Genomic DNA, 65334 nt, shown 5'->3' on the forward strand with positions numbered 1-65334 from the left:
TGTTATGTATATTTGATATAATTATATCTGATTTAGTTGTTTGTAAGTTTTAAAATCTTTATTTTTTCTAAATTTTATTTTTTTTTATCAAATTAATGTAGTTCTATTTGCTCGGAACTTATACTTTTTAGAAAATAGTTTGACCTTGACTGTTCGTTTTAGTAAACACAAGGTGATGACCCGGATCCTAACTTTGATTCAAAGTTAGTAGTAGCCACGTAAATAAGTTCTATTTTTTTAAAAATGATTGGTTGTTGTCGAGGACATGATGGGACTACGTGGTTTAATATGTGAACAATTTTGTTATTTTATTTCTTAGAATAAAATGATTAGCTTTCGTCAGGATCATGTTAGGCGTACGTGATATAAACACGAACACGTGACCCCCTTTTCGATTTCGCAACTTTTGGATTTTTGTAACTGCTTCATAGAATACGGTATAATTTTTGTCTTGCAGAAATATTCTCAGTTAGTTGTGCTATTTCTTTACACTGGAAAGTGTCTGTTGTCTCGTTTGGAGTTATTTCAAATTATTTGGATTCAAAATAATTCATCCTTTTTTCCTGGAAAATACGTGTGCTCATATGGAATTCTAGCACAAAGACAGCTGTTATAAAAATTTATTCGGATTTCCAAAACCGGAGAGATATTTCTTGTTGCTACAAGGAACTATAGACTTTAACACTATACAGGTTACAGCATACGTCATCGTCTTCCATCTTGGATTCTTCGTTGGGACTCGACCTTTAAATAATAGAACATTTTATTATCAGGACTTTTAAAGTTTTCTTCCGTGATTATTCTTGGACTACTTTTGGATTTGATTCTTGAAACCGTAAGTTCTTTTTATTTTCATTTTTACAGTATTTTCCCAGGGAAATAGATTATTTGTTAATTTTTTCAAGGGTTGTTGCTTACATTCTTACTTGTGTTACTGTTTATTCGAGCCTAAAAACGTAACATAAGACGTGCGACTAAGTTCAAATTTATCTGGGCGGAGTTGTGTGCGCATAAATAATGTTGTGTAATGACGAATCTGCGGTTGTGTATTTAGTTTGGAATATGGCATACATTCAGTTACTTTGTTTCTTGTTGTGTATTTTTATTATATAATTAAGCCTTAGGTTGAATATGAAAATGAGCACATAATAAAAAGGTTACTGAATTTCTAAGGGAAAATATGAACTGGTTTTGTCGGATGGATATACTCCACTCCCAAGGTCGTGCAGTATTCCATCCGAAAAACTCGTTCATATTTTCCCATACAAATGCAGTAACCTATAATTATTGGTTGGATTAAGTCACCAATAAGAATATTGCAAACTCACTAAGTCATTTCCTAATTCGGAAGTAAACATGAGACAAGTACACAGAATAAGCTAACTCTGGAGCATTTTGATACGTTAAATACCTTTTTTTAAAATCCCACAACCATCTGTTGCCAGTCGAATTCCGTCTGCCCAAATCGCACGTTACCCTGTGCTCAGAATACCTTCAAAAATGTTACTACTTAATTTTATATTATATCTATTAACTTTTCAGTTGTTTGTATGTGACAAAGGAGTTCAACTGTTGTAAATTTGTATAATTAAATCGGTCCAAATGTTAATTTACATAAAGAGAGTTAGCCGATTCATTACAGAACTGGAGAGATATGCTTAGGTTCTGAACTAGTCTGTTGTTTGTTTGGTTTTTTATTGTTTTGTTTTTCTTTCTTTACAAATTTGAAATTGATCGATTTCTGATCGGATCAACATTATGTGATTCTTTTATTTCTTAAAATCTTGTAGAATATCTTGTAATCTCTTTAACTTTGTGTTTTTAACTGTTTAAGATATTATTTGAATCAGATTCATATACTTCCGCTGTTATTTCATTTCAGGTCCTCTGTGATGTATGGTATAATCTTGCAAGGATATCTTTAACACTGTAGTCGGTTTTTCACTTTTCTCATATGTAACTCCTATACTCACGGTACTGATTATATGGAATAATGGTACCCAGTCTCGCAATGGGTAAAGATAAAGTAGAGTTTACATTGGCTTGGCTGGCCAAAAAGGATTCATAATGAAAAGTAAATGTTTTGTAAAAAGAATCTTTCGAGAGCTTATCCTATTTGTAACGGAAGCACTATAGACATTATTCTATTTACGGAATTTCAGTTCTTATACAGATATGACTTTGGAATAACACTGGACAACAAATTTTTACAAAAGTCATGTTACTGAAATAAAATTAGTCAATTCTTATCAATTTTTATGTGCTGAACACGAATATGACAGTCAAATTGCAAAATTGGCTCTAGTTTTTTTGTAATCTGCAAGAAATTAATGTTTACATAACGAAATGCATTCCAATAGTAAAAGGTCAACTGTAATAGCCTACCTATAAAAAATCAAGTCATTGACTACATCTTAGATTTCTTCGCCTGTCTCTTGTACAGCTGTTCGGGAGCATCTCTGAGGAGTGTCCAGCAGTAGTCAGCCAGCATTGTAGTGGACCATTTTCCCTGGTATCTTTGTTCCATTGTTGCGATATCTTGATGAAAACGTTCGCCGTGTTCATCACTAACAATACCACAGTTGCTAGGAAAGAAATCCAAATGGGAATGAAGGAAGTGAATCTTTAGAGACATATTGCAGCCAAGTTTCTTAAACTTCATCAACATGTCTTCTACTAGTTCCTTATAGTTTTCTGCCCTAACATTTCCGAGGAAGTTTGTAGAAACTAGGCGAAAAGCATTCCATGCTTGTTTCGCGTCACCTTCCAGCAAGTTGTTGAACCGGTCATCTTTGAAAAGCTCTCGAATCTGAGGACCCACAAAAACTCCCTCTTTAATCTTTGCTTCGCTGAGTCGAGGGAATTTTTCATGCAGGTATCGGAATGCTGGCAAAGTCCGGTCAATGGCTTTCATGAAGTTCTTCATCAAACCTAGTTTGATGTGAATTGGTGGTAGCAAGATTTTCTGAGCCTCAACCAGAGCTGGGTGTTGGATATTCTTCTCTCCAATGGCTACATTCTGCCTGTGAGTCCATTCCTTCCTCATGTAGTGCATTTCCCTTGCTCGGCTATCCCACTCGCATAAGAAACACATGTATTTTGTATATCCTTGCTGCAGTCCCATTAAAAGGGCAACTACCTTCAAATCACCACAGAGGTGCCAGCTGTACTTGTTATACTCAATGGAATTCAGTAGCTGCCTTAACTTATCGTATGTCTCTTTCATGTGGACAGCATATGCTACTGGAATAGATGGAAGAATGTTTCCATTGTGCAAAAGCACAGCCTTGAGACTCAGTTTCGAAGAGTCCACAAATAGTCTCCATTCTTGTGGGTCATGTGTGATTTTTAAAGCATTCATGAGGCCCTCAATATCGGAACAGAATATCAGATTACTTTCCTTTCTGAAGAAAGGCTCCAATTGCTGGTGGCGCTTTCGATATGCAGTAATTGTGACATCTTCTTCTAGAAGATTCCATTGTTGGAGTCTTGATCCTAGCAATTCTGCCTTGTTCTTTGATAAGTCCAAATCACGAATCAGGTCATTTAGTTCTTCCTGTGTTATTCTGTGTGGGGTTGATGATGCACCACAGTGAAAATCTGGATCACTGCATGCTGATGGACCAGGAGAAGAACAGGTCGACTCACCTTTGTCTTCGTCAGATGAATCAAGAGAATATTCTGCTGGAGGTTCTGGAATAGGAAGTCCCTCACCATGTGGAACTGGTCTCAATGCAGACGGAATGTTTGGGTAGACTATTCTCGACTTCTTTCGCTTCGTTATTCCGCCGGAAAGAGGAGGAACCAAGCAGAAGTAACAGTCATTTAGGTGGTTGCTTGGCTCTCTCCACACCATTGGGACTGCAAACGGCATTCATGACCTTTTGCAATTCAACCACTGTGAAAGCTGTGTTGTACATGTAGCACAGCATATATGCGGAGCCCAAGGCTTGTCTTGGTCACCAACCTTGCATCCGAAGTAAAGATGATATGCCTTCTTCACTTGAGAATTGATACTTTTCTTCTGGTTGGCAAATGTCACTTCCCCACAAATATAGCAAAAATTGTCCGCGGTATTAACACACTTTCGAGGCATTACTGTTCTTTATTGTACGTAAATGGATAAAATAATAAGTTTTATGTAACAGTAGCTTGAACTGTCTCGCACAACGTCTAAAATATTTTAAATGCTGAACCTATCTGATTGGGCTTTATATAGTACACTGCTTACGTCAGCTTCAGCAGCCGCCTGGCATTAGTATAATAGGCCTACACATGTATAGTACAATGCTGACGTCAACTTACTTCAGCAGCCGCATGGCATTAGTATTGCATTGCATCAGAAAATGATGCAATCAACTGTGGATGATGTGAGCATGATGGTATTATGCAATGTTACATCATTATTCCGGATGTTGCTGCAGTCCTACTGGAGAAATTTACACAGTGAAACATAGAAAATGAGGTATATGAATATCTTCAAAACGAGAGCCAATACAAATTTTTCACGGTTATATTCGTGTTCGGCACACCAAAATACTACAGATTAGGGTCTTTTCAAGTCAGTAATGATTTCACTGTTGACCAGTGTAATCATTACTGAAACTAGCACCTGATTTTACGAGCGAAACTATAAATACATTTTTGGAACGCACGCAGATCACAAACATTCCGCAGCTCATACGGTTTTCTCCATACAGAACCTTGCGTCAAGTATAGGTCTACAATAAGAAATATTGGTTTTATTTTGAGCGGCGGTTAGAGTTAAAGCTAAAAGGATGTTTAATATCCTCTGATTTCAATAGGCTTACTATGGGAATTAGATTAGTTCCCTTAGTGATTAATGCTCAAATCTACAATTTTTGTGAAACATTTTACTTTCTTCGTAGGTTTGGCTTTAAGAATAGTTCAAGTTGTTCCTTAATAATTTTATTACAGTTTCCAGTATTTATTTTATGGCCTAATGCGTACAAGTGGTTACCAACTGGTAAGCAATTCTTTATATTTTGCCTATTCTGCATTATCGTTTGTTTCATAATCAAGGCTTTTTCAACTTCGTACATGTCATTATGTATGCGATAGATAGACAAATCTTGTTTGCTACACACGCCGTTTGTATCCTCTCGCTTCCATTTTTTTAAACGATTAGATCATGCAAAATTAATTGCATAATTCTAAACATTTTCTTAGTATAGTTAGGCAGATAAGCTTTGGAAAGATTGGATTGAATTTGATATTATTACGCTTGTTACCTATTGTGAATGTATGTGTTCTAAATGAATCGACTTTTAAGTAACAGAAAAAGTTAATAAATACTTCTGACCTGTATGTTTTCTTGATTGATGCAATCGAAGAATTGTCAATTAATCTGTGGTAACTGTTATTATAAACATGAAATAAAGTTTGGCGAAATGTTAATCATTTTTTTAAAATGCTTCTAATTTTGAGACCGTTGAAATCGTTTACTGTTTTATGTTTCCTGCAAATCATTAGTTGTCCGGTTTTAAAGCTATGTTTCTCATCAGACTATATTTTTAGCGGTTCTCTTTTTTAAATGTTCATAAAACAATCTCCCGTTTTGTTTTACTTTTTAACCTACGCGTATTATGAGAAAATACATGTCAAAGTGTATTTATATAAATTACCTTTTTGTATGCTTGCTTTCCAAACGTCTCTTCAATCCACTGTTACTATGCAGCGTTGTTTAGATTGACCCATCCGTTATGAAATATTTTTGTTACTTGCTTGTGCAATGTGTGTGTAGATTGCTCGGTTAGCCTTTATTTTAGTCAAGTATGTTATTTTCTTTTTACATGGTTTAATTTGTTACAACAAATGGTTTATATTTATGTAAACAACATGACATTCAGTAATTTTAATCGGTAAAATTCAGATAATAATGTATCCTTTATAAATTGTCCTTAGGTATATTACACAAGCCAAATGGGTGTCCGTCTAAGACATGTATTGTCATTTTACATTCAGCAACTTAACTTTAATATCTTCAAATATAATTATAGATCTGTCTTTGTCGAATCATTGTAAATTTAGTTTGTCTAGAGTACGAGATCTACATGTTGTCCCAAAATTTAAACGGACTACAGAGTTTCTTGTAATGCGTAATAGATTTTTCCACATATGGTACTGTTTCAACCATCTTGCTTATAGAGATGTTGCAACTTATGTCGATGTATTCATATTGATAGTAGTCTGTATTGTTTATAAAACAGTGGGAATTTATCATTTTTAATGTTCGAAATCAACATGTATGCAACAATTTTCTCTTGAATATTATTCTCCATTACAAGTTTATTCGGCTACACTATTCTTCCATCACAACTTGCAAAGAAAGAGGCATTATCTATTGATATCGACATTGTTGTTGTGCCGTTAAATTCCAGAAACATTAATATCATCTCACTGAAAACTTGAATTTAATGGAATGTGGTATTATGATATTATTTACGTTCGGTAGTAAATTAAATTAAAATATTATTTTGTATTCATACCACCTTTTTCATAGCTTACTCGCAGCATCACGATTGTTAAATATGTGTTTTATAATTGAAGTGTGCATCCATCAGGAAACATTGGAATATTTAATTTATAATTTTCGAACTCGTTAAGTTAACAATTGCGTTCACTTGAACTTTGATCTTGAAGAAAACTGACTATCAAACTCAACCAAGGCATAGTCAATATTAAGTTGTCCATAACATTTGGTTCTAATCAAATAACAATATCAGGAAATTATGTTGCATCAATAAAAGTGGGTGGTCTGACAATAAGGTTGATAATGCTAGAAATCATACTCATCCAAATTGTCGTGAAAATTAAGATGCATTCTAAACTTTGGTTGAAATGCAAAACATTGAAGAGAGTTACTCTGCAGAAATAAAAGTGAGTGAATCCGACATTCAGGGGCTATGAATCTTCTTAAGGATCACCCAAAACAATCAATTGACTTTGCGAATAGCGTATCATACTTTCAGTTTCAAGCCAAATCTTTACTTCTTCATGCAGTCTCTCCTATATTCAGAAACATTATCCGTATTTTCCCAAATGAAGGGAGAAATTTCGCCTCTAAATTTTTAGTTCTGCAACAAATCCTATATCTGTGTAAAATATTTAACTTAATTTCAACATTAATTAAGGTAGTTATTATACGGAAACGAAAGTAACGGATAGGTAGTCAATTGAGTACCTCCGGTTTTCCGCGAAAAGAGCAGACCAATGTATCAAATAAACAATTGGTTTCTGTTTTTCAACAACGATGAGGGTTTCTAAAATCTTTTCTTTAAAAGGTTATTCTGAATGTTGAAAATGAAGAGCTTAATAAACTCTTGACCAGTTTTACTTTGTTCTATCTCTGAAGTGTTATTGCCTGTAATTACAAGTCCAGTCGTAGTACTAAAATGCAATAAGTAAATTGATTACAATACGATTCACTCATGAGCTATTACTTTCTTTAGTTAGTACCATAATTGGCATTGGTAAATCATCCTCTATTGCATGTTCATGAATTTGCATGTGCCTTGATCTGTAACATTTCATTGCTGGATAGAACTTGTACACGTACGGAGTGATCTACATGTACACATACCCGTAATAACTGAGCTCCGTTCAAAGCATTTTCAATGAACAAAATAAAACATCACTGAGTTCTAGTGGTCAGCTAAAGTCCATTCCATAAATAGCTTTATAAATACAAAGATACTGCCTTGTTTGCTGAAAGGAATCAATTACTACGTTTACGATGTGTTTCAATTGTCTTTGTTTGCAAAACATTGTGAAATTTTGGCTAGTAATACATGACCATTATTACGTACCATATAAAATTTATAATGAAAATCCAATCAGTACTAGATTCTGATGAGAGTGAGAGGCTGTAAACTTTCGAAATAACACAATAAAACAAATGAGAACATTCCTCGAATACAAAATATTTATTTAAAAAATATTTTTGAATTAGATGATGCAATTTACCATAAAATAAATGATGTTAATTTTTAGAACCATGCATAAGCTGTATAAAACGCAATAAAACTTCAAAGAATTAGATTTACATTTTACACAGATGAATATTGTGGTGATATTTTCATGCATTAAGGATGTGTGAAGCTCTATGTTATGGATCTGGCGGGAAACCAAACTTCTTATTGATGTTGGCTGTATTTTTAAACCGTTTAAGAGAGCACAAAAGGAGAAAAGAAGTGACACTTTGAACCCAAAGATGTAACTGTATTTATTTCACATTAAAACTGGAATAATATATCCCAATAATATTCTTGTCATGACTGAAGGTGATGCCAAAGTTTATACCTTGAACAAAAACATATATTCTTCGGTACAAAGATGAAATAGAATGGGATAGAATTAGTTGGTAGGATCATTGATTGGACAATATTTATATATACACTGAACTATTACGTTAAATCATTCATGCCAATATCATTATTCATCTTGATCGATGGCATACACAATAAAAAAATTCATTTTTATATGATACATACGCTGAAATCAGAAAAAAAATTACAGACAATAGTTTAGTTTGAATGCAATCTCAAACAAAATTCAAAGAGAAACACACACAGATTACATTTTTTTACTGACCCTTCTGTGTAATGTGGGTCATATTAGCGTAATATGGGTGAGATTAGTGTTTATGTATTATGCTTTTGAATTTTCAAAGTTCATGGGGATACAGGAACTGGTGATTGATGTATTTAGACAAAAATATACAGTGATAAAACAGTATTTGTGTTCTTCTGGTTCTAGGTTAAAACTGATCTTTTACTGGATTTCGTTACTATTGGATTTATGTAGGGATTATCTTTTTTGCTCTAGTTTTCTTTTGTTCCGCAAAGATTACCACGGAAGTAACTTTGTGCATTAAATCTCTAACTGGCACTACAATGGCCAATACGATTGTGAAACGATGCAGGCAATCGTACTTTACAGTATGAATTTAATAAATGAAAGAGGGATGAAAATGTTGTAAGTTACGGGTACATTATTATCGACCTTGAAGGGGAAGAGATGTGGCGATCTTTCCGTGCCAACGAAAACAAAATTACATGCTTTTATAATAATAATAATAATAATAATAATAATATAAATAATAATAATAATAATAATAATAATAACGCATAAAGGACGACTTATATATAATATAATAATATTCCAAGGATAAAATGCATTTCCCTCCTTAGATGCTGCCTCGTGAAGAGAAAAGATGAAACATGCATAAAGTTCATTGAAACTTAAACTTCAGACAAAATTAAATGTTTATATATGAGTGAAGTCATCAACAACATACAGCGATAACGTTTTCCTCTTTATGAAATCTTACGTAGCTCCCCACTTTAAATGTGGTATGTTTAACAATGAGCTATTAATAGTGTCATGTTAAAAGAAAAATGCAAGCACATGAAATCAGAAGCGATACATTGCAATATCTACTTTTGTATTATTTCTTGTACAAACATTATGAATGTGTATTTGTTTAAATAATTTTTTACAAATATTCAACCCCCAGGAGGAACAAAGCATATCCATTGCAAGAAAAGACGTGAATTTCTGAAAAAAATGGTGTAGGAATCTGACGAGTAAAACCAATGAAAGAACCACACACACACACACACACACACACACACACATATCTGTACCTAGACAGAAAGTTATTGTATGCTCTGTTCGAAAATAAACTACAGCTAAACACCCTTAAATGAAATTTGTAACTGTTTGACTACTTAGCTGAAATATAGCATGATAACAGCGAAATGAAAATATATAATATTCCGGAAGCTGAATCATTTTAATTTTATTGTAGCCTAAGTTACAGAGTGCGATCATTTTCAGACTTTGATCTTGAACTTGAGTTTAGTGCTAAGGAAGTTTTGAGAATAAGATGGCTAATCTGTTATTTAACTATACGAAAGAGTTTAAGGGTCTAGATTATTTGCTTGAAGAAGAAAGTTGAACAAACATAATATAACCACAGACACCAGTTTAATTAAATTTCTCAGGCAGGTTCCTCCAATTGAGAATTTTACATTATCCAGTGTTTCTGACAATAATGGAAAGTTTGTGATAAGTAAATACAATGCAAGCAATGAAAATAGCTCTTTAGTTTTAAAATGATACAACTCTTTAGTTTTAAAATGGTACATCTTTGAGTCTTCTTATTCTTTACAAATGAGTTGAGGAATTTCTTAAATTCTGCTTCAGTGTTACATTACGAGTTTCAGGAAAATGAGGGGTATTATGACTGTATTTTAATCCTAAATACCCACTTACTGTTTAGTGAAAAACTAATAAATGCAAACCAAGTAATAAAACATATTTAAAAGTTTCAATCCAAGAAACAAAATCGGTTGTGCAAGCATTATAACCGTTTACTTATAAATTATTTGCAGAATAAATGAATCTAACTGACGACACAATTGTCACTCTTTATTGAAAGGATACTCCAAAAGTTAAACAATCCATCCTATATAATTATCTGATGGAACAGACTTTAATGTGGGTGCAACCTCAGACATTCATACTTTACATTAGGCCTTCCACTCTTCAAAATAAAGATTGAATTTGAGTTTGAGATTATGTGTCAGCCAATCACAAATGATTTTACTTTTGTAACGCAACATTTGATTAGCTGAGATAAAAAAAAGAAGCTCGGGACATCATGATCTCCAGCTTGATCTACGAAACCCTGCTTAAAAATCGGGGTACATTTTGGCAAAATTAACGAGGGAACGGTCAATGGACTATTATTTATTCATATTCTAACACTTTTACTTGGATTTCAATTAGCTAGTTGCCAAGGAAACTAGAGTGCTTAATGCACACAATATTTTCAACACATTTGTTGTAAATGTATCTTTATACAAAAGCAAGTGAAGTGTAAAATAAGTGTACCTTTTGGCCATCTAAATGAACAAAAGAATAAAACCAAGATCAAAAGTAAGTCTTGCTGGTCACATTTACTTAAAATGTACGTTTTAACCTCCAATACATATTAATATACTTGGAAGTGCATTTGATTTGACAAGAGATTTTCCTTTTTCATTGAGCTATGTATTCAACTTCCAGAACCATAAATTGCCCTCGTTGTGTGAATTTTCTTTTGTCTAATAGCCCTTGTCTTTACAATGCTTTTCTTCCAGTTATCCTCATTAGACTCTAGTTCATTCGCGGCACAGCCTTTTACGAACTAACAAGGCCTTGTACTAGAGATTTATGCATTCAAGGACACATTACCAACCAATGAAAACAAAGATCATGAAAGATACAAAAACAAGATAGAAACAATTTGTTTCTTCTAGTAGGCAAAAGCGTCATAATTAAAAGATAAACACTCAGATGGTGTAGTCGTTGCCTGGCCTTCCTGGTTTCTCGTCCTTCATCTCGTTACTCTCATTCCTTCCTTCAGACTTCTTGGTTGATTGATTGCGCCTTTAAAATGATGAAAGCGTCGTGATTAGGGGAGGATACTAAGAACACACTATCAGTTAAATAAGGATTAATGCATGTATGACCTCTTCAGATCAATTTTGACAATAACACACTTGGATGTAGTCAGCATAATGTTAGGAAAAGTTATGGGTAAATATATTAGATTAGATATTGCAAGTGTTTGGGGACATCTGACCACTAGAACCACTAAATATACTTATGCTGTGGTAGCAATTATTCATGGCCAAAATCAACTGTAGGCAGTGGTTCTTTCTTAAAGAAGTGTTCGTACGGCTTAAAGTAAGCTCATTTTTGTGATTTTACTCGTTTGCCATAATGATGTGCGATGTTGGCATTGTTCAACAATATATTTTTATAATTTCACTTTGACGAGAATTTTGTTGAGTGTTTCCTTCAATAAGGCAAGTTTTCATTCAAGTTAACTAAAAAATATTAGAAATGTGTATTTACACGAAAGAAGTGTTTCGTTTATAATCAGTATACATTCAAGATAAGAAACGAGCCCCCCCCCCTTTTTGTGTCTTGCTACAACTCTGTGGTCTTAAAATAAGTAACAGAAAGAAGCAAAACCAAAAAGGTTTGTAAAACCTAGGAATAATTTAATTATATATGCTATAAATAGAAATGTATGAAAACTTACAGTATTATGCACTGAATCCGAAATAATCCTAATAGTGTGCTTATAAGTCCAAAACAATAGAGTTTTCCGAATGAATCTAAGACCATGAATGTGCTGATGTGGTGAAGATTTTTGATTATAAATTAGAATATCCCTGTCTGCGATGAAGGTGATTTGATTTCGAAGAATATAACTAAGGATTCCATTTTTATTTCTTCATTTCTTCCTGTGTAAGCAGCGACTATGCAATAATTCCGAGTGGAGAACTTCAACCTGCAGAGTGACAATTATGCACTGCACAAGAAGACAGATAATTAGAAACGTATGTACCCGCTTAATATTAGCACATCTGATAGAAAATATGAAATTTGAATCTGAAACGTACAAGAAACATATAAATATCAGAGACAAGGATATCATACACTAAACATTTGCAATTTAAAACAGTTAAATTCAAAGGACTTCGGAAAGTATTGCAAGTAAAAGCACAGGTAGTTGTACATTTTTAAAAATCTCTAACATGATTTTAAAGGCAACACTGACAACAAATTAAATTCAAAAGTTAAAGAAAGCTGAACCATATATGAATGTATGAAAGACTAAAACAACTGTTTCAAGGTAAAGGTATGACATTTTCATCAATTATTATAGCTGAAGGTGAGAGTGTGGCTCTTGCTCTATTCATAACATTTAACGAAGGTGGCCGAAGAACACGTGCTGATAGATTGATAGCGAAAAGGAAGCACCGAGAAATTCGTCAACAAACAATATTGCCAAACATTTTTGAACTATTCAAAAAGAGATGGACCATTACCTTGTATCTTTGGCAGTGATTTACACTGGCTTTCAGAAATGTTTTTTTTTCTTGGTTGAACTTGTTAGTTTACTTGTTCTAGTAATAGTTGGCCTGCAGTTTGCAGTTTTCATCATACACGGCAGCAAGGCTAAAAATAGCCTATATGTATAAAGCAAATTAACCAGCGCCTGCAGGCAGCATCATGATTATAGGCGATTGTTTGCTTCATTATCTCTGTTGCCTCTGCGTTTATAAGACTCCTAACATTTTTGTCCTTCTGATGTGCCTAGTCCTCGGCCAGGTTCTCTTCTTCCATCCCATTGCCTAGCTTTTGACTAATTATTTTAGACGTCATTTCAGCTACTAAAATAGCATATTACCACGACAGTATAACAAAGTCACCTCTGTCAAATCTCAAAGTATACTTATGCAATATATTTACACTTATAAACGAAATAATTTGTGTATTTGTAATAAAATTGTGTTTACTTTACTATGTGTGCAATGCCTCGCTTACCTGGAGTGTTTAACTAAACTTGAAGGGAAATTATTAAAGCGCACTACTTATTATTTTCAATCATAAGTCCCTTATTTACTGCCACCCAATTTTCAGTTCAATCATATACTGTAACACATAGACACTTTTTATGTGATTATTGTGTTTTCTATTCCAATCGTGTGCGTTATTCTTCTTCACCTTATTTATCTCTGTTACACGTATTCGCTTGTGTAATTTTCAGTTTCCTTTTCTGTATCTTCATGCTTTGTAATATTTTTCAAACGATATATTGTATTGTTCAGCCACACATATATGCCAAATTTCGTCATCAACGATTATAGATAAGTCATTAAATATTCATGATCACCATGTTAATATTTTCATACTGAACGCATCTAGTATATTTTTTTTTCTAAATTTCTTCGTCTCTTCAGTGTTGTTTTCTCTTATTCAACTTTCACAATTTGATTTCCTTTAATTAGGCATTTAAAATTTAGATGAGTCAACGTAGTATCAGTAAAAAAATAACTGAAGGAGTAGTCAAATGATTAGTGAGTACTACTCTAAGTGATTACTGAGTACTACTGTAACTGATTATTGAGTACTGCTCTAATCATTAGTGAGTACAACTCTGAAAGTGATTAGTGAGTATTACTCTAAATGATTAGTGAGAACTACTCTTAGTTATAAGTGAGTACTGATCTAAATGAATAGTGAGTACTACTCTATATAATTAGTGAGTTTTTCTACTGACATACTTGTGTTTTGCCTTCGTTATAGTATGGTCTCAGTGGCTGACGAAGTGGCTACTATGCACCGGTTATTTTATTACTATGGCCATACACTATTTTGCAAGCCTCATTTAGAAACAAAAAAGGAATAAACATACTCCAAGTAAAACTGACTGATGGGTCCGTCCACCCGCCTACCTATTCATCAAACATTAAAACGCTGTAACGTACAATCAACTGCTGACCAGCTCCGTTACATGTGTGATTGTCACTTTACAACACGCACACTTAAAATGGAAAATTTAGTTATATGCATACTAAATATTTAGATTCATATTTACACTGGCTTTTTATCGATAGATTCCAATAAAACAACGGTAAGTTTAAAAATCTACGATGTGGCTAGTATTAACATATGACCTTTTATCTTGTTAACAAGCATCTATTGAAACACTATATATGAATATTTCGCCAGTGTCTCATAATAATTGTTTCTTTTTACCTTAGTACTTAATGCATGTATCTATACAAGTATACGGTTTAACGTCAGATCAGTACAACCCTTGCTATAAAATGACGAGTACGCTTGTGTCCCCAATCTAATTAAAATCAGATCTTCACTGTCCTATGTTAAGGTATACCGCAAAGAGGTCGTGTTGGCATAATCGCTAATTTTATCAGCCAATCAGATGAGGTCTTATATCTTCGCATTTGGGAGACTGAGCAGTGTGGCTGAAGAGCTATGTGTGCCGAACAATTTAATCCACTTTCAGATTTTTTAAAGCTGCATTTCCATTGGCTTATTCAATGGTGACCAGAACATAACCAGAACGAGGTGGCTGTCAGGTATGCACATAAGGAAGTGGAGATCTGAATTTTATCAGATTGATGCATCCCCAAATTAGGTATACACAACAAAGATAACGGCAAAACAGAGTAAAATAATTAAATTACAAAGTCCAATAGTCGCCCATCCCACATCTAGGAGGGCAAATCATCTGAATTCTACATCCCATCCCAAAGCCCATAAACGGATGATTCAATGTAAAATAATCATGCCTTGGTATTGGGCGATGGCTGGTATAACTTTAACAGTACGGCACACCTCACCTTGATATTGAAAAACAAAGTGACATTGTTTTGAGTAAATTATTTACAGGTGAATATAGCAGGGGACAATTTAACTGATTTAGTCCTCGATGTCACAAAAATGTTCATACTGTGGGATATCCTTGTTAATTTAAGCATATGTTTAAAGTCGGCGATTTTAAAGAAGAAAAAAGAATCGTGTTGAATTTTATTCCTTTTGGGACTTGCATTCATAATAACGGTATGAATTATATTTCGTTTTAATTTCCTATGCATGTCTTGAAGAAGATGAAGATGAAGGAAATAATGAAGAAAAAGACATGGACAGAAATGAAAAGAGGAAAAAGAAAAGAAAGATATCTGAAGCGTCTTTCTGGCATGTAAGCAATATTAACAGTTTGACAAAAATGGTAGTGTTCAAATGAATATGACTGAAGAGAATGAAAATAATTATGTTGTTTTCATACCTTCTTCTATAGCGAACGACAAAGACGATAACAACTACGAGTAAGATCCCTCCGACAACCCCGGCAACAATTCCAGCGATCAGACCGACTTCAGCCGCCTCTGTCTGTGCTGCAATTTCCAAATTTAAAATAGGTACATAAGGTATTGATCAAGGTACAGAAGGTACTCAAACACACCATATAGCTGTGGAAGAAGACGAAGACAAAGAGGAGCAGGAGGAGGGGGAGAAAGAAGACTCAACCAAGATTTAGATTCATATTTTCATAACGCTTCCGTCTGCTCACAGTATCTTCATAGTAAGTATATATTCTGACCTACCGATGTGACATAAAATTATTTCCGTTAGAAATCTATCCGTTAAAGAAGTTAATCAAGTTGGACATGTACTAGCCTTAATTGTATCGAAAAATGTTACGAACGTGTTCTTTGAAATCACTATGTCTCAAACTGTGCTACATTTTAGAATAATTTTAGACAGCTTACTATACTAGTTCAACTTTTATGTAGTTAGTCAATTAGTTTCATACTAAATTTATTTCAAGGTGAACATTATTATTAAATATTACAGACAATTCTGACAATAAAAAAGTAAATGTATGGTACAGTAGTTGATTAAAAAAACCCAACAAATTATCAGTCATGCCACTTAGGACTGCATAGATAAAGAAACACACTGACACCTACCTGAAAGTATGTTAGACACATCCAAAATAAGGCCCGTTTCTAGGAATCGTGCGGCAACCGAACACGTGGGAGCTATGTTACTGTCATTTTCTAGATCGTTTTATTTTTGTTTAGAAAGAAATCTACGACTGTAATTATAAATATTACACGGGTCAAGGCGTTGGTGTTTGAAAAAGTAGTTCTTGATAGATAGATAGATAGACAGACAGACAGACAGATAGATAGATAGATAGATAGATAGATAGATAGACAGACAGACAGACAGACATATAGATAGATAGATAGACAGACGCATGCCCATACTTCTTCATATTCACTGAGAGATATCGGGCAGAGAAATGTAAATAATAATAATAATAATAATATCATTATTATTATTATTGATATTATTATTATTATTAGTAGTAGTAGTAGTAGTAGTAGTATTAGTATTAGTATTATTATTAAGTATTTAAAGAGGGTAACTCAGTTAGTACCTAACTACACACTGAAATATATAAAAGCCATCTACGGCATGCATATAATAACATGTATCAAGTACAACATAGGAATAATAACTAACTTTACCAGCATTGACATTAACGGTACAGACTAATACAATTATCAGACTAATACTAGTATCAGACACACTATCATGGAAATAAGTACAAGAAAAAACATTCAGTTCATTAAATATTAAAATGGCAGTTTGTAATAGTGTAATGGCGGTAAGTAATATTGATAAGGAAATGTGTGTCACTCTCAATATAAATACACAGGATATTTTCTTTGAAACTATGACTACGCCGATGGACTAGTGGTTATAGTGTCCACCTCGGATGCGGGTTCGAGTCGTACCAAAGACTTATAAAAATGGTACTAACAGCTGCTTCGCTATGTGCTAAGCATTAAGAGGTTAGTGTTAGAACTGGTCGGCCTGGTGTCAGGATAATGTGACTGGGTGGGATATGATGCGACATGTTTGCGGCATGATGCCCCAGTGCAAGACATGAGTATAAACTGTCACATGGCTGGCGTCGTAGCAATATGACTGAAAATCTGTTAAAGCTACGTTAAAAATCAAAATCACACACACACACACACACACACACACAAACACACGTGTCTTTGAAACTGTTTGTTGACATTTAAAGAACGTGTGTAGAGGAATACTGAAAACTGCATTTGAACTGCTCATTATGTGGTCTATGGATCTTTACATTACCCTGGCTGAGCGTGATGAATAATTTGAATAATTTGGTAAATCATAATGCAGCAATTCATTCATGCAAGCATTTGTTGCTTTTCAAATATAAACAAATAAAACGAACTGCTATTTAAAAAATAAATGTTCAACCTTATCTCGCCACTTCATTTCTTTAAATTGAGTTGCTGATTATGTGTGATTAATGGCATAAAGGATAATTCATGCAGAAAGCTTTTATAATTTGTGTTCCATGTAGAATGCCTTACAAAATGTCAACTACACATGTTGCTGAGTGAATAGAACTAGATGTTACAGTGAAATATATGATTCCACTTGCAAAGTGTAACGTACAAGCATGGTAAGGGTAGCTGTCGCAACGTACGTACCCCTCGATCCCAGGAATGACAATGTACAAATACGACCAATCAATGTATCATTTACAATTCATGGGAAGCTCCCCTACCGTTTGCGTCTGACAAATATTTATCTCCTGCTCTTAGCGATAAAACGATTCTGACTACAACATACATATGAAATCGAGCCGAAATATCAAAACTTTCCAGAACTCTCAGGCACCACTTATGAAGGATTACCGATCCTCCTTTGCCATTACGATGTTTGACACACCAGTCCATGTCTGGATGGTGACTGAGTGTCATCCATGTTAGCTGTCATTCCATTTAAGAGATACCATTGTGTCTTACGCAGGCAGTCACAATTTTATTTGTTTAATTAACTCAGCCTTTGACTGGTTGGAAACGATCAGCTTGAATCTGTATAATCTGATTGGCTAACAACAAAGAACAGTCCATGTTTCTTTCGGATTTTCATTTAAAGAAAGACTAGGCTGACCTGAAGAACTTCATCAAAACCTATACCTATCTCGCGAAAATCATTGCATAAGTATAAATATTCCTTACGTTCGCATGTGGCGGAAAGGCCTGGCATCCACTGTTGCGTCATATTTCCGGTTGATTCACACATGTAAGTCGTGTGGCCCGACAGGGAGCCAGTGCGACATCCAGTTATTGTTGTCAATGTACCCAAAGTGTAACTATAGTTACTCTTGATGCCTCTAGGGACGTCTAACAGGCCGCAAGAACGAACTGAAACAAAACAAACACAGCATAGATGCATCTACTCAAGCAAACTTGTTACTTAGGCAATGATTAGCTGCATCATTTAGTTTCTGTTCTGTTAAGATTTTTTCCTTTTAACTTAGAAGAATTCGACTTTATTCCTCCAATTTCGAAGGCATCGGCCAAAGGATATGTGGAAAAGATTCTCAAATAGGAAAATGTACATAGTTAAGACACATATATGAAGACATGTAGCACAGTCAGTTCTTGTTTATAAATAGAGAAAATTACCTGGTTCCAAAAATCTCGTCCTCACTTGAAAATCACTCTCCAACTGTAGAGTCGCGATTGCGATATCATATAACCCTGTGATGAAGAAGTCGTAGTTACAAGCATCACTTTTGAGGCAAAACGCTTGACCGCGTAGCGTGCTCGTAAAAGGGGTATATCTGTTCGGAACTGTCATCTTGTAATCGTACATCAGCGATTCATTCCCCATTACCAGCCCTTGAAGACAAGATATTGATTATAGAGTGAGATTTTGGTGGAGGTAGGGTAAATCAAAATATAAACGAGATTTAAAACTGGAATAACGTTTGTTCCTGTTTGCTGTGTTGGTAATATTTTAACATACTGAACTAAATGTTTCTTGTACCGCAGAAATTGCCGTCAACAGTAGCATAGGAAAAGATGGTTCTAAAAACACCAGGTACATCACCATCGAATCAAGTTCACCAAAAAGAGAAACCATTATTGTCACTTCCTATCCTAATGGTATTTCAAACATATTAAATCTCAACCCATGAGCCGTTTCGAACACGTCAATGTGATGAAAACACATCTTTTTTATAACCTGATTTAGTAGTGATAACACTTCGTTTACCGTGTACCGCCTTTTTGTAAACTACTTGTAGTTATATAAAGGATTACATTAAAATCGGACTGTGACAGTTTTAACAAGTTCATCATATAGTATTTTGACATATAGCAAGCACCATGTTGCGTTCGTATTTTCCTGTTATATTTTTTATGTACTATTCCTTCATTAGGCAATGTTTTCTCTGTTCTGATGTTAATAGTACTTGTCCGTATCTAGTTCTAACAGATTTCGTCACAATCAATTCTAATTCGATATCAACATCGTTTCGGTAAACCATAATGATGGCTTCGATCTAGCGTTGCCAGATTGTGAAGATCACATCGTTGATATATATATATATATATATATATATATATATATATATATATATATATATATATATATATATATATATATATATATATATATATATATCCGCTGTCATTAAATTATTATAATTACATTAAAATAAAGATAGACTTACACCAGGTGTTAAAGGAATTTATCTCGAAATATCATGTGAAACAAAAAAGAAGCTTGGTATAATCTAATGGAGGCGACCATGCGAGGTTATAATTTGGCAACAGTCATCGGGTGTTTGTCCAATTTACGACCCTAATTTCTTTTACGACCCTAATTTCTTTTGGCTATTAGATCAGATTATCGGTCATTGAAAAATTTGTATAAAGCATCAATTTTATCTACTTCAGGTTAGGCATCTCGTGTACGGAAAAACAGATTTTGAATTTGGTATTTTTCAAGTAGATTTGATCCAAGAGTTTCTGTAATAGCATACGAAATATATGTTGTGTAATCTAGTATATAGCCCTCAAAGTTCAAAGTTAATGAGACCGCGTACGTTAAATTTCCAGATGCTTACTGCATCAGCGCATTGTATTTGAATACAAAAATCGGAAGTGTTGCCCAATAGTTTCCGCTGTTGATCACCACTAGATGGGCTGCAAAAGCAAGCTAAGCTTTGTAATTCGCCGAGTATTCAGATGAAGTGAAAGTACTAAATCCACAAGAAGGAGTTAGTTCCATATTATTTTTACCCAACGTTTATCGACATAAAATTTAGTGTCCGCTTCTGTGTCGGTAATCCGTTCAAGTGATTTTACTGTTGGCAGCAAAATAAAATTACTTCTATGATGTCACCTGTTTTATGTACGACATAGTTTTTTTTTTACAGTTCCATAAATAGCAGCGTTATTATTATTTGTTTACGTTGCAGTTGGTAATATCTAATGCTAAATCAACCTATAGCCAACGCACCAGTCATCTGACCACCTGACAAAAGATAGTTTTGTATTTCCAACACTTGTCAACTGTGAATAACATGTCATCTGCTAAGATATCTAGTCAAAAACAGCGAGATTTTAAATAAGTTTGTCGAAACGAGACAAGCTATCAAGAAAATAGTTTTAGAAGAAAAAGCGGACATCAAGAGTCTCAACGCTGTATCATCCAGGAAATATATAACCCTGAAACGATAATATTAAGTGGTGCAAAGACAGCTCACGATGACAAACAAGATAAGCTGGTCGAAATGCTAAAACAACGACAAGACGAAATAATAACCACCTAACAAAGACAACAAGACCTGTTACAAGTCATTGCAGATGCTTGTATAGACACTGGACTGGTACAATTATTAGGACGGGATGACGATTATTCACATGAACCAGAACGACTTAGTGATAAAGAAACAATACGTAAGCCACACAATAAGTCAAAGGCAATAGCGGAAGCTACAGCTGTTAGAGCTTATAAGAGACACGAAACCGATTTGCAATACGGAATAGGATTTTTCTCGCTAGTGTCGGTGAAAATTCTTCGTTAGAAGAATTTGAAAAAATCAGATACGAGCAATGATAGATTATCGCGATAAAGATAAACCAGTCTAACAATCATTAGTTAATAATCTCAAAAACCTTCCTGAAACTGATCTTAAGGAAAGTGAGCTGGAAACGACCCAGAAATATAAAGATTATCGACAGAACAAAAAAGTTTAGAACACGTTTAGCGACAAAACAAAAACGATCGAACATAGAATAAGGGTGGAAAAAATGGAAAGACGCTTAAAAACGGAACTGTTATCAAATATTATTAAAGTCCATCCCAAATAGTTGATCAATTAAAACTAATATCGGCTTCAAAACAAGTTGGCAAAGCTGGAGTTAAGATAGACAACGAAATCGTAGTGATACTTGATCATCCAACGTAGCAAAGTCTTCTTGGTTCTGACGATTATAAGAGATTACACCAAAATTTGATAGATTTACTTTAACATAAATCATATCACATATTATGTGTGAAGAAACCACGTTGTTGTTGTTCAACTTGAGATCTACAAGTGGAGATAGCTCTAATTTCACCGTAAGGTATAATATGCCAATACAACTAGATCAAATGTCGTCTTACGAAGTCGCGTTTGTTTCTACCGAAATATGAAATCGTTTTTACAACGTCACCGAGCACAACAACCAATTTAAATACGTTATCGATATCGTCAGCGGGATTGACAAAACTTTGGTCCCAGGCGGATATAACATCATCGATATAATTTCGAAAATATCTCGTCTTATCACATTAAGATAGAACCGACCTACTTCACGTTGAAAATTGAATGACTATCATATGTGGTTATCGAGTCTATTTACGATCGAAAACAGTTTGTGAACTATTTGAAGGTAATATTTTCGTATTTCGCTGACATGTCCTAACCATGTGTGGGCTTAGATAACGCAGAATTTGTGTGGCAATCCCATCGCATTAAATATTTTCCGGAAAATGTAATCGAATTTTGTAAAGTTCATCCTCCTAGCAAGAGAGACGCTGGTAACCATGTTAAAAGGTTTGTTTTTCGTCCTGCATTAGATCATATTTTTAAAGCCTGTTACGTGTGTGATACTTTCCTTTTCTATTGTTGTGTTGGTCACTAGTGTTTGTAATCGCCTCGTAAATCATCGTAATCTTTCTCAATTATAAAAATCCTTGCCGCTACGTAGGAGAGATCATTCTTGTCTAGCACGATTATTTCATCGAAACTCTCAAATCTGTATGTTTAACGTCGATATTCGCGGTATCGTCGTAAGACATGTAATTTTTTAAGACATTATATAAAACAACGAATATTTAAGTCGGGAAATGAGAAGTTTTAGACAACGATTTCCAGTTTGTTTGTTTTGAAAAGAGCTTGGACGTTTACTTTGAGGAACAAAGATCTCTCGATGGACTTAGCAAAGCTCCGTATGCTTGTATTAGAAAAATATTGTCATCTCAGTTGAAAGCCAAAAGAAGAAATAAACTTAACGTTGTTATATGTGCTTTGTTTAGCAAAATTGCAGACGATATAGAATCTGATTTCGCAACTCGACAGCGAGTTTTTTTTTAGCGATGCTTATATAAACATTACGAAATATATGTAGCACTCGCGTATGACAGAAAACTTTTGGTTTCTGGTTGGGTGATGGTAGGCGTTACGAGGATTATAATGAACACGTCTAAATAAGATCCGCTCAAGGCTAGTTCATGGTTACCATTGCCTGATAAGATCAAGTCCAATGAATGTTGCGTGCACGTAAACAAGAAAGATAACAAATGTTTCACGTAGGTTGTTGTATTATCCACATTATATCCTGCCAAAAAATAATGGTCGTTTTGGTCATTACGTTAATGATCCAAATAGGCTGGATTTTAAAGAAAAACGTTTTCCAACGCAGATTAATGAAATATCAAAATTTAAATCGCAAAACGGTATCAGAATAGAGGTATCTGGTTGCGACACGAGAGTTTACCCTCTGCATATTTCGATTTTTTGCGCACATGTCATAGACCTGATTTACGTTCACAACAACGACAGATTCGGACATTATTGTTGGGGAAAATACGTTTCAAGTATAATGAATGGACAAGTGAACGAGAAAAGATGTTTGATTTCATTTGTTACCGGTGTCTCGTTGGATATGAAAATGAAAAGGATCTCGATATGCACGGACTAGATTGCGCTACTACGATGGAAACTGTAATGCCAAAAGATGAAAAGGATAAATCATCTCTTGTAAACTTTTCATGCCAGATAAAAATTTAAATTGTCATCTACGCCGTTCGCCGTTTTTGAAGTCTTAACTATTCCAAACGAAGGTGTCTAAGAAAACTCCGATATATCGTCCACGAGAGCTTATCAGAAACATAAACCACGCAGTTATATATATATATATATATATATATATATATATATATATATATATATATATATATATATATATATATATATATATATATATATATAATGTCGTCTGTGTCAACAATATTGATAGAAAATCTGTAAGAACCAGATTGTGTAATTCACTTTATCCGCAGCCTGATTATTGAACAAATCTCATACAGGTGATAGAGTCGGTAAAGATGACTTTAATACAGTCGGTAAGGATGGCTTTAATACAGTCGGTAAAAATGACTTTAATAGATGACGATAGATTTTCATTTGCATTAAACAAACTCTAGAAGCCGAAAGTTTTAAAGATCATTGTCATTACACCGGAAATATCGCAGATCTGCACATAATTGTAATCTACATTTTCTATTAAAAAATTTATTCGTGTGGTGCTGCATAATCAACGAGGTTGCAATTCCCATCTCATAGTCAAGCACTTTGGGAAAAGTTTGCAAAATATCAAATGTATCCAAAACCAACATTGAAAGATGCGTCTTTTTCTTGGAAAATTATGCAAAATATTAAATGTATTAAAAACCAACATTGAAAGATTCGTCTTTTTTTCGCTTGGCAAATTATGCAAAATATCAAATGTATCTAAAAACCAACAGTGAAAGATGCGTCTTTTTTGCTTGGATAATTATTCAAAATATCAAATATATGCAAAACCAACATTGAAAAATGCGTCTTTTCCGCTTGGATAATTATGCAAAATATCAAATGTATCCAAAACCAACATTGAAAGATGCGTCTTTTGCGCTTGGATAATTATGCAAAATATCAAATGTATCCAAAACCAACATTGAAAGATGCGTCTTTTCCGCTTGGATAATTATGCAAAATATCAAATGTATTAAAAACCAACATTGAAAGATGCGTCATTTTCGCTTGGCAAATTATGCAAAATATCAAATGTATCCAAAACCAACATTGAAAGATGCGTCTTTTTTTCGCTTGGCAAATTATGCAAAATATCAAATGTATCCAAAACCAACATTGAAAGATGCGTCTTTTTTGCTTGGCAAAATAAGGTTCCTGGATAGTTTTCATTCATGGCCGCATCGATGGACGATCTCGCAATAATATGAAGCAGCTTTATCACACCAAAGAGAAATTTGATGATAAACTTAAATATGTGACGCGGAAGGTATATATCGATAGGATTACACGACCTGATGGGACAAATTGTCCGAGATATCATTTCCAAGTGGAGAATAACTTTATAATAAGCTTAGTTATAACGACATATCTGACTCTGATTACGAACATGCTAATAACGTTTGGTCGTTTTGAGAAAGAATTTTTTTTTGGCGATTACCACTACTTGTATCTGACAACAGATCTGTTATTGCTCGCAGATGTCTTTGAAAATTTTAGAAATATTTGCTTAAATTATTATGGACTTGATCCCTGCTGATATTTTTCACCTCCTTGATTACCTTAGGACGCCGCGCTAAAGATCAGCATTATAAAATTAGATAAGCTTAAGGACTCGGACATGTTTAACTTTATCGAAAAAGAAATCAGAGGTTAAATAAGTGTGATGACGCATAAAATAATTTCGATCGTTTACAACAAAAATCTGTCTACAATTCTGATAAGGAGTCTAAATACATCATCAACTTGAGTCTAAATAATCTTTACGACTGGGCAAAGTCGCAAAAGATGCCCATAGGTTATTTCTCTTGGATGAATCCTGAGCAGTTTGCACATCGATTATTGCAGAGCGATGATGGCACTCGCTATTTTCTCGAAGTAGATATTTATTATGCTCGCGAACAATATAAACTACATAAAGATTATCCTCTGGTGCCAGAAAGTTTGGTGTTAACAGTGACATGATGAGCTCTCACATCTCAAGGCCAGATTAGGCTGAGCCTTAAAACCTCAACGTCGATTCCAAATCAAATGAGAAAATATCGCTATGTGAGCCATTATAAAAATCTGAGACAATGTTTGCGACTTATTGTCGAGCTGATCAAAATTCATCACGTACCAAAATTTCATAATGAAAATGACTAGAGATTTATATTAATTTCCAAAAAACAAAACGTACCCGCGCTACGAATGATTTCGATGCGGATACTTCACGTAGGTGAATAATAACATATTTGGAAAAACTATGGAGAACGTACGCAAATGAGGTGATATGAAGCTGGAAATAATGTTACATGACGAAATAAACTCCTTGTGGATCCAGTTTTCGTCATCATGAAAATATTTAAGAAAATTTGGTTGCTATCTATAGAAAAAAGACAGAGAGTTTTACTGCGGATGTACCGTTTTGGAGTTGTCAAAGACGTCCATGTATGATTTTCATTACGATCACATCAAGGAAAAGTATGGTAACAGAGCAAACTTAGTATTCACTGACACATATAGCTTGATATACAAAATAAAAACTGACGATGTTTGCCTGATACGTATTCGGACAAACGTTTATTCGATTTCTCAGATTGCACCCATAAAGTACATTTCACAACGGTATGAATTAAAATGTAATCAGTAAATTTAAAGATACGGCAAGCATTATTCCAATAAATGCGTTTGCTGGATTACGTTGCAAGACATACTCGGTATAGTTGGAAGATGGACAAAAGATTTCTTTTATAAAAAAGCCATACCAAGGAAGTAAAACAACCGTGGATTAGAAAACCATAATTTGTTATAGTTATCTCCAGGCTCTTTGTTGAAGAAAGATGTTTTATCGGATGAACACGATAAGAGCAGATCGTCATTATATAAAGATAACTACAAGCTTAACAAAGTCTGGTTACCTTGTCATGATGACATTGATATCACAACTCTGGCATAGGGCCTTACAAATATTACAAGTGTTGTGGACGATTATCTTTTCTGTGATCTCGGATTGATATAAATTTATGTAATCACGTTATATAACCACACATAGTATAAGAAAAGGTGGTTCCCAGGCACATGATATCACCATCAAATCAGGCCACAAAGAATAAAACGGGGTTTTATTCCATGGATGTGGTTGGAACAGCTTATGGGTTGACTTTAAATGTGTATGAAATACCATTATGAAAGGAGTTGGCAATGATGATTTATTTTCTTGGTGAAGCTGATTCGATGGTAATGTCACTTCGTGTTGTAGGAGCCACCTTTTCCAATATTACTGTCAACTACCTTTGCATAGACGTGAGATTGACATTTATGATGATGTACACGACAAATCTGTTTAAAATGATAAAAAAAAAAACGTATTCAGATAAAAGTATTAAAAGTGGTGATGGTTATGATGGTGGTAATAGTAGTAGTACATTTAGTATTGGCATTAGTAACTATAGTCTGACTAAGGAGAAATGCAATATTTCTATAATTTGATTAAAAGATAGTAAATTCTTTTGAGCATTTTTAAATCATTGCAGGCTCTTTCGTACTCGCGACATCGTTCGAATAAACTCTGAAGTATTTGAGGAAATATAGATATCTGACGGGTTTTCGTAATCAGGATTGCCGGTGTACAGCTAAAAAGATGTAATAAGAAAGGGCGACAATGTTAATAGTGCAGCCTCCTTTCGCCGCCACATTATGCCATATGTTGAATTACGTATGAGGTTTATTCTAGAAAAGAAACCCAGGGGGCTTGCCTCTTTCTGTTGCATACTGATCGCTTACCAATGAATATTTCCCCAATGTGCGTTTTGGAAGGCATATTTTCTCTAAACAAAAGTACTGATAAAGCATCCCAGTTCACGTTGGATGGAACTTATTCATAATCATCGCGATATTTCTCAGGTTCCATGCTCAGTCTTTCAGACGTTTCTCAGATGGGGCAGGAATAACATTAGGAACTTGTTTCTTTTTGAGTGAAAAAAAAACCCATTCACTACACTGATTGAATTGATTGAGAAAAAGTCAGTTTAAAATTCTAAAATATCCAAAGAATTGAATCATTTTCCCCAACATTTGACAATTTTGGATTATTAGTTAGATATGGTTATGGTAAAAGCTGCGAAAGGTCCACGACAGGGCCTTGACAAACTATTGTAGCAGCAGTTGTGTGTCCTTTTTTGTTTTTCTTTTCAAATTCTGGAATATATTAGGAAATAGCATAGTTTGATAAATCAGTATACATACATTCCTGCTGCAGATTATATAAAGAAACAGGATGCGGATCGTATATAGAATCAGACTGCTCTGTAAACAGTGTGCTATCGTTGTGGTGCAGATTCCCCCACCAGTCTCCCAGCAAACCGGTCAGATTATCCTGTATATGAAATCAGAATGATGCTTATCAGTCTCAGTCGATTTCCGACATTAAATGTTTAATATGTTATTGCTGGATGGGAATACAGCACAAACATTGCGCGTTCAAAGTTGCACTAAAACTTACAATGTTCATTATTATCGATATTATAATAGTCTAGCGACGTTAAATGGTTACAATGTTTCTGAACATGTTAAGATTTCTATGATATCTAGCCTACCGGGAATAATGATTAATAAATAAACTAATTCTTCACGAAACACACGTTTTTTTAAAAAAATTTTTTTAGGTCGCTCTGAAAATATATATATCAAATGAATTAAAGCTATCTTCCAAAATGTTCATCTGTCGTCTTGACGTTTTACGAGTGCACGCTTGATAGGATCCTAAGAGACAGATATAATAAAAGCTATGTTTAATTGGCCAGTAAACTGCTTTGCTTGAAATAGACTGGGCCTCATTAAGTCGCAAGTCTCAAACAGAAGATACTGTCCTGATTGTGTAAGATTAAGAAACTCGATACTCTGGTACGTTCAGTCTGTCTACCTGTCTGTACTTTGGTCCGTCATGTTTTCCATTTCCAATCATTAGGAAGAAATACAGCAAAGTTTGTAGCTTAACTTGGAAATTAAAATGACCGGCTTTGAGGGTACCTTTTGAGTGATAAAAAGGCCCAGGTTGAGAATTTTTATCACATTGAGATATTGGATCATCCATTTTATAAACCTTGATAAAGGAAGCTAAAAGAAAACGATAAATAAGAATTTGACACGTGTGCAAACGCGAATCATCAACTTCGCTGTAATTTTGCCAACTTCCAGTTGTTCAACTGTAGTTCTGTGACAAGATATGGTCCACAATTCTTATGAAAAAGTCTTGTTGCTTTTGGTAAAAGGTGAATATTTTGAACTGCAAGTAAGACTCACAAAGTAAACTTTTAGAACTAAACTCTAGCACCCTATTCTTTTTATTTCATTTTTCAATTTGTTATATCCATAATGTTTTGTATAAATCACGCCTTGATTGAACTAACCGTAAATTCCTAGGATCCGTTGTAGAAGTAATCGAATTAAATTTTATTTCCTAAAGATGAGGGAAGATAGATTCAAAAGGTATTGCACTACCTTGTAAAGAACCGACTTCATATATTATACCGAATTTAGTTTTGATCTTGCTTTTGTAGTATTACCATTTTTTTAGAGTGTTTTGTTTTAAATCGATATGCAAAGAATTTGTTCAACTATTTTCATAGATTAGTGAATCTAATAATGTTTCTTTTATACTAGATATATTATTTATTTGTCGTCTTTTTCCGAGTTACCTTGAAAGTATCTGGTACCATTACAACAAGATTCAATACATTGTTTATGTCAGCCACTTGAAGTCCTACACCATTCGTCATCAGAACGGTGAAATTTGAGTTCATATTTGTTGTGTCGGTATTTACCACAGCCAGACCTGGAAGTGAGAGACGAAAAGTATCCATCTTTATTCTGTGGCATTGCATTTATCCGAATTGCCTGCAATGTTCATACACGTTTATATAACTTTAGAAAGGCACACCCATTACCAAGCTATATTTTGTTTATTTTGGTTTAAAAATCCTTATTATCAAAAACATAATTACTTAAATGTAATAGCTTTAACCAGTGTGTGGATTTGTAGAGCAACGATGAAAATAAGGATTTTATTTAAAGCAAACATAGAATCTCAAAAAATTTCATAGCTTTTCGAACCTTCCTAAATGTCCTTTAAGTAATTAGTTAATTAATATACTTATTGCTTGAACGTATACAGCTATTATTTATAATAATTTATTTCTACACAAGAAACAACCTCTAAAATCCTGCCACTGCAAAGCTTCATTGTCGAAAGGAATGAATTGTCCATTGATTCTGACTTCAAGCCGGCGATTATGTCTGTTGGCCGTGGGACCGAGAAGTCGAATTTCCGCCGTATCTGATGTCATGTAATCCCTCACAGATACACTGGTCAAACTATAGCTGGAATTGTCCCGTAGGTCTTAATAAAAATAAATAAACAAATACAAGGTTTAAACTGAAGTCCTTGAAGTGAAATAACGGGGAATGAAAATCAACAGGTGGGCCACATTTATGTCATTTGTTTTTCTCATCCGTTTTTTTTTTCCTTCATAAAATGTATATATCCAAACTTTTGCAGACACTTAAGCTATGTTCATTATATTTTACCATGCAAAGGTTTATATATTTCATTTAAACTAAAATGTTTTTCGAGCAGGTTCGAACATATTTGGAACTGACAGTATACTTCTTTTGTATACGTGGTTAGCTCTATTGAAATGCATTTACCTCAGTTCGATGTTTGTACAACTTTAAGATGATAGTCGCTCAGCTTCGAACGCTTATCAAGCACAATCTAAGTATTGAATACTTGAGAATTTGACATAATGGGGAAATTGTTGTTACAATTTATGTAACGATAAATCTACAACCTGGCTTATAGTTGCAGGGCGATAAATGCTGCTAACTTACCTATACGAAGAAATGGATTGTATTCAAATCGCCCTTGAATAACTGTTTGGAGAGCTTTCGTCAGTACAAGATCTCCGTTTGTTGAAATTCTGTACTTTTTTGTTCCACTAAATGTCTGAACATGTCCATGTCCATACACAATTGCTAAAATATAGATGAAATAAATTATTTTCTTTACTGTACAGCAATTGTTGTATTTACAAATCAATTCTTTGAGACTTCTCTGAACATAGTCTTTGAAGGTAAGCACCGAATAACAGGTTAATAAGCATTGCTATATTTTATTTGTGCTTTCTGATCATGTATGTGTCAACAAACTCTTTCCTTTATTTCATTCTAAGATAATGGTAGAGCCCTATTTAAGCAGTGTTGCTAAAAATGCAGTATTAAACATCATACATTGTAAATGTCTATATAAAATGGAAATTTCACATTATGTTTATCTACCGATTCTGTTTCCAAGCATTTATTCAGACCTGCAGACTTTGCTTTTTGAAGAATATTTTCTCTAAGTCATCATAATAAGAGATCTGTTTCAGAATGCATTGAGTTTAATATCTATTTGTTAGGATTCGAATTCATTAGCACCGAAAATGAAACATTTCAATTAATCACTCTGTCTCAAAACCTTGCTTTATACACTTTCTCGCTGGTGAATAAATTCTAAAATGGCATTACCTGCTCTGGGCGGATTATATCCACTACAGTCTCTGGTTGGCCGCTGGTCCATATAGTGGTCACATTTACTATAGTCTACCCAAAGACAGCAGTAGTAGAAGGTCACAACATCTTTAATCCAGTGGGACATGGCGGGCACACGGCCAGGTAAGATGTAGGGGGCGGCTCCCCAGTCGTGACTCCGATCTGGGGTACTACCCTGGAACGTGTCAGCTGCAAACCGGAGAACACCGTCGGGACCGTAGCAACACTGATTACCGGAACCTTGTGGGCTAAAATATCGAGTGGAAACTTTCATCTAGGAGATGTTTGTACACAGATTGTATTTGAACCGTATTCCTTGAAGGTTAATCACGTACGCATTAGTACTAGACATAAAATGGAGAAGGTGAGGGGCAAACATGACTGTCATTGCATACAAACATATAGAACATTTCACGGTTATTATTTCCCCTGGAAAACACTAGAATACTAGATGGTGTTTCAATGCAAATCACTTCCGGAAAAATCATTTTGTAAAGATGGCAGACGTAATAATAATAATAATAATAATAATAACAATAATAATGTTGATTTAGTTGAGCGCCTAATCTTTAAGAGCTTTGAGCGCTTTACAGTATTAGATAACTAAAAAAATACACAATAACAAGATTGCAAAAACAAGCAGTAGAAAATAACAAAATCAAATTAAATGTTGACACTAATCAAGGAAGTAAACGTTGTTAAGTCTTTAAGTTTCTTATTGTAGTCTAAATAGATGAGTTTCAAGAGTACTCATGAATAAAAGAACGGTGTCCTTGTGTCTGTCCTTGTGTCTAAGATCTATGGGCAATTTGTTCTACGTAGTACGCAAAGGAACGTTTACCGTATGGCTTCGTTTTAGTAGTGGGAACATTGAGGTTACATCGAAAGAGGACTATAAATCACTAGGTGGAGTGTACACCTGGGTGAGGTCAGATAAGGATATTGGACTGGAGTTAGTCAACGAAATGTAGCATAGTAAACAAATTTTATTTTTAATCATATGGCTTTTTGATGTGACAATGGAAGTTATAAACAGGTAAAATGTTAAACAATTAAAGAGATTTCTTAATCGAATCGTAAGTGGTATGACCTTTTTGTATGAGCACCCAGTAGAATACATGCTTAGAGGATTTGGTTTGATAATCAGCTGTGCAAGGAGAGAATGTTTCCAAAGTTGAATTTAGAAACATTTAAATTATACGAAACAATTGTTAGGCATGGTTTATCAGGAGAGAAACAGACAGACAGAAAGAGAGACAGAGACAAACAGACAGAGAGGGGGCTGGGTGTCTGTACAATGGTCACTTTACAAGCATAAGAAGGGGGCGCTGGATTGTTTTTAACACAAAAAGTCAGTGAGCATGACAATTATATAATTTGTATTTTTATCCATTTTTAATATTTAGGTCCAGACAATGATGCTACTTGACTATTCAAAATGCACACCGAACAGGGTCCAACAGATCTCTAAGGCGGGTTGCAAAGTTGTTGCACAAGTTGCGTGCTGGTCAAATATTCAGAATTTTGTTGGGCCATGAGATACTCATTATAATGATTAGACTCGACATTTTCTGTTAAGACCTATAGTAATCTAGGGACAGTGCGAAATTCTAAACTATCCAGAACTGGAAATATTTTTTTTGAGGGGTGCCCTTTCAAGCCAAGGGAGGTAATTTTAAGTGGTACTATCAGCAACTCCTCTGTAACCGTGAAATCGTACACATCATTCGAAAGACGAAGATACAAATGATGAAAGGATGGCTAGAAATGTATCCATTTTGACATGATATTCAACCATCGTCAGATGAACTTTTGTAAGCAAGATTCAAACCGTGTTATTAACCTGTTATTCGGTGCTTACCTGCAAATACTATGTTCAGAGTAGACTCAAAGAATTGGTTTGTAAATACAGCAATATACGTTTTATCACTACCTAACTACTGTTTAGACCAACCAAATTGGTAATCAAATCATCTTTATATCTCTTTCAACTTTGTGAGTATTACCCCAACTGCAAGGAATAAAACCGTTATTTACTTAGAGTCTTGTTCAATCGCTATATCATTATTATATATTTAGAAAAATAAAGTCACTCGATTATTATTTGTCTCAGGGGAGACTTACGTAAATTTAATATTCCACATTTTCCGTATCACATAAACAGCATTTGAACCATAATAAAATATCCGTAAGACTGGCATTTGTTTAAAGCAATTATGACTGATCCGAGCACAATTATTAATGTTCCAAAATACTATACAGATGAATTAGCGACTATCTAGAGACTAACATTATTTAGCAAATATTCAGTTAACTGAGTCATTGTTCAATGACCTATTTGAGAGGTTGTCTTGGTTTCATTATTAAGTTTTCATTCATAGTGATAACTTAAACGTTTGTTTAAGGATTATTCTTTTGAGCAAACTGCCAAGACAAACCAACAGAGAAAACGGCCAGTATCTGCTAGCAGTTTTTGTGATCGCCTTTGATATACAGGGACAAGATGCATTTATTTCCAACAGGGTGGAAAGCAATTATCTGATATAGATGAATTTGATTTTAAAAAAATAGCGGAGGGATATAGAATCAGCAGATGTTTCAATAACCTGTATCAAACGCTGCCTGGATCAGAAGCTTTATCGACTGTAATAATGTCGCGAAATTGGTTTCTGTTATCGCAGGGAGGGACAAGATATCATTAATAGTAAGCTGGGAAGGTCAACGTTATGATCATCAAGGTCAGAGACGCTGCGAAAATATTCATTCAATAATAAGGCTTTTCCATCATCCCTAAAGGCGAGATCATTGGTATATAATTTATCTTTTTGTGATGATGGACGAAGAAGAATTATTTTGTCATTAAATATCTCACTGTTTTCCAAAACTGCTTTTAATCATTGGGCCTGAATGTAACATTTTCCAAGTTGTTGTGGAATGTTTACATTCACTCTATTTCTACATTTTAGCTACACGTTTTGTTAGTACGGACTGCTTCTATATTTAACGACCCTCTTTCCTCCTGTCTTTTCATGATACTTTTAGGTATCCCTAGGCAAGCTTTATCATTAGGACGTATTGTAATTCCTTCATATGTTAGCAAAACTAACTATTTATAAGTGAAAAAAATCAGCAGTTTCAGTTGCGTTCGACAATTCATCAAAAGATGTCAACCAATTAACTATATCTATTGAAATATACTAGTTAATCAGTATGCCTTACCTAGGCTGGACCGCCCTGACGCAGTGTGCTGCCCCCTTGTGGTAATAACAATTGTTGATACTTGTGGAGTAAAGGTTACAGCTGACATCTGGCTGCCATCTACCAAAGTCTGCCAATGCCTGGTGCAACGAGCACGGGCAAAACGGGAGTTCCTCTATCCACGTCATGTCCTTCCTATCCTCGTCATACCATTTATCACACATGACGGCAGGCCAGTTCCCGCCATGCCTCTGAGACAAGGGTGTATTCACATACCACCCCAGGGGTATAGCAACACTATATAGAGCACTGGTGGAGAGAAAGTATATAAATAGACCTGAGAACGCTATATTTGGAGGCAGCTGAATGGTATAATATCAATTCCAAAATTATGCTCACGGTTTTCCATATTTGCCGAAGTTTGTATTTTTCTGCGCCATGGACACTAGAGACCTAATTGTAGATTTATCCACCGAACGCAAAATGTTTGTTTATTTGGGTGTTGGAAGCCGAAATGATATTCTGGGAATATTTCGACAGCTATGGCCATCATTGATGAAGATAGTGTTCTGCCGTTAGTTTTAAAAAAATTGATATCTTATTCCAATACCACGCCATTATTATTATGAATCATTTCATGCATACGTTTTTACTCAGTATGTAATATTATATAAAAATATCATTGACACTATCGAAAGAAACTGAATTGTAAAGGTCTCATCTAAAGCAATCAAGCAGTTTTTGAAGAACAGATGGATACCCCACAACTATGGATTTGGGGATCATTTCCAAATTCACTTTGTTTATTTTTTTATGGGGGAAAGAAATCAATTTACTTTCAACGTGAAAGCTACACAGCAATAAAAATTAAATTACTTTAAAATAAAATTCAGATAACAGAAATTTATTTATTTCAGATAATTTGCCATAGTGATTCTAGTGGCAATGACAAAAATCTTCCTAGCTAAACTATGACAAAGTCGTGACTTCTTGGTCAGAGCGTGATAAACTAAATTGGCAGTTCCAAACATTAGTCTTCTGCTATTTTCATACTTGTGTGATAGCGGCGTGTAGCTGGATTGTAGCTTGATTTCCACCAAACCGACCTCGAACTGACTGCAGCCATCACCTGAACAGTGGTGGTCCTTTGTGTAGAATTGGTAGGTTCCTTGATTGACCAGAGCTGAACCCAAAGTTTCCAGTTTCTGATAGGAACTCTGTGGATGAGATATTGTTTCTCGAGAATTATATGAATGTGCAGACAAGTAGACTTGCTGTAAAGCTTTACTCAAATTAGACCCCACCATATCCACCCACAGCTATGTTAGACAACCCCATCTTCCTCCTCGCTACAAGATCAGACCACAATTTTAAGGTCGTTGTGCAGATATACAAGTCTTTTAATACCCGAAGTATTCGCCTTAATTGGTTAGAAAGGGAAATTGTGAATGCACGCGGTTAATCATTGCATTATTCTGAACTCATTTCCGACAAGACTGGGGTAATTTACATAAAACGGAAATGCGAACTCTCCAACTTTAACATATATGTGTTAAAAAGCAAAAATATGAATATAAAAGACATAATTAACATGATAAATTACACTTACAGGATATGTCTAATTAGTGACATTAGAGTAACCAGTAATGATTAAAAATGACCGATACAAATAGCACAAAGTTCAAAGTGTGTGTGTGTGTGTGTGTGTGTGTGTGTGTGTGTGTGTGTGTGTAATTTGGATTTTTAAAGTAGCTTTAACAATGTTTCAGTCATATCTCTATGATGTCAGCAGTATGGTAGTGTATTGTGATGTCTAGCACTGAGGCATCATGCCGCAGACATGTAGCATCATGTCCCACCCTGTCACGTTATCCTGACACCAGGCCGACCAGTCCTAACACTAACCTTAACGCTGAGCGCCATGCAAGGCAGCTGCTAGTACCATTTTTATAAGTCTTTGGTATGACTCGACCTGGGTTCCAACCTGCGATCTCCCGCATCCAAGTCAGACTCTAGAGAACGTACATGTTGGCGTAGTCTATACTATACAACATAATGGATAACTTTGCCCTATTTTTTTTCTTTTTGGGTCTCTCTCTCTCTCTCTCTCTCTCTCTCTCTCTCTCTCTCTCTCTCTCTCTCTCTCTCTCTCTCTCTCTCTCTCTCTCTCTCTCTCTCTCTCTCTCTCTATATATATATATATATATATATATATATATATATATATATGGTTACTGTTCATTAATGATTCATACACATCTTGCAGTCCCCGGAAAGAGATATCATCGTTAAATAATAGGATTAAGACATATTGTACGATGACAATTTAAGGTCATATTTTGTTTTCTTTTTGACTTGGCAAATGTGAAAGGAATTTTTTTTTAGCACAGCGACTACACAGACTTAACAAACGGTAAACATATATTGATGACCGAATGACAGTTAGATAAACATGTAGGAAAATCACTTAGCCGGACGTTTCAAGGTGTGATTTTGTAATGAGTTGCATGTAGCTTTAAATTCACGGAAAACTTCTAACATGAATTTCAAATTTTTGTTGTGACTTTGCTGCATTTGTGCAATGAAGCTACTAAAACATAACTTATTCTCAAAAACGCTGTGAAAGATCCTACACCACTTACGATCGGACAGAGGTAGAAAAAACCATAGTCGGGGATCCCATGAAAACAAGAGCCCATGCAGCGCCACCATTTTTTCCATAGTAAAGCTCAGTGGGGTACCCGTGGAAAATATTTGTTTATCAAATGTTAATAATTATGTTATTCTTTCCCAAAACAAAACATGTGATCGTTGAATTAGCACTGAGATACCCAACTCTACAGCAGTAATTATTATAATTTAGTCTATAGTTGAGTGATGGGTGATTGTTATCACTAAGAGGCCACATCAATCCCCAGGTGTCGGTTGCTCATTACCTCATTAAGTTATCAGTAAATATTATCAACCCTCGGGTGGAATCCTTAAAGAAACAGGACACATGAATGTTTGTCTTTATTAACACGCCGACATATGGTATAAATCGGTCTCTTTCATCATCGGCTTGACGCCCAATTTAATGCCATTTATCTCGTATTCTGCTTTCCTTTTGATATCTTAAGAAATGGTCATTTCGCTGGGGGACTTCTCAAAGGCTTATCAGCTAATATAGCTGGCAGCTTGCGATGAGCCCACATATCAAGACTTTCTTTAAAGGAATAATCAAAGCAATTACTAGTGTTGTTGTATACTATATTGGCTTGTGAGGTAATGACTAATGCATGAACAAAGGTTCTACATGGAAACTTTAGAATATCCGTACGGATAAACGATGACTATATATATATATATATATATATATATATATATATATATATATATATATATATATATATATATATATATATATATATATATATATATATATATATATATATTGATACAACCGTAATGTTTGAAACTTAAATAAACATACAAATATGGAAGCGATTCTGGTCAGGGAAGCATTAGCTGCACGAAAGCGACATTGATTTTTCAAATACAAATATAAAAGCTATATTTCCTACAAGATAGAAAGGTTTCGTCATGCTCCTTGTAATGAATGAATAACCTTAGATTTTCTACCATTTTATTTCTTATCGAAAGACCATGAAAGTGATACAGTAATTATTACAGTATCATGCTTGAGGACATACTTCGTTATTATGTTCCATGAATCCATAGAGAGTGATATCTAGTTTGGCTGAGGCGTCATTAGTGAGAAGACTTGGATTCCATCGTATTTGGAGTGTATCTGCAATTTGATCGTACCATGTGACATTTCCAACTGACTGAAGTTCGACCCTAAGGGAGCTTGATAGTCTTCCGGGAAACACTAGAGAAAAATGGTGCATATTTGAATGAAGTGTGTTTGTATATATATAATGGATAGATAATTATTATGGATAAGAGTTACATGTCTACAATTACCATGGGTCAAAAAGAGAACAAAAAATTAACATCGCCTAAAAAGTCAATTAGGACAGCCGATACATTACAAGTCCAATACACATGGATAGGTCAGATGGTTTTAGTATAAAAATAGGTATTACTGATGGATCATTGACACAAAACAAACTATTCTGAACACAAGAGAAAGCTCTTTTTAAACCACCCACCCCCGTCTCTCTCTCTCTCTCTCTCTCTCTCTCTCTCTCTCTCTCTCTCTCTCTCTCTCGCACGCACGCACACACTCAAATATATGCAGCAGGCACCATGTACATAGATATTCCAAGTCGGCGCAACATATTAAATGACTTGTTTAAACTAATTAAAATAAATACATTACCGACAGTATAGTGTGTAAAGTGTTGGAAGGTAACTCCGCCATTGATGGATATACTAAGCTGTATTCGTCCTCTCTCGGTCAACATCGGTACTGGGCAGCGCATCCTGGTTGTACTAACGTACACTCCAATAGATGTCTTGCCACTTTGAAGATCACCAAATTTACATCGCAGATCTGCCTGGTCAAAACAGGGTCCTGCTACGTCAATCATCTCACCCCCAAACATCCCTCCGTATGACGGGTAGATCTCAAGCTGCTCTGAAATGCCATTTTATTCAGGTGAGTGAAATATAACGTCTAGTCCATGCTTACAAGAGGTACAAAAAAACAAAAAAAAAACTTTAAAATATTTTATTAACACGATGCATTTTTAAACAAATTACCACCAAGATGTGGTACAAATTTAAAATTACGAACCACATAGTGACATTCGTCTGACCTACCCCCTTACCACATAGTGACATTCTTCTGAACTACCCCCTTACCACATAATGACATTCCTCTGAACTACCCCCTTACCACATAGTGACATTCCTCTGAACTACCCCCTTACCACATAGTGACATTCCTCTGAACTACCCCCTTACCACATAGTGACATTCGTCTGAACTACCCTACTCAAATACGCATGATATTTATAGTTCCGAAGTCGTATTTCGTATATCCTCCTTTTGAAAATAATAACAGTTTCCTTATATTGATCATGTTAATTACTTTTTTTGTTTCAAAATCATTTTGTGCTAAAGAATTTTTATAATTTCAGGTGTATGGTACAAATCCTTTATTTTATAGAGAACAGCTAAAAGAATAATCATTTTACTACTTGTTTAGGCAATGTATTAGTAGAAATTCTTTCTTTAAGGAAGAAACAATCGCAGTTTACGCGAAAAAATTAAAATTTAATGTTATGTGTTATGCAGAAAAAATTCACTAACATTTCGTTATCATGAGAATATTTTAACTAGGTTGTCGTCAATCAAACGTGTCTGCAAAATAATGAGTATCTTCTATTATCATTTGACTCATTGATACTAAAGGAATTTGCTGAAAACAAAATATTCACTCACTGTACCAATCGTATCGGTAACAACCACCTCTGACGATAATATTTCCGGATATTCTGAATATGTATCTTCCCATGACGTCACTCGCCTGATGATTAGGTAGCCGTGTTACATCCGCTTTGTGTCCGGAAGGGGTACTCGGCAGAATTGGCGTCCAACCCCTGTAATTTCCGCCATTGAATCCAGCCTATAATTTATATTTAAAAAAAGAATTTAAAAAAAAAAAGAAATAAAGAAATTATTAGAATAAAACAGGGAAATTAGGAAATAAATATGTACATCCAGAAAGACTAACCCCAAAACTCCAGCATGTTTTATATTTACCTATCTTACAACTTTATCTTATGGTCGTAATCATTTAAATCTTATTAACTTCAAATAAATGAAGATGATAAAATGTCGTCAGATTGGATCTAACAGATAAATTAATATATTACAAAGCGTATATGGGTGAGTATTCAATGACATGCAGGTGTTAGACATTAAAATAAAGCTGAAATGGTCTGTGGTACGGTACTCAACAGAGGTGAAACTAATCTTTATTTTACATAAAAAAAATCGCCAAGAACATTCTGGTCCACCAAAGTAGATGAGGCATATTAGATATTGGTAAAAATGTTTAAAACAAATAAAGAAAATGTTAGACAATTTTGCGTTGTGAAAAGTGGAAGGGTGGGCGGCGGGAACTTCGGATGCGACTCAGTTTTAGGCACATTATTCTGCTCTGTTTTCTACTATTACTGTCACGGAATTGGGTACGGGTTATATCAATATGTAAATGTTGTCAAAAATGTACTCTGGTTTCGTTGCCGCGTACAGCGTCACCAGAGGGTGGGATATTTTTTTTGGCTTAGTTATTTCGAAATCCTGAGCGAAACTCAGACCATGCTGCACGAACAAATGGCTTGCAGCGGGGAAACTAAGTAACCTAGCTGCGCATCTGTCACAGCTAGTGTACTTATAGAGCAAATTCTCGAAAAACATTACATTACACCAAGTCTTGCCAGGACGCTCACCCCTTTACGGGAGCAAATCTCTAGCTGTAGAGGTAATGAAATTCTTTATTATTATTCGTCTATATGACAGAATCGTTTTTAAACTTTAGATGTTTTAGAACCTTAATGTTTCAAAAAGACTTCTAATCTGCAAACATATTCATTGAATGCAGTAGCTAACGAGCAGGAAACATATATTTATTCTAAATTCTACGGAGAGTCAATACCTAGGTTATACAACGCTATATTATAACTATTATGGTCTGGTTCGAGTTAGCTATTTGTTGCAACCGAACAGACAACTTGTATTTAATTATACAATGTTTGCATTAAACTATTAATGTATTGGGTAATGAATTCATGTTCGCGCATGCGCTACATATGACTGAAAAAGTACTTAACCGTGTCATGTGTACTACACGGTTTAGTTATCATTTTAGCTGCCTAAATGCCATGCCGTGTACATCGTTTGATGTGGAGTCACCAGCTGTAGAGCCGCTTCATACATGCCTGCCATGCCTTGTACATCGTTTGATGTGGAGTCATAGAACTCCGTGGGGTTACTGTGACGTATGCGCTGTGTTCGGTGACGTTGGATCGGAAGAGGGGACTGGTTTTCTTCTGTGCGAGGGACCAGGTCTTAGCGACCAACGGGTCTGTGAGGTTACTAGAGCGCGTGGAACCTGAGTTAACTTCTTGGTCGTCAAATGGGCGCCAAGATAGTTGTAGTGTTCCATGTTATTTCCACAATTGCATTTATGTCATTCATCCCTATTGCTATGTCGTTATATGAACGATCGATAGGATCATTTTCTTCATTCCTATTGTTATATCGTTATGTGAACGATCGATAGAATCATTTCATTCATTCCTATTGGTATATCGTTATATGAGCGATCGATAGGTTCATCATTCCATTCATTACTATCGTTATATGAACGATCGATAGGTTCATAATGTCATTCATCCCTATTGCTATGTCGTTATCTGAACGATCGATAGGTTCATCAATCCATTCATTACTATGTTGTATGAACGATCGATAGGTTCATGTCATTCATCCCTATTAAATTGTTATGAAAGATCGATACGTTCATAAATACACATACTGTTATATCGTTATATGAACGATCGATAGGCGAATAATTACACTTATTACTAGATCGTTATGTAAAGGATCGATAGCCGAGTAATTAAACGTATTGCTATATCGTTATATGAAAATATCGTTTTATGAACAAACGATAGGTTTGTTAATTCCTATTGCAATGCCGTTGTGTGAACGATAGATGGGTTTATAATGTTGTTCATTCCTATTGCAATGCCGTTGTGTGAACGATTGATAATTTCAATATCGTTTTATGAACGATAGGTTCGTAATTTGCACTGTTTTTAAATATATTTTTATGAACGATAGGTTAGTAATTTACACTGCTTTTCTAAATCATTATTTGACCGATACATGATTACATTTTTTCTAAATCGTTATTTGAACGATGCATAATTACTCTTTTGTAAATCGTTATTTGAACGATACCTTCAAGACTTTTTATATTGAGGTGTAGGTCACTTTATTTTGTTGATCAGTGATAGGAATTCACGTTTTGTTTTGAAATTCCATTTGTTAAATTAATGTGAAGGTTTTGTTTTCTTTTGAGTTAATTGCTGATAGTTCCATGTTAGGAACTTTATAATTTTCCTTATTTTGATTATAATGGTGTCAGATTTGTTATATTTAAATTGCGTTTATACATAAACATCTTGTAAACGCAGTTGCAGTTGCTTTTGGTGTCTTCCCTAATCCAGTCCCAACCCGGCTTCATCGTGTGACAATTACCTGCTATGATTCCTTCATTCCAACATTTGTTTTTTCAATATTTATTTTCACGTGTTCATGTATTTAAAAGTACTGCATTTTACACTCGTACATACGTTATCACCACATTTTCCAACTACGTAAAATAAAATTCTGATCAACACCTAATTAACCTGCTTTCCAATAACCATTGTCTCCAAATTTTGCATCTTTTGTTTCCTTTCTCCATTTTGTGATTGGGACAGTAACCAAATTTTGGGTTTTAAATATTTATTTCTTTATTTATTTACTTATTTTTTCTCTCATGATGAAATAGATCACCATCATATACAGTATCTAAGACAAGACTAATTCTAAGTTAGATGAACACATAACCTAACTGTTATTTCATGACCAAAATATTTTTAAACCATCACAACATGTTCCTTATCATAAGCATTTAAATGGAAACCATCACAAAATGTTCCTTATTACAAGCATTTAAATGGAAACCATCACCAAATGTTCATTATCACAAGCATTTATATGCTTACAGAAAACATATTGTAAATATTGCGATGTTATCAAATGCTATATGTACAACTGTAAACAGAAACTCAGAATTTATTTCTTATTTTAAACGTCAATAAACAAATTTTGCAAATGAACATATTATATTATTACTAGAATTTAACAATTCAATGTACTTAAGAATGGATAGTTTATTCCAGTGGTAACTTCGAATTCGTTTGGCAAGCAATTTGGTATATACATGACATACTTAAATGAAATTCATCTTCATTATCATCGTTAGCAGCGAGCATGCAATATCTTTTACGTCTTTTCTATCGTTTCCATCTCACCCAGTTTAAATTCTCAGATTAACGAAAGCCACTGGAAGGTTTGTCCAAGCTGGTCGATGAATATGCTTATATAAGTATTTAAAATCTTCAAATCCGAAGTCAGTTTTTATATGCTTACATAGAATCAGTTTATTATGATTGTGTAATTTATTTTCCGGTCTGATAGAAAAACATGTCACACTTTGTTTAAAAAGACAGAGTACACTTAGAGCAATGTACAGAATCAGGAAACATCACCACCTAACCAAAACAAAATCTGTTTGAAGTCTCTTTTAAGAGTGATTCTCGGGTGAGACGATACGAGTGTCAGCAGGATCCTAACAACGTTAAATGGGATAAACGCGGAAGTGTTTTTGACATTAATCCAGACAAAAATCATAAACAATTTGTTTTTAAAAACTGAGCAAATGTATTTCTAAAAAAATATTTTAACGATGCATTCATGAATAAACGATGAATATTTTTTGTCTCTTTCTAACAGACATAAGCAAAGAGAAAAACTAGAGCGTGTCTGTTTTTGTACCTGGAAATATTGCGAAATCTCTACGTCCAAGTTCTCATAGTTGATAATAGCGTAGGTATCCGTCTCGTTCACCAGTAACATGACTTGGAAAGTGTTTTTCTGACAAGTTTGAACACAAGAAAAAGTAAAATGAGTGCGTACTACAGAGTGCATTACGCATAATAACAATGGATTCAGGCTCATATCAGTTAAATATATAATTATGATAAATAACGGTAATGTTGTTATGCGAAACCCTTCTAAGCTGACACAAGTCATTCCTAGTAACAATGCCTACCATAATTATACAATACACCAATTAAGATCGTCACGAACACCGGACTTTACTTTATGAAATGGCAATAAAAATAATTAAAATCATGCAAACTGAGTTATCAATATGCAATATGAAATAAAGTCAAATAATCAGTTTTAAAATAACTACAAAACAAAACTGCTTAGGCATGCATTCCTCTGCATGACGTCATGAGTGAATATGGCTGACGTGCATTAAAAAACACATTGATAAGTTGCCACATGTATATTGTATTAACCTTCTATTACTTATATATGTATGTATATATATGTATATATATGTATATGTATATATATCTATATATATCTATATCTATATCTATATATATATCGATATATATATATATCGATATATATATCGATATATATATATATATATATATATATATATATATATATATATATATATATATATATATATCGATATATATATCTATATATGAAATAGGTTTGTTTAATACTATCTGTTCATAGGTCTGTTTAGTAGTCTTTCAGGAAAATAATTCATGCATTCTTTAAACCAATTTGCCAAGGTACTAATTTAACTTAATACTTTTGGGCATGAGAGTAAGACTAATTATATGAATCAAACATTGATAATTTGTCAGGAATATTGTTGGATGAGGAAGGAAGGACAGAATAAGTATGGAATGAATTGATGAACAAATCAACCAAATGACTGAATGATGGGCAAAATGATTAAATGACCGATTGAATGAAGTTATGAATTATACAATGAATCGATGACTACACCAATGAATCAAACAATATTATTTTTAAAAAGTTGCAATTGAACATCTAATACAAAGTATGATGGCAGGGGACCAGACCTCGCCTCGTTACTAATTGTTATCATAGTAACATAGGCATGCAAACGATAAATGTTTTTACTTCTTATTCATGTCTTCATAGTCCCGCACAAAATGACTTTACGGAATACAAACAAAACCTGTTGTTGATGAGAGATTCTTTAATTAATGATAAATATTACCTTCAATGCAACCCTTAAACGAGCATTTACTTATGAGCAGTGGGGGAAAACATTACCATTTTTTTTCTGTATATGTGGGTCAAGTGCATATATATATATATATATATATATATATATATATATATATATATATATATATATATATATATATATATATATATATATATATATCCCTCTCTAAAGTATAAGCTTGTTCAATATTGTTCACTGGCTTAAGGTAATCCGTATTTCTCTCGTTGAATACTGTTACTACGAAACTTTTCCTGCCTTCGAAACTCAGTATTCTATCGTTTATGTTTATAGTCTGATGGTCACAAGGCAAGGGAGTACTGATTGTAGGATTGACATCATTTGAAAACATTGTCAGTTTTGACATTATCGTCATTTATAGTATACCTAGTTTGATTTGTTATCATAAACTAATTCCATTCCAAAGAGCAACACAAAAGACAACATTTCGTATGATAAATAAACATGAGGCTTAGAACATAGTGAAATAATATATTGAAGTGGGAATTCTCTATATGCAGACGTAACTGGCTGCAATTGATGTACTAATTCAGTTATATAAATCTACAAGCATTTCCTTCGTTGCTAAAGTGATACTAACACAGCTGGACAGATAATTACTATATTTGTGGCCTCATATGAGGCTGATATCCGAAGATCACTAATCTGAGACTTTTGTGACACAACTAGGGAATTTTACAGATTCTGGACTTCTTTCCATTAGAGTGACATAGCTAAGGAATTGAAAAGACAAATAAAGAACCGCAAATAGATCACACCTCTGATTTTACATCATCGTGCAAGAAAATTCAGTTCTATTCTAAAAACTAGAAGTCTTTATGCCACGTCTTAAATGGGGTGGGGTAGGTCTCCCATTTGAAAACATTGCAAAGCCAAAAGTTATTGTGCAATATGTTTTCTGACTTCTTTTCATTCGACTGCTCAGGTGGCCTAGTGGTTAGAGCGTCCGCCTCGGATGCGGGAGGTCGTGGGTTCGATCCCCGGTCGAGTCATACCAAAGACTTACAAAAATTTTACTAAGAGCTGCCTCGCTTGGCGCTCAGCATTAAGAGGTTAGTGTTAGGACTGGTCGGCCTGGTGTCAGGATAATGTGATTGGGTGGGACATCATGCTACATGTCTGCGGCATGATGCCCTAGTGCTAAACATCACTATAAACTGCCACACTGCAGATATCGTAGCGATATGACTGAAAAACGGTTAAAGCTACATTAAAAAGCAAAATCACACACACACACATCTTTTCAGTGAAAATGTAAATCATATAATTTAGAAAATGCCGACAAAATGATATATGTGAGCTCAAAACATATCATAAAAACATCAAACCGGAATCTATTTGATAGAAACGATTTGATATTCAACGATATTTTATTTTGCTAAATGAAATCTGTATTATATTTATCATATTTATTTTTTACAGTAAGACATGTTTGCATCTTCACGTCTGTCACGAACGAAGTTACTTTTTACCTTGCACGAGCTGTATCTTGTTAACACGCAGTTCCCACTCTCGATTTCTCTTTGTGATGTTACATTTGCCCAAGTGACCTCAATGCCCCAAACAGCGTTGAAATGACTACTCCCTACAACTGTTGCTTGAATATAGGAGCTTAGATTCTGTAGAGTTGGAGTCTGTGCACTCCCTTGATTAACTTCTCGGTAGTAAATATGGCCCCCATAGCCCTGGGCGCCCTTCTCTAGGCTAAGTGCTTGGTAGAAAAACGGGGCTATAAATGGTGAGCTCCCAAAGGTAGTGGTTTGCGTCTTATCTGACCAGTCGACTAAATCATATTGAATCTCACGTTTAAATCCTAAAATCCCATCCTTTTGTATCTGATAAAATAAAATAAACAAACAAATAAATAAATGGTTTGATAAATCGACGTATGAGATGCATAATGATACACAGTTATATATATATATATATATATATATATATATATATATATATATATATATATATATATATATATATATATATATATATATATATATATATATATATATATATATATATATATATATATATATATATATATATATATATATATATATATATATATATATATATGTGTGTGTGTGTGTGTGTGTGTAAATGTCTCCTTGTCTCAATATACTGAGTCATTTCCGCCCATAAAACGTCATTATTTTTTAACAGACAGAAGGATTAAATGAACATCTTAAGATAAAGCAAAGAGATAAGATTAAAGTAACGTACAGCAACTATCAAACAACAAATTTCATTTAAATTTCAATAAATATGTGATATACAACTAATTTCAGCCCATACGAATCTACACGATTAATAATCTGAAATAGTTTATCCAAACAATTATATTATCCACAAAAATTGGGATAAATCTTATTTGAATGTCTATAAAAGAACCATTTTTAAATTTAATTCTCTGTTGCCTCATTTACACCATATCTTTGGAAATATTTCACACAAAAAAACAAAATAAAGCGAGAATAGATCTACTTACATAAATAGTATTATACACATCTCCGTAGAATGATATGTTGATGTCGGTGGGTAGATTAATGGCATGAATATTATGGTCTTCTGGACGTACTATCGTATCACCCGTGTACGGAAACAGTGGAGATCCTTTGAAAGATAAAAAAAAGCGCAGCTTTATTTTAACGAGAGACAGAGGGAAAGGGGACGAGTTTATTTCATGTTCGCACACCCGCATTATTTAATTCATCTTCCTCTAATCATCATCATCATCATCGTTTTCTTCTTCCTCTTCTTCTTACTACTACTATAAATAATAATAATAATAAGAAGAAGAAAATGTATTATTATTATTATTATTATTATTATTATTCTCAGTCCTGGCTGTACAAACGTTGGTGGTGTTTTCTGCAATCCAGGGTATTTTCATGATGTAGTCATTGTTTAAGATGAGAATGTCCATCGTTTATCATCGCGGGGTTATCACGTTTGAAATATGATCAAATTAAGCCCTAGGGCTAGATTCGCGCACCTGTTGAGACGTGGGTTTATTGCAGAATAAACAAATTAGTGGTAGCCAATTTAGTCGAGTACTGTACTCAAAGGATAGTAAATAACAAATACATGAATTGCTATAGGAATTAAAAATTATTATAAAACTTCTATCCACCCTGGCCTGCACATGTCTATCCACAAGTCTGCGATATTTCACTCCATAAAATTTATAATTACTTTCTATTTGAAAATGGACTTATCTGCCATTTTCCCACCGTGTCAACAAATATGACGTAGAAAATATGATGTCGGTAAGATTTAAAAAATAACGTCGAGTTTTACATTAGGACTTTTTCAATTATGGACGAGCGAATTTGGATGATGTTCGCTGCTTTACTCAGAAAATGTCTTCGATAACTTTAGAATCAACCCTCCTATGTATGAATCGTAAACAGTCCAGGATTTACTCATAAGCCAATAAAGCGATATCAGCCCCAGACCTTCATATTTTGTAGGCTGGCTTAAGGGCCCTACATTCCCTATTGATGTAATGTTTTATGAATTTACCTTGAGTATAATAAAGGATACGGTTCGATCAGGGCTGAATTTGGCCCCCAATCACATTCCTATGAAATTAATATAAATAAAATAGGTCCAACTCTCTTCCCAAAATATGTATACAATTTCATGAACGTCATTTATGTCACTCAACCAATTAGAATTCATCAAAATATCTGGCTCTCAAATACTTTGTAAAACGTATTCTTTCTCTGATCTCTAGAAGTAAAAAGAACATATTATGTCCATTATATTAGTTGAAACAACTTATTAAAGTAACAAAGAAAATCCACAAATGCCCCCCCCAAAAAAAAAAATAAATAAACATAAAACCAAGCCTTGAATACAAGTGCACAAATTGTGGAAGTTAATGAGGAAAGAAAAAAAGACCAACGTTTCTGGTCTGATAATGTTTTTCTTGTGCATTAATTGAGAATTCGTTCTGAAGAAGAATTCATAAACACTCACGCATGCACTAGTATACAACCTCAGACATGACACGGAGCTGTTGAGCATCTGTTTTGTTTTTTTGTTTATGTTTAAAATAGATCAGAATGCTCGAGGATAAATATAATTTATACCCAATTTTAGGCTGGCAATCAGTCTATTAATTTATCGTTTACTGTGAAATAATACAGCAAATGTCAGGGCTGGTTCATTTCAAGTGTGGGAGGGGTCCAAAATTTAAAAGCTACCCTAAGTTTTCTCGAAAGGACACCAAGCACAAGTCTATGTGTCTATTTACACAAAGTGTGCAGCATAGCCATTATTAAAGCTTCGTTAAAAATCCAAATCTCTCTCTCTCTCTCTCTCTCTCTCTCTCTCTCTCTCTCACACACACACACACACACACACACAATAAACGTGCGCAAGAATAAAGCGATGGTCAAATTTCAAGTGACCAATTACTGTACGTTGGTGTATGTGCACCTTTTTTAGCCTGTAGGGTAGGTGGATTTCCGGAGGCATGTTATGGCCATTTTATTCAGCTATTAGGAGTAATATTTCGAAGCTGGGTTTGAAAATTATATGTCCATGCAATTTCATAATCTGACTTGTATAATGAATACCGTTTGAATAAAGATACATTTTCAAACACACACCTTTTAAAAAAAGAAATCAAGGATTGTCAGAGCAAATAACAGTTGGTTGGTTGACTGGTTTCTAAAGGCATCTTCAGCCTTGCAATTGGCTAAATCAAGCCGATGAGATAACGGTAAAGTACCTATCTAAGGACACATTTGGGCGACCGACCCGAGATGGTGTAGGCGTGTACCCAACCTTGGCCCATTTGACACCCTACCAAATGATGTAACTCTCATCAACCGGTGATGAATATTTTGATGAATCAGGGGAATATAACATAAATGTTGCTCCAGCATATAGTAATACGGGGAGGGGGGGGGGATCCAGTGCCCCTTCAAACAAAAACAAATAAATTATCAAATTAATTAACATACATACTATACATTCATAACTATATTTTAAATAATAATCACTGTATAAACCGAAATGCGGCAACCTGGAAGGAAAATGAAAAATGGAAGGAAAAAACTTCCGTGTTTCATCTATAAATGTAAATGGGATTAATAGGGATAAATTAATTAAATTATGTAATGAAACCAATAACGACATTCTAGTTATACAAGAAACACATAATGGATTCACTAAAGAGTTACTGGCGTTATGTGAGGAAAAATGAATGGTATACTGATTTTAAATGATTTTAAAGGGAAAGACGTAAGAGGAGGGGTAGCAACATTTATTAAAAATAAAAGGGGAGTAAACTGGAAAAGGGAAAATGAAGGGGATTTTTTTAAAGGGAGAATGATCCATATTATAATAGAAGATGTCCACCTTTTAAATGTATACATGCCGGTCAATAAATACCACAAACAATAATTTTTAGAAAACTTATCAAAATACATGGAAAAATATACCATGGAAAATTTAGTTTTAGGGGGAGATTTTAACTGGGTGGGGGAAAATATAGAGTAAGGGAATTAATTACAAATGACGTAAGGTTTAAACCAGAGATGGAATTTTTCCTGGAAAATGAATAACAAGATTTTGGGTGAGAAAGATTTTATCGAAGAAATTAAAGTAGAAATAAAAACATTTATAGATAAGGGAAACGTAGATATTTTAAATGAATGGGATAAATTAAAAACTTTATTTAAAAAAAGCTATTACTTATTCAAAAATAAGGAAGGAAAAACAAACCATGGAAAAGGACGCGATTATAAGACAGCTAGAAAAAATTAATACAAATGAGAGAGAAAGTATACTTAAAAGGAAATTAAATCAGATATTAGATGAAGAAAACAAAGGGAGACAGATAAGGGCTGGAAAATTTACCACAATATATAAAAAAGTGGAGGGCCTATATAAAAGAGAGGAGTTAAGGGGGGGGTGTGTGTGAAAAATATATTGAAATTTTAAAAATTAATGAAGGAAAGGTATCCGACAGAAAGAAAATTTTAAAACATATTGAAGAATTTTATAGTAAGTTGTATACCTCACAACATATTAATAATAATACAATAGAGGAGTACCTACAAGGAATAGATTGCGAGATAATATCATCAGAACACAAGAACTTGTGTGATGATTTCATCTCAAGAGAAGAAATTTTAAATAGTATAAATAACTTGACTAAAGGAAAATCCCCAGGTAGAGATGGACTCAGCGCGGATTTTTATATGAAATTCCGTGGCGAGTTGTCGCCCATTTTAGAATGGTTATACAACATATTCATTTGAGAAATGGTACTATGACAAAAAGCATGAGGGAAGGGATTATAACACTAATATACAAAGGGAAAGGGGATAGGGAAGATCTAAAAAATTGGAGGCCCATCTCCCTCCTAAATACGGACTACAAGTTATTAAGTAAAATTTTAGCAGAAAGAATTAAAAAGGGAATGAATAAAATCATAAACATAAATCAAACATGTGGGGCCGATGAGAGGGACATTCAGAATAACATTTTAAGCATTAAAACAATTATAGATTATATACAGGAATGTGGGCTAAAAGGTGCTATGGTACTTTTTGACCAGGAAAAAGCATTTGACAGATTAGAACACAACTATATGCAAAAAGTCTTAGAAAAATTTGGATTTGGAAATAACTTTCAAAAGTGGACTAAAATCCTGTACAACAAAATAATCTCAAGAGTATAGGTCAATGGAGCGAACACGGGAAAATTCGACATACAAAGATCAGTGAGGCAAGGATGCCCACTATCTATGCTATTATAGGTAATAGCAATTGAGATCCTAAGTATAAGAATAAGACTGAACAGTAAAATTGAAGGTATTAAAGTTCCAAATATAAAGGATGAAATTAAGATGCTACAATATGCAGATGATTGTTTATAAAGGACCCAAATTCTTCAAACACCTTGAAAAGGAACTTGAAAAATTTGGTAAGGCTTCAGTGTCTAAAATCAACCATGAAAAAACAGAAATATTAAAGCTAGGGAACTGGTGGGGCAATCACCCCGAACTACCCATCTAATCAAGGACCGAGTTAAGGCATTGGGAGTCAACTTTGGGAGAAGAGATGAACAAGAAAACTGTAAAATCATGAAAAAGAAAATAGAAGAAAATGTGACTATCTGGGCACTAACGCAACTTTGTATAATGGAGCGGGCCCAGGTGGCCAAAACATACATGTACTCTAACATAAAATATATTTTAAAATCTACAGAAATAGAAAATGCCACTTTAAAAAAATAGACAATTATATCATTAATTATATATGGGACTATAAAACCCACTACATAAATAAAGAAACGTTATATAGAGCGAGAGAAGGGGGGGGGATTAGCATTACCTAATCCCATTTTAATTAAATATGCCGACATTTTAAATAGATTTAAAAGATTAAAATCTGAACCCAACCTATCCTGGAAAGGGATATATATATATATATATATATATATATATATATATATATATATATATATATATATATATATATATATATATATATATACTGGTACGGTTTCACGATGAGGAATAGGGGGGAAATATATCAAAATAATAAATTAATAAAAAAGTTAGAAATACCTACAACGTTCAGGCATATTAAAGAATTACTAATTAAATATCGTGATAAAACAGACTTATGGGAAAAGGATGAAAAAGATACATATCAATGGATAAGAGAAGATACAAGAAAAAAAAGTAGGAGTAAAGTAGAACAAGAAAATTTAGGGGTAAATTGGGAAAGAGCCTGGGGGCACTGGAACAAATTAGGATCACTTAAAATTCAAAGTCTCTGCTTCAAATACATGCACAATGCATGGTTGACAGGAGAGGTGGCAGTGAGACGACACATGATCAGAGTATCGCCAAAATGTCCTCTGTGCAAAAACGCCCCCTTCAGTAAATACCATACCATGACGCAATGTGAAAAAAGAAAAGAAGAAAGACTAAAGTTTATAGGCGAAATATGCAAAAGGACAATTACAAAAGAGAAAATATTTTATTTTTAGATGGGAAATTTTACAAAAATACACTTTATAAAATTACAGATTACATTGTTGGAAAAATGAGGGCCTGTGGGCAAATAATAGTGATAGGTAGATAACTATGAAATAACTTGTTGACAAATTGGTATTTGGGGGAGAGGAAGGAACATAAAGGGGAGGGAAATGGAAGGGAGAGCTTTGGTTGGCTACCCATTAGGGGTGTGATACTGTCAGTGCGCAGGCCAGAGCCTCCAACTCATTCCCCGACCCAGACATGAGCCTCACCAAACAACAGGACCCAATTTCAAGTCTTAAAAAATTAAATATTTTGTTTTTGTTTTGTACTAAAACTCGTATACATAATTTGAAAATCTACTAAATCTAAAAATACGAAACTACAGGGAATCCACAGGGAATCTACATGGGGAAAGTACAAGGCGATGACATGGGGCTACGTCACATGACGCTACGCGAAGTGGACAGGCCTATGAAAGAGTCTTGGAACAAACACCCCATATAGAACATAAACAGACAAAACAAAAACACAACTACAAACAGAGAATACTACATAGTAAATACCCCACTGACCCCTTTTTTATCTCAAACCATGCAGCTTCCGTACTGTATGGTTGACCAATCTACAATCTTGTAGTTATACAAACAATTTTGGATTTTTTTTAAAGAAATAATTTAATAAAATAATAAAAAGAGGCCTAACTCGATTCAGGAGAAATACAGTGAGAATAAAGAAGTGTGGATCTTGAATCGAGCAGAGCCTATCTATTTTTAATTCTAGCACTTTTTGCGAGGAACGACACAGATTAACACTCGAATAAAACAATACAATTTTTTTTTTCATAACCTAATATATTGCACCGTTCCGATCGCCAAAATTCTAAATTGAAAATAAATTGACGGAAAATAACATAAAATATTTTAAAATGGATTCTAAATAAGAATAAGACAACTGGGGAAAAAACTTGATTTATACTTGCTGTCTCAAACATACAGAAAATATAGCATGCACACAATGTAGCACTAATACACACAGCAAGTACTGAGACTTAGGCGACCGCTAGCAAAGGTCACAAAATTTTCAAGGGAAGGGACTTCGAGCAAGGTGAATAAAACCAGGCTCAGACGAACGACCCTAGGGAAAAATAAATACCCCATCAAAAATTTAAATTTAAATTTTTGATACAAAATTCTGTTTAAATAGAACATATAACATATCTGAGGGGGAAACACACAAACATAAAATACTTTTTAAATATTTTTTTGGAAGGGGGGGGTGGCATCTGTCTAGTGCCCCCCAAAAAAGGATAACATAAATGTATGGCAACTTTTATAAAATTTTATATTGACACTTCGGTTGTAAATGGTAAAAACAGGAAAATGCAAGTATTAGTACGTGCTTATGGACCTTGAGCCCCAATTTTCAGAGGGATATATTCCTGAATACAAAATTGTACAAAAAGCGTGATGTCAGGTCAGGCATGAGCACCTCATACACAAGAACAACTTTAAGGCACTAGCGGCTATCATTGCCACGAACTGGATAGCCAAGATTGTTGCAGTCGATATCTGTCTTTACTGCAGAGTGTCAGTGAGGTTTATCTATGATCAATGCGGGTGGTGTGGGGTCCCGGGGGAGTTCACACGAACCCATGCATATTTTATTTACATGTCTAACTGATAAGATGCGTCATATTTAGAAACAGTTCTGAAATACTGAGCGCGCGCACTCAGCCCCCATCCTCATATTCATATATATATATATATATATATATATATATATATATATATATATATATATATATATATATATATATATATATATATATATATATATATATATGTATGTATATGTATATACATACATATATATAAAGAGAAAATACTCACATACCCTTGATACTATTATTTATTTATTGCTGTTTATGACTGCTTATGCATTTTCATATATATATATATATATATATATATATATATATATATATATATATATATATATATATATATATATATATATATATATATCCGTAAAAATATGTTTCCTTTTTTCGATCGTATCAAAATATACTCGGAATAGATACAGACACACACACACACACTCACTCACTCACTCAATTACTTACCTACTTACTTACATACATACGATAACCAAGACTGTAATGTTCCCGGATGACCAAAACCGTATTTTTTATCAGTGGCGTCACTCGGGTTGGTGTCACCCAGTGCGGTAGCTCATGGTGTCACCCCCATGGTCCTCCTTCCGTAACAGACCATCCAGAATCCTTAGTAATGTCATTTTGGTGTCACCCCCTCTGATGGTGTCACCCAGTGCAGTCCGCACCCCCCGCATCCCCCTAGCGACGCCACTGCTGTGCCTGCTAGTCATGTATTTAACTATGATCGGTTATCCGCTTATGAAATCCGACTAGACCGAGCAGTGTGTGCTTTGTAAAATTTGCAATTTTTCATTTTGGTGTCACCCCTCTGAGATGGTGTCACCCGGTGCGGTCCGCACCCCCAGCACCTCCCTAGCGACGCCACTGTTTTTTATAACGTGAATAGATTTTACCATCTTTAAAGGTATGTGTGTGTGGGTAATTTGTTTATATTCTCATGAACACACCCATGCACGTGATTGGAATTCAAAGGGATTTCTTTGTCTTCAAATGACATAATATTTCTGTCAATGATTTTATATACACTTTAAGTACGGTTATAGATGTCGAAAATCATTATAGCTAGACCATGATAATATATTATTATAAGGTAATGGAAGCTTCCTATGTGAGGATAAATAATTTCCCAAGGATACTGTCATCGATGGTTTTGGCTATCAAAGGCACACTTTACAACTAGACTGACCTTAATCTTTTCCACACTAAAACGGTGGTGGAAACATAATATTTCACATTTACAAAGAATGACGGAAGCCTAATGTTTGAATTTTAAAAGGGATATGCAGAACCTGTTAGAGGATGTTTACAGAAATTTTAAAATTATTGAATAATAGATTAATAATTCATGTCTATAACAATGCCGATGAAGACGCTATTAAAATTAAACTGTCAGGAATATTACAATTTTCCTCGGATGTGTACCTTTTTAACCTAATATTCTGCAGAAGCCTGATATGCAACGAAAAATGGCCGAATAATAAATGCCTGTGATCTTAAAGTGTCTGTCGTCAGGGAAGTTCTAACATAATCGTACTTAAATCCAAAAATCAAAATAAACCAAGCATTGATTCTTAAGGCTCACATGTATTAAGAAACCTTATCTTAAAGAGCAGCTAAAATGGATACCCGATTTTCCTATTGTTTTATATGAATATCTGTCCATGTTAATAAAGCTATCAAATCCATCCGTTGTCTACTTTGGTATTTATTGACACTCCCCACTTCCAACCAAGTCACTTTAAATGACATATTGGTTGCGGTATATGATACTTTTTTGAGGATTCAAAGGTAAAATCGAATGAGCATAAGTGTTATTTTCCCTGGTTATCTTCAAACGCCGAACAAACATAAACATTATTTAAATGCTGAAGATGAACGGTAAAGGGCATAAGTTAGAAAAAGTTCTAAAACAAACCTTGCACTACTTATAATATATGTTGATAATTTACTTTATATGAATGAGCAGCAAGAAACAGAGCGTAGGAATCTTTGCCGTAACAGCAAACTCTCGACCCTTACAACTTAAATGATCCTGTTCCGTTGTCCTGTGGCCCATGTATATCTTATCGATACAAATGTGATATCTGCATTATTAATTTGAAAGAAAATAACAAAAGAATAGTGTCAGATTTTCAAAAGACATATCATTCCGTAGCTGTGCAGTGACTTCACGTCTTCAATAAAAGACCAAAATACGTTGGAGTTAACTTTCCGACATGCGTAAATTGAGGGTGGTGAGGGTGGTTAGCGAGATTGACTACAACTGCTCCTGTTGGAAAGAGCGTCTGAAAATAGTTCGCAGCTTTATAGGTTCTCCAGCTGATTCATATGTAAATGTTTTGTGGACTTTGATATGACCTATATTCTACACCACTGATATGACCTATATTATGTACCACCACGTCTTTCATAAACTTGCGTTATTCCACGTTATCTTTTCAAGAGTATCTCGAATGTAACTGGCGACGTTGTGAAGAATGAGTTTGTTAACATAATTTTACCTAGTACGTCACAGTGCGTTTTTCGGGTTATTTACCAGATTTAAAATTATTACTGCGTAAACTAAGACCATGTTGCAAAGCTTCACATTTCACCTGATTTATTTTACAAAATGCTGCCTAAATACTGTGCTGTGTAAACAAACGACTATTTGAATACCAATTTTCTTTTCGAATGTTCAAAGAGTATTCTAATTCGAATGTTCGGATGTTCGTTTCAGCTCAAGCTTTCATTGTGTCTATACTTTTGCAGAAATGTATAATCTGAGACAAAGATTTATATATAGATAGACTATGATGTGACGGAAATGTCTTTTTACATAAAATATGTTCTTATAAAAATACGGTCTAATAAGTCCATAATGTCAACAAAAAGGATAACGAGAGAGAATTTATTAATTGGTATTCAAATTCTACTCGTTTCAATTTCATTCCATTCTAAAAAGTGGAAAAATAGCATTCAAGTAATTTTGGTATACACCATTATTTAAAAATCGCTGCTTAAAACCCACCCACCGTAGTTATCAAGCATCATACAAGTATGTACGCTAAGAGAACAGTTCGCTGTTTGAATGTTCCGTGATATATTTTAACTGAATTCTTGGAACGCTTTTACTTGATTTCTTGCAAATCCATAATGGAATAATTTGTGTAATCGCACGTGCAATTTTATGCATGTGTTGTAACACATTGAGTCGATGGTGCAGAATATTTTATGAACATCGTGAATTGTTTAAAAATTATTTATAGTTGTGTTTACCGTTTATTGACGTAGATATTTGGTCTTAAAATAAAGAAGTATGCTAAAATAATGTTGACGACAAAATCTTCGATCTAACATGTATTTATGCACTCTCATATAAACATACATGTGTTTCCATAGCTAACCATTCTTCCATAAGTCCCATCTATCTAATTGATTTGTCCATCCATGCATGCATGCGTGCATCCATCCATCCATACATGCACATAAATCAATCCATTCAATCATTCATCATCCATAAATCCATCCATAAACACACACACACACACGCACGCACGCACGCATGCATGCATGCATGCGTACATACGTACATACATACATACATACATACATACGTACGTACGTACGTACGTATGTACATACATACATACAAAAAGAGGTGTCATGTACAGATTTCACGAGCAAAATATTGCTGTCTAGTATGTTTGTGCATCTGGATTTCCGGTATACATTTGACAGTCCTGTCACTTTGGACTTTAAATATTCGACGCAAAAGCACATACTTAGTTAAAAACTATTTCTGAGCAAACAAGTGACATATGTCAATATTCATGATGCTGAATAAAAATCTTCTTACCTGCAACTGTTAGAAGCCAAGGAAAAAGAAAAACTATTGTAAGCGCTGAACTTAGTATCCCTAAGGCTGCCATTTTGAAGTGAAGGCTACCAGCCACGATGATATCTGTCCGCTGATAAAACTTTGCGCAAAATAGCACAGTTGACAATGCGTTACCTCTTATCTACTAGGATTATGAGGGTCATAGAGGGGACTGACCTATCGCAACTTGTTCCGCTATCAAATTGAAGAATCCAGCAAGCTTGGTAATTATTACAAATTCACATACTGGAGTTTTTTTTTTTTTTTAGATGAGCATTCTGAAATTGGATGCACTTGAGGTTCAGGCGTATATTTTTTTCGAGTATAATAATTTTTATATTCAATATTTAACAGACATGTTTTAAAATCTTCCCATTAGTACAACTATGACATTGATTGTCGAATTGTTTGGTTTTTAAACGCCGTTGAGTCTCTGATTCTATTTTTTGCCATAATTCACTAAATCACCAAGTACATTTGTTCTTTTTTCTATAAATCCAAACTATACAATTTTCAAGTGGAATGCATCACTCCAGAACAAGAGATTATTAGTAATTCATCTTACAAAATTCCAATTAAAGTACTGATGTCAGTTTCTAAATTGAGCCATCTGAGTTTCGAAAGTGAATATTTTCTCCATCTGGGCACGCTCACCCACACCCAAAATTGTGTATCATTTTACGATTAAACGTATTCTTATCGTTAAACTCAAATAAGTTGATCTCGGCCACAAACATAATAAAGTGCACCGACAATTTTTTATACAAATTTACAAGTGCGGATTTAATCTGCCTTAGACTGATATGGTTTCTCTTGTACTCTGATAACAATAAAAACTTATCTTCTTTCATGCCTCTCTAAAGTATGAAGCAGTATGCATTGGGGTCAGGTGGGGTGTGCGGTGGTGTTATAACAATCTTTTATTTAATGCTGCCGCTAGTAAAACCCTTATTTGTGATCATAAAAGCACAGTTTACGTCCAAAAATCCTAAATTCAAAATTGCTATCTCATTCTAAGACGTTGTTAACATTTAGTACTTTAAACCGTTCGATACATAAAGGCCCTACTGGATAAACAAAAGTCGAAGTCTGGTTGTAATTTACATTAAGACGATACCTGGAGGTTGACTAGAGGGGAGTTAGATTGTGTACACATCTAAATGTATGCATGAAAGATGTTAGCATATCGGTGATTTGTGTTATGTTTTATATTCACGATATAATAGTAACATGGTGTTAGAGTGTGTGTGTTTTGGATTTATATTTTAAAAAATCAGTCATATCGCTAAGATGTATGCTGTGTTTCAGTTTAAAGTGATCACTAGCACTGGGGCATCATGTCGCAGACTTGTAACATGATGTCCCACCCAGTCACATTATCATGACACCAGGCCGACCAGTCCTAACACTAACCTCTTAATGCTGAGCGCTGTTCGTACCAATTTTGTAAGTCTTTGGTATGACTCGGCCGGGGATCGAACCCACGACCTCCCGCATCCGAGGCGGACGCTCTAACCACTAGGCCACCGGAGCGGTCGAACCAGTCTTGAATTGGCTTAAGATAAAATAGAGTATATTTTGTTTGGCTGACAATGATTGGCGGATAATAAAAAGGAATGTTTCGAGAACATATCCTATTTGTAACTGAAAAAATAGAGACACTGTTCTATTGATAGAATTTCAGTCATTGCACAGATATGACCTACGACCACCCGTATTTGAGGTGGACGCTCTAACCACTAGGCCACTGGAGCGGTCAACATGGTGTTAGAAATGGGGAAGATTAATCATGATGGTATCACAACATAATGACAATACATGACAATGAAATATAAGCCGTGATGATATCATGGGGAAGAAAGTGTGTGTGTGTGTGTGTGTGTGTGTGTGTGATTTTGGATTTTTAACATAGCTTTAACAATTTTTCAGTCATACAGCTCGATGTCTGCAGTGTGGCAGTTTATAGTAATGTCTAGCACTGGGGCACCATGCTGCAGACATCTAGCATGATGTCCCACCAAGTTCTGACACTAGGCCGAACAATCCTAACAATAACCTCTTAATGCTGAACACCCATCGAGGCAGTTGCTAGTACCATTTTTATGAGTCTTTGGTATGACTCGGCCGGGGACTCAGCCTCCTGCATATGTGGCGGACTCTCTAACCAAGAGGGTACCGGAGCGGTATGTGAAGAAAAACCAATGACAAGTACCTAAGCTCCTCCAACAGAAAATTTACAATTTTCGGGTTTAATGAGTCGCCAGAATGGAAACTAATATTCACTAAGTTTCGAGTGGGGACCAGACTTGATAAAGATCATGAAGTATTATGTTATGATTTAGATCTATGGACATTCAATTTGTCAGAGGGATATCAGATCAATGATGAAGTTTTGTTCAGGAAATCTGATGATCATTTCGTACCTAAAGCAAGAGTGATCACAAGATAGGGACAATTGGGCGAGTCTGCCGAGTCTATTTAATTCATTTATACGAGCTATGTGATATATGTGATTATCTGAACATGCTATGTTTGAATATATCATAGACATTATTGATATAGGCTAGCTGGATAAAACATTCTGTGAGAAACTGCAGAAACAAATGCACTAGGATTTGACACTTTGTAGTATACATCTTGTGCAAACAAGACTGGAGCAACGTCAAGACTATACACGAAGGTGTATTCGAACCAAATCCACCAGAAGCAAGTGGATATGACTAATATTTGTGACTTGGATTAATACATTGTGTGATGATTCTGAGGGACCGTGGGACACTCAGAGTAATCTATGTACTACTGAGCTCAATTAAATATTGATACAGGTGTTGACGCAACTACCATCTGATTGGCAACCTACCATTCCCTTCATGTTAAACCATATGATCGTTAAGTGTCTGGGCGGTCAATTCAATTTGCAAAGGTCACCATATCGCTGAACAGTATCCAGAGAACAACGATACATATTTTGAGAGTTCGTGATTGCTGGCAAAAACCAAGCAATCTCATGAATCACTGCATTATACACTATCCGATATGATTCAGAGAATTGAAGAACTTCATAGTGATGTGGGGCACAGCGGCCTCATGAATCTGAGTCTGTGAAAACAGAACGCACACGAGACGAGTCACGATATAGAGATATTATTAGCACTACGGGCCAAGTTCCATTTCCACTCCTATGAAGGAGCAAGCGGGCGTTTGTAAAGGATCTTGATTATTGGAAAAGTCAGTAATCTCAGTGACTGGTCTGCGCCAATGGTTGCAGCAGTGGAAAGCAAATGGAAATGTGTGCATCTGCATGAACTTCAAGGAACTCAGTAAGGCGGAAAAGCGCCAGTGGTTGATAGTTCTAAACTATGTAGATATCCTGCCAAATCTTGTGGATCAAATATCAAAACAAAGCTGGAGACTTGCGCGGAATTTATCCAATCCCATTGGATCCTAACAGTTCGAGTCTTATGACATTTATTGCTTTCTCCGACGCTTCAAATTTAACAGTGTTCCTTTTTGGATTATATCTGCGCAATAATTCTTTCACTGCAAAATATCCAATCTCTTTGAGGGTATGGACGCCATAATGAGCGATATTTTGATATCGACTGTAGATATCATTTATTTGCACACGCATTTAGGTCAACATTACATCTCCGTGAAACAATAGTTGGTGAACTGAATACACTAAAGTTTCAATGCTGTTATAATTTACGCCTTTTCTAGTTTCAATTTGTTTCATTCTTCGTTGTTTTCCCAAAGATTTAACTCATGGAATAATTTTCCTCATTATTTTATTTCATAGTTTTACATTTCGAAATTTTTATTTGAACGCAAATTTTATTTCATAAATAAAATGGTCAGTACTTGCTCAATTTTCCTGTGCGATGATTTCTGAAAATTAAGAAATTAATTTTACACTGATGCAGCTGTTTCCACCAGTGTTCATAAGTACAAAAATGGAAGACTTATAAAGTTGATTGAAAGCAATAAAGGAAGATGTAAGTGCTTAGGCATCTCCTGTTTTATTCAGTTTTCCTTGTGTCAGGCATAGATGGAACATTAAATATAATCCGTATTTTAGTGACACTTAGCGGACAGGGAAAGGTAATTATTGAAGAACTGTTCACTGGACAGGTTTATACGGCCAAACGTCTAAAGAACATGATTCGCACCTAGAGCGAGTAATAGAAAAAATCAAATAAACAGGCATGAAATTTAAGAAATATAAGTATGAATTCAGAAAACTGCGCCTGGGATATTTGGTCACGTCTTTAGTGACGCAGACATAAGCTCGAATCCGAGAAAAGCCCAGGTCGTGAAAGAGTCGACACCTTCTAAAAATGTAAATGAACTGTAAATAACCATCGGTATCATAAAGTACCCAATTTGTCTACTGTCGTGAAACCGCTGACGGATTTACTGAAAACCGACTATGTTTGGTACCCACCTGACCCAGAAATAGCTTGTGATAGAATTATGGAATTGTTGGGTCTGACATATTATAACAAATCTCCAAAAATAGTTGTTAGTTTATACAAAATTACATACAAGCTGGATTCAGCGTTGCTCTAAAGGAAATAAGGATTTCTCAGTGTTCCAGAAATCTCGGACACAAAAAAGAAATGGGCACAAATCGGTGTTTTTCAGCCGTTTAGACATGCAAACAATGTAAGCGGTATCTGGTCGGCTGAGAGTTATTAACTCTCTTTTCGTATCATAAAGCCATTGGCACCCCTCGTCATGCTTATGACCTGGACAACACACAACTAAGGTGTCAACGTTTACTCGTCAGCTTGCGTAGATTCATTGTGCATGCAGAATATATCGCAGGGATGAACATGGTTGTTTCAGTACTCTTTTGCTATCACTATTGTCGGAAACAGATGAGATAATTCCGAATGAAGTACAGATGTTCGTAAATTGGCTTAAAACAAACAGCATTTGCGAAAACTTAAATTTACGAATAAAATGTTATCAATTTGATTTAACAGTGAACGTTGTATAAGGTTCAGATACCTAAGCTAAGAAAAGAATCGCTTTCAACGATTATTCTGACAGATCGACCGTGGCAGAAAATAGCATAAGATCTATGTTTGTCGTATAACCTACACTTAGTCGTAGTTGTAGATTACTACGTCTAGTGTGTAGAAAAGCGCAGTTACTCAAATTATTATTCACGTTACAATAAGCAAATGGGAAAACATCTTGAGCATTATAGCTGCCCAGAACAACCTGTCACATACGTTTGACTGAGGATAAAGAATTCGCCCAACACGGCAAAGATATTCCTAATGAAGGCTGAAGCTGGTATTAGAACTGCGAAAGGAACATTGAATCAATATTTTTTCATTGCACTAAAAGCATATCACAGTACTCAGCTACAACTGGATTCACTCCCATGTAATTGATGATGATAGGACGCAATATTCATAAAAACGTTCCCACACCGGTAGAAACTTTGCAACTGAAATTGCCGACATGCTCTGTGATTAAAAAGTATGCAAGAAGACTAAACAATCCATTTCAATCGCCGAAACAGCGTGTACATTTTACCGGATTTAAAGCAGAGACATTAAGACAGACAATGACAAGAACTGGGGAAGAAAAGCACCGTAACTAATGCAGATCCTGACTGAAAATCATACGTTCTCAATACTCGTATATTCATACGTAGGCATCTACAACGTATATCGCATCCGCAGGAAACTAAAACAAGTTCAAATTGGTCCAAACAGTTGTCTTAGTGACCGCAGATACGTAATAGAAAAATAATTCAAATGCATCCAATGAAGACAATGTTATGAGATTTTCCAGAAGAAATGTGAATAATGTTTGAAATATAATGACTCTGCAATGAAATACTGAGATGATGAAATGTCAGTTTTGAGGAGGATTGGTCAGGTGACCATATAATACCCTCCTGAATAAGAACAGTTTACAATTTAAGGACATGTTTATCTCCGCAGTTATTGATCCATCATTTAGCGTACAGACGGTATGTAAACTATCTCTACTGTGGACTCAGTGATTATTTCCAAATGCATTGTTAAGTAAATGTAACGAGCGATCTGATTGGAACAGTTTTGTTATCTGCATCCAATCAGATAGTGAAACAGTAGATCCCGTTTCAGCTACTTATATATGTCACAAGTCGATATGACACGCAACTGATCTACGACACATGGCTACTGCAGATGTGCCCGGGGGGCTCAGGTAATTAGTAGTGTCAGCGTGCAATACTTATCGGAAAATCGCGTGTATTTCCGCACATACTTTAATTACATCTTGCCACAACGGGGATTTCGGTCAAAGAAAGCTGGGTTTTTTTTTTCAGAGACAGTGGGTGCGACGGGTTCTTATTTTTTTCTCACTTATTCGAGCTTCATATTCTAATCATATATGTACATGTATATGTATCTGTAAATAGCATCTTGAATGTTTAAACCATCTTCACTATTCAAAGCCGTCGATTCACCTCTTTCACATCGACCCTTGGCATTGTAACTAGCCAGAGTAGTGTTTTCCTTCTCCTCAACTGTGACTAGCTGCAGCTAAAGAAATG

The 65334-nt window shown here is 34.6% G+C and overlaps 1 protein-coding gene across 1 annotated transcript; it reads right to left on the reverse strand.

Annotated features, from left to right (window-relative positions):
* Positions 1 to 8230: 8230 nt before the first annotated feature.
* On the reverse strand, positions 8231 to 58881 carry LOC149797026 (sushi domain-containing protein 2-like). Its single transcript, XM_089961683.1, has 18 exons — positions 58755 to 58881; positions 47719 to 47843; positions 46706 to 47068; positions 43919 to 44017; positions 39746 to 39929; positions 38679 to 38936; positions 38047 to 38225; positions 35408 to 35571; positions 34376 to 34663; positions 31133 to 31404; positions 30455 to 30598; positions 29778 to 29963; positions 29263 to 29399; positions 27812 to 27941; positions 18921 to 19136; positions 18471 to 18656; positions 15680 to 15788; positions 8231 to 11457 (listed from the first exon to the last, which is right to left on the reverse strand). The coding sequence occupies exons 1-18, from the start codon at positions 58825 to 58827 to the stop codon at positions 11361 to 11363; spliced, it is 3210 nt and encodes a 1069-aa protein (XP_089817809.1). The 5' UTR covers positions 58828 to 58881; the 3' UTR covers positions 8231 to 11360.
* Positions 58882 to 65334: the final 6453 nt, after the last annotated feature.

The sequence above is a fragment of the Sinohyriopsis cumingii genome, chromosome 6 (genome assembly GCF_028554795.1).
Source record: "Sinohyriopsis cumingii isolate HCF-2022 chromosome 6, ASM2855479v2, whole genome shotgun sequence".
Classification (NCBI taxonomy): domain Eukaryota; kingdom Metazoa; phylum Mollusca; class Bivalvia; order Unionida; family Unionidae; genus Sinohyriopsis; species Sinohyriopsis cumingii.

Excerpts from the sequence above, each read along its gene's own strand:
- LOC149797026 (XM_089961683.1), bottom strand. The coding sequence starts at position 58,827 with ATGGCAGCCTTAGGGATACTAAGTTCAGCGCTTACAATAGTTTTTCTT. Across the intron at positions 38,937-39,745 it reads TTACCGATACGATTGGTACA|AGCAGCTTGAGATCTACCCG; the intron begins GTGAGTGAATAT and ends ATGGCATTTCAG. Across the intron at positions 19,137-27,811 it reads ATATAATCTGCAGCAGGAAT|GGCTGGTAATGGGGAATGAA; the intron begins GTATGTATACTG and ends CTTGTCTTCAAG.